Source organism: Delphinus delphis, chromosome 8 (genome assembly GCF_949987515.2).
Source record: "Delphinus delphis chromosome 8, mDelDel1.2, whole genome shotgun sequence".
NCBI lineage: Eukaryota > Metazoa > Chordata > Mammalia > Artiodactyla > Delphinidae > Delphinus > Delphinus delphis.
The window spans coordinates 100,119,130-100,187,606 of record NC_082690.1 but is presented as its reverse complement, the minus strand read 5'-3'; the positions used below and the strand labels follow the sequence as shown (position 1 = coordinate 100,187,606).

Sequence of the window (68,477 nt, the reverse complement as noted above, 5' to 3'; positions counted from 1 at the left end):
GAGAAATTTAAAATATTTATGTAATTTACTCAAAAATAGCAACAATACTGAAAAAGAATACACACATGTATAACTAAATCTCTTTGCTGTACACTTGAAACTAACACAACATTGTAAATTAACTATACCTCAATAAAAAGGTAAATAAATAGCAACAATAAACTCATTACATATCAACATAAGTAACACTTTTTATGAAAACATTAATATACATTCCAAACCAAAACAAAATTATTGGGGAGGATAACATTGTATTGCATGTTTACCCATCTCTCTAGTGTCTGCCTTTATAGAAAACACTTGGATTCTCATATCTGCTTCTTCATTCAATCTGCTGAGATATGTTGTTTTGGTTAAAGTATATGGAAAACATGTGGCCTCATGATATGTAGTTGGAAAAAGAAGGAGTATTTTAATTGTCTGTTTAGGTAATTTTAGATAGTCTTCTCTGACACTACTACAAAACTTAAGTGATAATTTCTAAAGGTTAGCTGCAATATGGAATCTGAAACCATATCAATGAACTTTAATGCACTATTAAATTAAAATCCATTGGTCTGTCTTGCACTTGAATGGATCTTTTATTCATGCGTGATTTTGAAATAACACGCATCAGTCATTCAGGAACATACTGGTTCACAGAGTTATGTAGATCTTCCAAAGGTTGATGTATTTCATTATACAATGTAACAAAAAATCACATTCATTAATATCATCTCTGATCCCATCAGGAAACTTTAAGTATTGGGAGGCTGTCAAGATCATGGTGGCTACTACAAGTTTTCTAAAATTCCAGTTTTCACTTAAAAGCTCCAGTTTCATCATTGGCAACAAATACTGTCAGTTGATTTCTCTGAAGTGACAAGCTCACTTCATTGATTTTCACAAAATTGTCTGCCAGTCCTTAAGTCTGAATTACCATAGTTTCAAGTAAATGTGGCGTTCCATGAAAAAAAAAAACAAACAACTAGTTCAGCTGGCAAAGCAAGCAATAGCACAATTGCTCTTCCCAGAGGCAACCACTATACTGCAATATTCAGCAGAAGTGTTTTATACATTATTACGATATTATACTGCTCATTTTGTCATGTAGAATATTAAAAATTCGTGTACATTAAAAATGTGATTTAATCATATTAATCATTTTAATTGCTTCCTTAAAGACATGCTTAAGTAAAATTAGCAAATTTTTTTTGTTACTCTGGGTGCATATGGGGGTGAAGAATTCAATGGCTACTAGTAAACTTTAATGCCCCCCCTCTGATTCATGCTGAGACACCAGCAGTTTTACCCATCACTGCTTTTGTACCAAGCAAATTATGTCAGTAAAAAGGCAAATTATGTCTTCATACTTTAAAATTTTAATTTAATTTTTATTTTATATTAGAGTGTAGTTGATTTACAATGTTGTACTAGTTTCAGGTGTATAGCAAAGAGATTCAGTTATACATATACATATATCCACACTTTTTCAGATTCTTTTCCCATATAAGTTATTACAGAATATTGAGTAGAGTTCCCTGTGCTATACAGTAGGTCCTTGTTGGTTATCTCAAAATTACTTGCTTTATGAAAATAGTTTTGACCTCCTAGATTCCTGAAAGGGTCCCAGGGACCCATTAGGGTTCCATGGTCCTCACTTTGAGAACTGCTGGTTCAGTGGGAAGGGCTATGGTACTTAGAGCTGAAACCCAGCATCTTGAATATCCTGTTCTTCTCCCAAGCATTGCCAGTGACACGTAAGCCCTCTTGAAGGAGCAGCCTGGTGGAGATTTGACAACAGGGACAGGATGCCCAGGTGTCTTTCCTCTCCCATGGGCAGGATTTCGAGTCCACGCCCCCTCCTGATCACTCCCCACTGAAATTTTAATGTGGTACCTGCTGAACCCAACACTCCCTATTGGGTCTGATCAGCCTGGAGTTGAGCAGAATGATACCCCCGATACCAAATGTGACCTTTGTGAACGATCAAAGGCTTAGAAGCACAGTAGAGCAACTCTGAAAATTAAGAAAAGAAAAAAGTCACTATAATCTCATCACCTTGACAACCACTGTTAGGTAGTGGCCAAGGGTGACCTCAAACAATGTTGATTCATCCTGAATTCACCGTTGATGAAAATCCCTAAGGCTTTTTTTGTCCTACTAGTGCTAAGCCATGTCATCCTGGCCATTTCTAGCTGGGTCTGGGGCCCCAAGAAGAGGGTCTGACATTCAAATCTGTATATTTCATCCATATAGAGCTGCCCTGTAGACATCTGTTGGTGTCTGGAGTCCACTGGCTAAAGTTTTTACAGCTCTGTGTGATCTGTAGATGGGGTCCCCATCATCATGTCAACGACCTCTTTCATCAATTCTCCTATGGAAATGTGAATCTTGGATTATAACGTTTAACGGTGAAACCACACTCGCTGATGACATATCTCTTCTAGATTTATTTCCTGTGGCTGATGTAATAAATTACCAAGGATTTGGTGACTTCAACCATAGAAATTTATTTTCTCACAGTTCTGGAGGCCAGAAATCTGACATCGAGGTGTCGGCAGGGCTGCAGAGGCTCTTTGGGAGAATCTGTCCCTTGCCTTTTCCACCTTCTTGTGACAACAGGAGCTCCCTGGCATTTCCTGCTTGTTGCAGCATCACTCCAATCTCTGCCTCTGTCTTCTCAGTGCCTTCTCCTCTGTATGGGTCTGTCTAATCTCCCTCTGCCTTTCTCTCTTTCTCAAAAAAATAATTTTTTTTATTTATTTATATTTTTGGCTGCTTTGGGTCTTTGTTGCTGTGCACGGGCTTTTCTCTAGTTGCGGCGAGCGGGGGCTACTCTTCGTTGCAGTGCGCGGGCTTCTCATTGGGTGGCTTCCTTTCTGGCAGAGCACGGGCTCCAGGCGCCTGGGCTTCAGGAGTTGTGGCACTCGGGCTCAGTAGTTGTGGTGCATGGGTTTAGTCACTCCGCAGCATGTAGGATCTTCCCGGACCAGGGCTCGAACCCATGTCCCCTGCATTGGCAGGTGGATTCTTAACCACTGCGCCACCAGGGAAGGCCTCTCTCCCTTTGTAAATTGACCCTCTTCACCCATTTCCCCACTCCCCATCCCCTGCCTCTGGCAACCACCAGTCTAGTCTCGGTTTCTATGAATTCATTTTTTTTAGATTCCACATATATGTGAAATCATAGAGCATTTGCCTTTCTCTGTCTGACTTATCTCACTTAGCATAATGCCCTCAAGGTCCACCCATGTTGCTGCAAATGGCAGAATTTCCTTCCTTTTTATGGCTGACTAATACTCCACTGTGTATATACACCACATTTTCTTTATCCATTCACCCCTCAGTGAACATTTAGGTTGCTTCCATGTCTTGAATAATGTTGCAGTGAACATGGGGGTGCAGATAACTCTTCAAGATAGTTATTGCATTTCCTTCAGATAGATACCCAGAAGTGGAGTTGCCGGATCCTCTGATAGTTCTATTTTTTACTTTTCTGAGAATTCTCCATACTGCTCTCCATACTGGCTGTACCAATTTACATTCCCACCAACAGTGCGTGAGGGTTCCCTTTCTCCACAGCCTCACCAATACTTGTTACCTCTTGTCTTTGCCTTTCTCTTATAAAGATACTTGTGATGACATTTAGGACCCAAAAAGATAATCCAGGATAAGCTCCTCCTCTGAAGATTTTTAATTTAATCACATCCTTTGTCCTATCAGATAATATTCACAGGTTCCAGGGATTAGGATGTGGACATATCTTTTGGGGGCCACCATTCAGCCCAAGATACCCTCTCACAGCAGACACTTATTTATGGCCGTAGTTCTCAACCAGGGATGATTTTACCCCCCAGGGACATTTTGCTAGTGTCTGAAGACATTTTTGTTGTCACGCGGAGGTGGAGGGATGCAGCTAGCATTTTGTTAATAGAAGCCAAGGATATTGCTAAATACCCTACAATGCACAGGACAGCCCTATAACAAAGAATTAGCCGGGGCTTCCCTGGTGACGCAGTGGTTGAGAGTCCGCCTGCTGATGCAGGGGACACGGGTTTGTGCCCCGGTCCGCGAAGATCCCACATGCCGCAGAGCTGCTGGGCCCGTGAGCCATGGCCGCTGGGCCTGCGCATCCAGAGCCTGTGCTCCGCAACGGGAGAGACCACAACAGTGAGAGGCCCGTGTACCGCAAAATAAAAAAAAAAAAAAAAAGAATTAGCTGGTCTGAAGTGTCAGTAGTGTTGAGTTTGAGAAATTCTGATTTATAATAAACTATTATTATTATATTATACTCTCTCTAAGAAACCTCCATTGTCATCTCCATCTCTTTATCCAACTTTCTCATTATAGCCTTTATTATATGTGACACTACATACATCTTATTCTCTTTTATTTTATTCTCTTCTCTTCTATTCATTTATCTCCCCCAACATGTCAACTCAATGAAAACAAAGATCTGTGTTCGTTTTGTTCACTGTTGTGTCCTCAGCCCGTTGAACAGCACTCAGCACATAGTAAGCAATCTCAAAACATGTATTAATTAATTTATTAGTTAAATAAAGTGCAGGTATTTCCCTTACTGTACACCAGCCACAGTGCTGGGTTATCTCATTTTGATGCTCACAAAAAACCCGTAAGATAAGGAGTATTATTCTCCCCGGTTTTTCAGATAAAGAAACTGAAGAGATTAAGTAGCTTACTGAAGATCGCACAGCTCTTAAGAGGTCAAGACAGAGCCTTTTCTCAGGTGTCCAACTCCAGGGTATATTCCCTTGTGGAGGCAGGGTGCCAGGCTCTGGAACACAGAGATGAAGAAGACACAACCCCTGTCCCCAGAAGTCTCTAGTCCAGTGGGAGAAACAGACGAGTAAGCAGACAACTATGACATGAGTCATGCAGGGGGCTCTGAGGGCTAACACAACCTTGGGAAATCAGGGGAGACTTCTCGGAAGAGGTGACATCTCAGTCAAGTCCTGAGGGACCAGGATTCATTAGTCATGGCAGGTTCTAGTCTGGGGAGGCTGGGGCAGCATGTGCCAATTTCTAGATGAGAGACAGGACTGGAAGCTGAAGGCAGAGTGGCGGCAGGGGCCATGGAGAGGGAGCTGCGAGGGATGAGACTCAGACGGTGGCAGGGGTTGGGAGGAGCCCTTGCAGGGTTTCGAGCACACCAACTGCAATGCTGACCGTGAACTAGAAGGCATCGCTGCAGTGGTCCATGCAGGGAAGGACGCAGACTGAATGGGCCATGTGCCACGGGACAGAGAGGTGGGTGGAGATGAGACAGGGTTGTCTGGCAAACTGATTGGGACTTGGGGGCAGGACCCTTGGAAATTCTGAAAGAGGGGCAGGCTTGCTGGCCCATCAGTTTTGAGAATGGACACTTAGTAAAAGGAAATAATATGTAACAACTATCATCTGCCACGTGTTGCCGCCCCACCCAAACCCCAATCCGTGGATGTTCACACTCATGGGTGCTAAGGGGACAGGAAGACAATGCGAGGACGCATCCTCTGCTGCCATCTGCCCCCTGGGGGCCACGGCCTTCCACAGGCCAGTCCGCATCCATGTCAGACCTTCAGCCCTGGGAATGTCTTGCTTTCATTCATCGCCTAGGAAAGGCGTCCACTCTGTTCCATTCCTTTAAAGGCCCCTGGCTCTCCTGGTGCTCATGGGAACGGAATAAACCAGCAGTTCTCAACCTTGTCCTACAACAACCCAACTAGGAACTAGGGTCTTCCGTGTGCTGCTACCCACCTCGTGGAGAATGTGAGTCCTGCACAGACACGTCAGCTGCAGATTACATGCCATTCCTGGTGCGCCTGCTACACCCCAGGACGTGCTGGGATTGACCACCCCTGGCATAGGAAGCTGCTGTGGGTGGACACCTGCACTGCCGTCCAGGAGCTGCCCCGGACTGTCGCTGTCCTTCCCTCCACCCTGCCCCTCCTCACTCCACCGCTGCTATGCTTTCAGCCAGCTCTGTTTTTTGTTTTTTGCGGTACGCAGGCCTCTCACTGCTGTGGCTTCTCCCGTTGCGGAGCACAGCCTCCGGACGCGCAGGCTTAGCGGCCATGGCTCACGGGCCCAGCCGCTCCGCGGCATGTGGGATCTTCCCAGACCGGGGCACGAACCCGTGTCCCCTGCATCGGCAGGCGGACTCTCAACCACTGCGCCACCAGGGAAGCCCTCCAGCTCTGTTTTTGATTCCTACCTATCCTCTAACCCAGGATCCCCTACAGGTACAGAGAATAGGTTGGACCGGTACAAGAAAAATCCAAATTGTCTTGCACGTGTGTGGCAGGCCTTGGGTGGGCCTGGGAGACAAACTTGGCTCCACTTCAGGGGCTGCATCCTGGTCATCCTTACAGAGTTGCAGTGAGGCTGTGCATAGATGATGCTTACCAGGGTCTGTATCACCTGCGGGTGACGTAGCAGGACAGCACTGGGGCATTGCTAAGAAACCGTACCTGCAAGCTAGAAGTTAGATCTAGGTGTCACCGTTTCCTTTTCTCAACCACATAAAGTAACTGTGCTGGGTTTTAGAAGGTGGGGCTGGAAGGCTAAGAGGTTAGGCAAACCCCACTTTGGGACTTCCCACAACCTGGCGTCTCTCACCTGGCCTGGCAGAGGCTGTCAGGAGGACCTGGGTGAAGCCACTACCACCAAACATCCCAGCTTGCAGACAGTGCTGTCCTTGCCTTTCTCACGTTCACCAGTAGCTGCCGCTCGGTGTGAACGTGAAAAGGCTCCTTCACCAGCCTCCGACTGCGACATCTGCAGATGTCAGCGATTCAGTGATGGCCTCTCTAGACCGGGGTAGAGTTGCAGACCACCCCCAATTTCCGGAGCAGCCAGAAAGCCTGATTTTCATGTGAACATTTCTGAATTTTTAAGGACATAATTTAAACATATTTTTAAATTAAAAAACAAAACAAGAACTAAAATGACACACCATGGGGCCAAAGGCTGTTTGGGCCAAACCACACATGTTTATGGGTCACGGGCCACCAGCTCTGCATCTCCTTTGACTAAAATTCTGCTCTCTAGCCCATTACATGGGTAATCGATGTCAACTCGTGCCTGGGTGGTAGTCACAAGTCTCTCCAGAACATGACTTCTGCTGTCTGCAGGACACAAATCACCCCTACCCAGCAAAGCAGGTCTCTAGGACTTTCCCCAGTCACCCTGCCTTAGTTCCTGGTCACCACACAGCTCCGGGGACGGAGACCGGTCAGCAAGGAGGAAACTGCACTTATTTTTCCTTGGCTGCTTTCGTCTCCTGGTTTTTCTCCGCTGGCTACATTGTTATTAGGACCTTTCCTTTCGTTCACCACCCCATGAAGGTCACTGGTGGCAGGTCACCACTCTCATTGGCAAGGCTCAGGTCTCTGGATGGCATTTGTCACCTCTGCCACCTTAGTGACCTTGTCAAGAGAGGACAGAGTGGAGTCTGAATGAGACGTGCAGTTCATCACCACACCCTGGTGATCCTGAGCTTCTACCAATGAGAGGTAGAGGCAGATTAGTCCAAGTATCTGGGAGGGACTGGGAGACTCCAGTCTCTGCCCACCTCATCCACAGCACTGTCCCTGACTGACGTGACTGAAACAGAATCCAGGGTGGAGAGCTCTGCTTTCTCTCCATCACCCTGCCTTACCCCTGCCCTTGCATGGGCTTGTCCCATCCATCACCGCTTGGCTTCTTACCCGATAGAAAATTTTAACAACCCAGATTTTGGTGGTATCTACATCTTTTGCAAGACTCCATTTATTTTAGCTTTTGGCCTTCCTGAGGCTATTCTTACAAATCTTGGCTTGGGACAGTCTTTCATTTATTTATTCAACCAAAAGTTTATTGAGCACCTACTATTTGCCAAGCACTGGGCAGTCATTGGGTTAAAACAGTGAAAAGTTACACAAGCTTCTTCTACAAATAGTGCTGGAGCAGCTGGACATCTGAGCCAGCAATCACACTCCTTGATATTTACCCGAAGGATTTGAAAACACACGTCCACACAAAAACCTGCACACAGATGTTTATAGCAGCTTTCTTCATAATTGCCAAAACTTGGGAGCAACCAAGGTATCCTTCAGTAGGTGAATGGATAAATAAACTGTGGTCCATCAGACAACGGAGTATTATTCAGTGCTAAAAATAAATGAGATATCAAGCCATGAAAAGGCATGGAGGCATCTTGAATGTATAATCCTCAGTGAAAGAAGCCAGTCTGAAAAGGCTACGTACTTTATGATTCCAGCTCTATGACATTCTGGCAAAGGCAAAACTATGGAGACGATAAAAAGATCAGTGGTTGCCGGGGGATGGGAGGGTGGGGGAATGAATAGGCAAAGCACAGAGGAATTTTAAGGCAGTGAAAATACTCTGTGTGATACTGTAGTGATGGATACATGTCATTATACATTCGTCCGAACCCACAGAACATACAACACCAAGAATGAACACTAAGGTTGCTATGGACTGTGGGTGATTACGTTGTGTCAATGTAGGCTCACCCTTGGTAAAAAAAAAAAAATTCTGGTGAGTGATGTTGATAATGGGGGAGGCTATGCATGTGTGGGGCGGGGCGGGGGGGGTTGAGAAATCTCTGTACCATCCTCCTGATATTCTTATAAACCTAAACCTGCTCTAAAAAAATAAAGTCTTAAAAAAAAGTTCAACAAGTTCCTTGATCCAATGACACTTCTATTCCACTGGAGGTGATAACTGGAAATTGAACGAGTATTATGTGCTCCGAAGACATTAAAACAGAGAGAGGATACTGAGAATCTAGTAGGCAACTACTTAGATAGAATACTAGGGAAGGTCTCCATGAAGAGGAGACATTCCAGCTGAAATCTAAATAAAGAGAAAAGGCCACCCGTGCCAAGATGTGGAGGAAAAGCTGTCTGGCAGAGGTAACAGCAGAGACCAAGGTCCTGAAGCAGGAAGGGGCTCAGCATGTGAGAGGAACAGAGAAAGTAGGTCAGTGTGGCTGGATCTGAGTGGACGTGGGGCTGCGTGATGTTGGAGGAGGGTAGGAGCCAGATGCCACGGGGCTTTTAGGTCAGGGTGAAGGCTGGCCCTTAATCCAAGCGCACCACAGGGCTCTGTGGAGGGGAGCGCTAAGGCCTGATTTTGAGGTAGTCTGAGGTCAGTCTCTGTCAATCTCAACTTACTTGTGGGCCCTCTATGGTGCCACAAGTTTTGAAGGTGCCCCCACTTCCTTCCTCATGATAGCATTTGCATAATCTGAATTGTATTTGAGAGCTTCCTGTGTCTCTCAGGAGCCCGAGCAGTGGTTTACCCCTAGTTCAGCCACCATGAACCAGTCATGCCCGGACCTCCCTTCCCCGCCTCCACTGGGCCTCAGTCTCCGCATCCACGAAGTGGGCGGGTAGGACCAAATGATGCATATGGCATTTCCGGTCCCATCACTCTAACTTTGGTTTGTGATTGGAAGAGGATGCAGCAGAAGTGGGATCCAGGAGAGAAACGAAAGTGAAAGATGGAAAACATTCCTCCAGCCTCCAGGAAAGTAGGCAGAGCTGGGGGTGGGGACAGGGTAATGGGGGGGAGGGAGGTTTTTAGAAAGCTGGCCTGGCAGGGTCCCTGTGACCCAGACTTTCGCTTCTGCTAAACACCCCAGAACACCATGTGACACACATGGCCACAGAAGCAGCGAAAGGGGAAGCTAGGGGCTCCCAGAGTTTCTCAAGGAGCAGAGAGCTGGACAGAGGCTGAGCCCGAAGGGAGAGGGCCTGGGAGGGGCGGCAGGGGAGGCAGTCTCGGGAAGGCGAGGAGTGGAGGAGACAGCGGGGCGGTGGGGGCACAGGGAGCCCCTTGTCTCCGGAGTGTGGGCCAGGTGTCACCAGGGGAGGGGACAACGGTTAAGAAAAGACGACCAACCGGAGAGACCCGCAGGAAAGGAGGGGGAGGGGCAGAGACGAGGAAAGAGAAGGGTCGGCAGTGAGGAAGGGTGGAGGAAGGAAGAAGAGTTAGGGGTGGGAGGAGGGGAGAGGAGAGAATTAGGGAGCGGGAAGTAGAATCCGGGTAGCCCCAGAGGCCCCAGGGGGCGAGAAAGACAGGGAGAGGGGACAGGGGAGCAGAGGGGAAAAGGGAGAGGAAGGGGGGACCAAAAGGGGTGAGAAAGGAGGGAAGGGAGGAGAAGAGAAGAGGGAGGCCGCGGGGGAGGGCCGGAGGGCTGCGGACAGGGTGGGGGTCTGAGAAGCGCAGCGGCGGCCCAGGATGCCCGGGCCGCGCACCCCAGTGGAGCCCCGAGAGTCCGGGGAGCGCCGGCCGCTGCTGGAGCGCAGGCCGCGGGAGCCCCGACGGTGGTGGCGGGCGGCGGCGGCCGCGGTGCTGCTCGTGGAGATGCTGGAGCGCGCCGCCTTCTTCGGCGTCGCGGGCAACCTGGTGCTCTACCTGAACAGCGCCGACTTCCACTGGGCGGGCGAGCAGGCGTCCCGCGCCGCGCTGGTCTTCCTGGGCGCCTCCTACCTGCTGGCGCCCGTGGGCGGCTGGCTGGCCGACGTATACCTGGGCCGCCACCGCGCCATCGCGCTCAGCCTCCTGCTCTACCTGGCCGCCTCCGGCCTGCTGGCCGCCACCGCCTTCCCCGACGGCCGCAGGTCCTTCTGCGGCGAGATGCTCTCCCTGCCGCTGGGGCCCGCCTGCCCCTCGCACGGCTGCCTGCACACCTCGCCCACCCCCTACTGCGCCCCCACCCTCTACGCGGTGTTGCTGCTGCTCGCCCTGGCCGCCAGCTCCGTCAGGAGCAACCTCACCTCTTTCGGTGCCGACCAGGTGAGTGACAAGAGGGTCCGCCCCGTCGGGAGGCCCGGGGCGTGCGGAGGGAAAGCGATGGACCCGGGAGTCAAGAGGCCCTGGCTGCCAGCCAGCGTGACCCCTCTCCGGGCCCAGTTTCTTTATTTGAAAGAAGCTGTAGGGTTGGGGGTTTGGGGGTGCGGACCCCTACAACAAAACGATGGCACGATAGTGATAACCATAGTTGGCCTTTGACTATGTGCCACTTTCAGTGTTTTAACTCATTTCGTCCTCTTAACTACGTAGAAGGTAGGTAGTATTTTTATGTCCATTTTGCGGAGTAGGACACTGGAGTTTCAGGATGTTTATCGGCCTGGCTGAGGTCTCGTAGAGAGCAGGTCGAAGAGCGGGTTAGGGTAGCTGCACCTCAGGCCCCACGCCTTGGGCCCCATCTTTGTGTGTTGTAGAGATCTAGAGGCAGGCGGGAGCCTCTTCTTGCCAGCTGTGCCGGAGGTTGAGTCAGGCCCACGTGTTCAGATCCCAGCTCTGCCACTCACCAGCCAGAGGCACCTGGGCCAATACCTTAACTTCTGCGCCTTTTTCTGTACACTTTTGGACAGAACAGGGCACATAGGAGAAATTCGATAGATATTTGTTAAATGAATGAGTAAATACTGTGTAATAACATGGCTATATTTTGATAGCTCTACTCAGTGGGCTATTAGACAGTAATTTTTAAAAATATGTAACGTGACTTGAACAAAACCACATACAGTGTTAATGAGCAAAAGCGACGCAAAATTGCCTACAGAGTATGAGTACAGCCGCGTGAAAAGAGCAGGTGTCAACAAAAGGGGGAAACTGGAAAAAATTGTGACAGTAGTGTGATCAGGTGCCACTGGACTAGCTGTACTTTTTTCCTAATTGCTTTAAAGTGTTCAGAAAGGGGACATTTTGGAAGGAATATTGCATCCGGCTGGCAACCACAATGCGGCATCCGACACAATCTCCGGAGTCCTTACCCAGGAGTGACTCATCCAGCCTGTTCGGATTCCTTTGATGCTGGGGGATTCAGTGCCCCCAGGACAGCCCCATCCATTTCTCAGCCGCCACTGACCTTCCTGCAGACCAGGAGACCCCCAGCATCTGCCAGTGGGAATCTCTCAGCTTCCCTTAATTCTTCTGCTCTTTCATTGACATCCCACTCCGCCCCCAGGTGCCCTTGACTTCATTGACCTCCAGAGGGCCTCAGCCACCTACTGCCTCCTGTCTGTCCCTCCTCTTGGTGGCAGAATTGGTCTCTCAGAGGCTCGGCCACTGGGTAGCATGGACTGTGGGTGGGGCCAGGCCAGGCTGGAAGGCTGCCTGGGGGTCTGGCCTGATCCCTAGGACAGTTCAGAAACACTAAAATGATTTGAGACAGGGATGGAATCATTAGATTAGATTTTTTTAAAATTCTTTTCTTTTTTTTTAAAACCCCACATTTGTTTATTTATTTTTATTTTTTGGCTGTGTTGGGTCTTCGTTTCTGTGCGAGGGCTTTCTCTAGTTGTGGCAAGCGGGGGCCACTCTTCATCGCGGTGCGCGGGCCTCTCACTATCGCAGCCTCTCTTGTTGCGGAGCACAGGCTCCAGACGCACAGGCTCAGTAGTTGTGGCTCACAGGCCTAGTTGCTCCGCGGCATGTGGGATCCTCCCAGACCAGGGCTCGAACCCGTGTCCCCTGCATTAGCAGGCAGATTCTCAACCACTGAGCCACCAGGGAAGTCCCATTAGATTAGATTGAGTTCTTTAAAATGGCTCTGGTTACAGGGTAGGCAGTGGATGTGGGTAACACGAGTGGGCACACCAGAGCAGCGAGGGGGCTGCTGCAGAATTCGGGGGGGGCAGTCAGATGGGGGGTGCAGGTGGGAGGGGCTGGCACCATCTGACAGACAGCCATACCCAGGAACTGAGTGTTTAACACACTTGCTGATTTCAGAAAGGGCCATCCATCATTCTCAACAAAGTGGCTGCTTGTTTTGGGAGAGCTCATTTATATCCTGAACGGGCTGCCTGGTCCTCCCCTTACAGTTGCAACTGTCATATTCATTTATATCCAATTAATAAACGGAGTGCCTGCTCCTAGTGGGACTTATTCAATTTTCTGCTTGAAAGTCTACAGCAAGGATTTTCAGTGAGTGAGAATTCTCAGCGAGTGGACAGGCCCCTCCCTCCTCATCCCCAAGAGGACCCCTCAGAATCTCCAAGGGGATGCAGTTTCAAGCGCACCTGTGTGGACTAAAAGTTTACATTTGGAAAATGAACAAAATACCTAGTTACCTTTTTCCTCATGCAGCTACAGAAATTAAAGCTTGATAAAATCTTAACTAATGGATATATGTATCTCTGGGTGGAAGGAGAATAATGGATTCTGAGATTTGGGGAGTTATTGAAACGGTGATGGGGTACAGAATCATTTATCTAGAGAGGTGACCTCCAGACATCACTGCTTTTAAAACGTACAGATGCCCGGGCCCTGCCCCAGATCTGCTGAGTCAGAATCTGGGACCAGGGTCTAGGAGAGGTATGGGCAGCCAGTGCAGTTGATCCAAGCCAGCAGACCGGAAGGGGGCCTGGGGCCTGGCTGTCGCAGATTGATCCAAATCCTGGGTAAAGATTTTCAGCTTTACTGCCCTTGCTGGGGGGCCCACATTTTTTTTTTTGCATCAGGCCAGAACCCGCTCTTGGGGCCGTGTCTGGGACCGCTTCTGCTTTCCCTGATTATGCCAACTTTGTCTGACTGGGAGGCAAGTTGCGGTGGGAGCACAATGGAAAACTCCATTTGCATCTTCAAACTGCAGAGGAAATTTTCAATTAGACTTTAACTGTCCTTTCAGTAATATGCACAAATCCTATTTAATAATGTGGAACAGACCTGAGACCTTGAGTGGCTTTTTTCTGACTATGAAGGTGACGCCCAGTATGGATTGCTCAAAGACAAAGGGATAAATCAGCTAGAAATGAACAAAGGGGCACCAGAGACATCTGTTGTGTGTACTAGTTAGTGACAATAAAAAAGCAATGTGTGGGCTTCCCTGGTGGCGCAGTGGTTGAGAGTCCGCCTGCCGATGCAGGGGACGCAGGTTCGTGCCCCGGTGCGGGAAGATCCCACATGCCGCGGAGCGGCTAGGCCCGTGAGCCATGGCCGCTGAGCCTGCGCGTCTGGAGCCTGTGCTCCGCAGCAGGAGAGGCCACAACAGTGAGAGGCCCGTGTACCACAAAAAGAAAAAGAAAAAAGCAATGTGTGTCAAGGGCAGGAAGAAACAGCTGTGTCAAAATGTCCTGATCATTAACAGGTGACTCCCAAGAGAAGGGTTTATTCATTCATTCAACAAATATTATTGAGCATCTATTTAGTGATCAGGATGAGGAAAGTGCCAGAACACCCACCCACTGATCCAAGAAGTGTCTCTGTGGGAGAGGGGGTGCAGGCGCGCGGCAGGGCACCCTCGCACCTCCTGGGGCCTCACTCTCACCCTTGCCCGGCACTGTGGGAGAGGGGGTGCAGGCGCGCGGCAGGGCGCCCTCGCACCTCCTGGGGCCTCACTCTCACCCTTGCCCGGCAGGTGATGGACCTTGGCCGCCACGCCAGCCGCCGCTTCTTCAACTGGTTTTATTGGAGCATTAATGTGGGTGCCGTGCTGTCGTTGCTGGTGCTGGCCTTTATCCAACAGAACATCAACTTCCTGCTGGGCTACAGCATCATCGTGGGCTGTGTGGGCCTGGCCTTCTTCATCTTCCTCTTCGCCACCCCCAGCTTCATTACCAAGCCCCCCACGGGCAGCCAGGTGTCCTCCATGCTCCGACTTGCTCTCCAGAACTGCTGTCCCAGGCGGTGGCGCCGACACTCTGCCAGGTAAGGGGAGGGCTCTGGGTGAAGAGGCCACATGATCCAGTTTAAAGACATTCTGGATCAGCTCCAGGGGTAGCCCTTTATGATGACCAGCTCCCCAGTGGGCTAGAGCTGCCCGCCATGACTGAGAATGCTGGCGGAGGTCAGGGTGATGGTGGTGGTATTGGCAGTGGACTAACCGTAGAAAGTATGAGGATGTTAGTGGTCTTGACAGTGATGGTGGTGATAAAGATAGGGATGGTGGTGTTATTAGCGACAATGAAGATAAATGCTGGCAATGGTGATAACCATGGCAGTAGAGTGGTGCTTATGAAGATGATCTACCAGTGAAGGTTGTTGGGATAGCAGTCTACGCTACCTGGGTATTAAGTATAAGAAAGGCTAAGATGTCAGCCAAACTGGCTCCCTTTCCCATTAGCTGGCATTCAAGGGAGGAAGGTTCTGAATGGCCTTGCATGTGCACAATGGCTTCCTTTTGCCCCTCTCTTCCCTGAGTTAATTGACTACTTATGCTAAGCAAACCTGTCTCCAGACCTTGGACCCAGTTACAGCTCCTGTCAGTGGGATCTAGATGGAAAAGGTATAGAACATGCTTTCCCCCAACCTGGTGCATTGCTGTAAGGTTTTGTTTGAATGGTCCATTGCTGCCTAACTAACTATCCCAGAACTTAATGGCTTAAGCAACCACCTTTTTTTACCCCTCAAAACCTTGTGGGTAACTGGGCTCAGCCGGACAGTTCTGCTTCTTATGGTATCACGGCGGGCTGCAGTCACTGAGGACTTGAAAGGGCTAGAACATCCAAGACGGCCCACATTCCCGGCTGGCAGTCAACGTTGTCTGTCAACGAGGACACCTCGGCTCCCCTTCGTGTGCCCTTGCCCCCCAGGTGGCCGGAGCCTCTCCCGGCAAGGTATCTGGGCTGCAAGAGGAGGGAGCATTCCAAGAGGGAATGTTCCAGAGGGCAGGAAGTGGAAGCTGTCGGTCCCTGAAAGGCCTTTTGGAGGTTTGGAGTCCCAAAGCATCACTTCCTCCTCATTCTGTTGGTCAGTGCAGTCACAGCCCAGCTCAGATTCAAGGGCAGGGCAGCTAAAATCCACCTGTTAGTGGAAGAACAACGTCACAAACTGGGTGGGGAGAAGCTGATGGTGGCTGTCACACCACACCGGCATCGTCCCTTTTGGAATCTCAAAGGATGAGGCAAGGCTCTTGGGCAAGTAGGGATTAGAAGCCTCTCAGGACAAAGGGCAAAGGGTAAAGGGTAAAGGTTGATCTTTCCTGTCTCCTGATAATGTTCCCTCCACCCCTACCTCTCCATCCCTTGTTCTGTAGGGAGAGGGCTCCCATGTTGCCTGTTGAGGAGGATGGACTTGGAGAGTGCGCTGGGGGGACTGGAGTGACAGCCTCTCTCTCTGAGTCAGGCACGGACTGGGGCTTCCCTGGCTCCCATGGCACACCAACACTACAAGCCAAAAAATCCCCCAAGACTCTGCTCGCCACAGCCTCTGGTCTTACTTCCCCCAGGACCCGAGAGGCCACAGCTCCAGGATGGAGTGGGTCTTGATCGCCAACTCTGCCACACGGATGGCAGTGATAGTGTTGACAGTGGCAGAAAAATAATAGTGATAGAATGAGAACTCCACGGAGGGGACGGCTTTGGTGATGGTGATGACGGCAAAAGGGATGCCGATGGTGGAGCGGAGGACATGAGGGTGGGATTTCTGAGATGATGTCTGTGATAGGTTGTGATAGGGGAGTGGGATTAAATAGCGGATGATGGGGGAGGTGGGAAGGCGGCCGTGGTGGTGGTGACGGGTGACGGTAGCAGCCATTTTATCTGCTGCCTCTATGGCCCCTCAGAGACCCTCCAGGCACCCAGCTGCTTCCTGATCAGAGGTCTCCCCAGGCTGGCCCTTCCCCCCAGGAGGACATCGCCAACTTCCAGGTGCTGGTGAAGATCTTGCCCATCATGGTGACCTTGGTGCCCTACTGGATGGTATACTTCCAGGTCAGCACCCCCGCCCTTTCGCTCTGTGGGGACTCGCTCCCCAGGCCCCTCACTGGTCTCATCTCTCATGGTAGATGCTCAGGGTATGTGGAAAGGGGGAGGGGCTCACAAAGTGAACTGCTGCCACGTAGCAGCTGGGGTGGCGCCTGGAGCTAAGCCGTCCCAATAATTACACTCTGGGTGGTAGAGCACAAGGAACTCTGGAGACAGGTCTGAGGCCCAGTGACTGAATAAGTCACCCCATCTCTCCGGGCCTCAGTTTCCTGTTAGACTAGAGGCTCGAACAGTTCTGCAGCATTCAGATTCTCCGACTTGGCAACGGAGGCCCAGAGAAGGTGTGTTGGTTGCCCGAGGCCCCACAGCAAGTTAGGGGCAAGCTTAGTCCCCCGAGTGCTTTGCAACAAGTGGTTCCCCACCCTGGCCGCGCCTCAGAATCCCCTGCAGAGCTTTAAAAAAATACAGATTCCCAGGTCCCACCGCAGGCTACTGAAAGAGAATTGCTGGAGGAGTCTCCAGTGTAATAAACTTCTCAGGTGATGCTGACGCTTAGCCAGGTCTGAAAACCGCTGCTTCCCGCCCACTCCCCAAGGGGAAGGTTACTGCAGTGAATGTGTGTGCGGGTGTGTGGAGGGTGGGCAGCAGCCTAACCCCAGCGTCTAATCCCCAGTCCACAAGGTCACTGCCTCTCACACACGCTCTGCAGGAACCTTGTTGCGAGCTGCAGAGGGTGAGGGTCATGCAGGGCCAGCCTGCTACGTGGGGGTGGCACAAAGGCAGAAGGTGTCTATGATGGGACATGCGTGTCCATGGTTGATCCCTAGTCGTACCAGTTGTCAGAATACTGACATCCTTCCATACCAGTCAGCAAACAGCTGCTGCCCTGAGCACCCCAAGTGCCCTCCTCTGGCCCCAGGCCCTCCTGCAGGATTCTCCCAGAGCCCCCTCCCTCATACAGCAACGAATGGGATAATGGCCGGTATGGCGGGGAGCCCTGAAGCCTGCCCCTGCTGCTGTCCAGGGCCATTCTGGCGGGTCAGTGCCTACGCAGTCCCCAGTTGTGTCAACCTGTGGGGCTCAGCTTGGCCTCAGTGTCAGATGAGCGCTCCCTGTGGGGACAGCCATGCATTATCTTCCCCATGTCAACAAATATTTATCCACACTTACTCCGTGCCAGGCCCTGGAGACAAGAATGTGAGCCAGACCAGCTGGGCCTGGGCTCTGGAGCAAAGCTGCACGCACAGCCCTCAGGCCTGGGAACAGAGCAAAGGAAACTCCCGGGGAGGGAGGAGGGTGGGAAGCTGGACGAGGGGACAACTGCCCGGCTGCCCTGTGCTTGCTGCTGCGGAGGAATGCCTGCCTTGGAGCTGGGAGCATCCTGGGATGGAGGTGAGGCGGCCACCTCTGTTCCAGCCTCACCTCCAGCTCTCTCGGCAGATGCAGTCCACCTATGTCCTGCAAGGTCTTCACCTCCAAATCCCGGACATCTTCCCAGACTACCCTGCCAACAGATCCGCGGCTCTGAGGGCCCAGGGCAGTGGCTACAAGGTAAAAGACACACATGTGATCAGCCCCCACTTCAGGCCGAGCCGGGGGCTTCCTCTAAGAAAAGGAGGAAATGAAGCTGCCGCCACACTCCCGTCCCCCAGCGGCACGGCATCCTCGGGATACAGGAAACGCACCTGGAGGCCCAGACATCCTGCCAAAAGGCTCAGGTGCATACAAGACTTCAGGTCAGCTTCACTCCCACCCACTGCTGCTCTGAAGCGGGCCTCACTGCCCAGTTTGCACCAGGCCCTCAGATCAGGCACATTCGGGGCACTCTCAGCTCTACCCTGCTCCCTCCCTCTGTGGGACTCCTGGATGCTCACATCTCTGCCTTTCTCCAGGACTTACCAAACCAGTTCCTTGGCATCTCAGAGACTCTTAAAATCAAAGACCTTCAGAGCTGGTAGATAAATGACATACCTGCTACTAGACCTCCCTTCCTTGCCCATGGCAGACATCACTAATCTATCATGGCATTCTTTCATGCTGAGCCCATGAACATTCCAGGCAGCCACTACCAACTGACAGAAGTTGAAGGAACCTATTTGCCATCCCTGATCTAATCCATCCCCTAATTACACAGCCGAGGAGCGTGTAATCAGGGGAGGGGAAAGGACTGACTCTGGGTCGCCCAGGGACAGTCTGGATGGAGTCCAGGTCTCCGGACTCCAGCCCAGAGCTCCTCCTGCTCTGCTAGCCTGCCTCTCTTGGTTCCTTCTTTCCCAGATCCCAGAAGCCTGGCTCCTCCTGGCCAACGTCGTGGTGTTGCTGATCCTGGTGCCTGTGAAGGACCACCTGCTCGATCCTTTACTGCTGCGCTGCAAGCTGCTTCCCTCGGCTCTGCAGAAGATGGCGCTGGGCATGTTCTTTGGTTTCACCTCGGTCATTGTAGCAGGTATGTCGGCCTGAGTGGAGGGCCTTGGGGAGGGGGCTGGCCTTTGTCTGGGGCTGGGGGGAGGCCGGCTCCACCAGGGGCTGATGCTGAAGCTGTGGGCCTGGGCCAAGTACACCCTCCGCCCGTGGGTGCCAGTCTTGGCTTCTGGAAGATGTGAGCTGAAAGAGACCCTCCTCCTTGAGTCCAGCCTCCCCTCGTTTTGACAGATGAGGGGACTCAGGCCAAGAGAGGAAAAAAAGATTTTCCCCAGTGGGATGTACGCTTTCTGAAGGCAGGGGATTTTTTTCTTTTTTATTCCCTGCTATGAATAATGCACATGGGTGCTCAAAAAATGTGTTGAATGCATTTCCCAAAGACACAGCCGTTTAGCAGTTGGCGGACATTTTTCAAAACGTATCTATTATTTATTCTCTTCCCTCTTCCATTTCAAAAGGATTTGAAGGCTCTCATAGGAAAGAAGCTCTGGTAAAGAAGGCTTGCATGCTACTGCACAGACCTCAGCCCTTTTCACGTTGCGACTTAATAATCCTGAAGTTACTTAGTGTCTTTGAGCTTCATCTTTCAAATGGGGAGAGTAATTCATTCAGACCCTGTGCAGAGGCCAGGCTCCACCCTCATGGAATGTGGTCTAGCAGGAGTGTTGTGAGGATTAAACAAGAGGAAGTCAGTAAAGCACCCAGCACCATGCCTGGAACACGAGTAGGAGCCAGAGGAATTAAAACTCAGTAAGCAGTATTGTGTTGCCAAGGATGAAAACCAAACTAGATTCTTTTTCAGCTACATGCTTTAGTGCATTTTGTCCTATTTCATCCTCACAATAATCCTGGGATTTTGATTCCTACTTCTTGCATAAGGGAACTGGGTCTCAGAGAGGTTAAGTGATCGGCCCAAGATCACACAGCTAGCCAGTGGCAGGACCAGGATTGGAACCCAAGTCACCTAATTCCATATCTGGCGTTCATTCCACTAGAGCACAGCTGTCTTCTAAGCAATGAAGGGGGAGGAGATAAACTAAACTTGAAAGCCAGGTTAGAAACGCTATTGTAATACTTGACGCTGCAGTAGAGGAGTCATATGATATCATGGGAATGGGGCTGGCTTTGAAACTAGACACGCTGGGGCGCAAATACAGCCCCAGTTACTTATCAGCTGTGTGACTCAGGGCTGATTGTTTAACCTAAATTTCTCTTTCTTACTTATAAGAATGCATATTAAATGCCTCGCCTATAACAGGCTCTCAGTTAACGAGAGCTGTTATGGTTATTGAGTGCAAAACCTAGTTCTGAGCTTCCTAGCAGCCAAGGCAAAAAGGGAAGAGATGGAGGGCCAGTGTTCTTTTCCTTACATGCTGCCTAGTCAATGACTGGCTACTTAGTGAATACCCACTACATGCCAAGCTCTGTCATGGGCTAAGCTGCCTACAGTGGGCCTGACTGTAGCCCCTCTCCCCACCACCAGGAGTCCTGGAGATGGAGCGTTTAGAGTACATCAGTCACAACCAGACGGTGTCCCAGCAGATTGGGCAGAACACATATTATGCAGCACCACTGTCCATCTGGTGGCAGACCCCTCAGTACCTGCTCATCGGGATCAGTGAGATTTTTGCCAGCATCCCAGGTATCCTGGACCCCTCCCCTGCTCTCGCATGGGTGATGGGCTCTGCCTGGTGGTGCCTCGAAGTCAGAGGTCTCACGGGCACAGCCTCTGCAGCTTGTCTGCACGGAGGAAGGCAGGGTTTTCTGAGCGGGGCTGCAGTCACCCCGTGGGGACTTATCAGCACTGGTTTGTGCCAGGCACTGCGACAGGCAGTGGGGATTAGAGGTGAATAAGACATTCCCCACACCACCTGTCCCCACAGTCGCCCTGGTGCCATGTTCCCCACCCTCTGTGACTTTGCGGTTGCTGTTCCCTCTGCCTTCCCATTTCCCAGATTGGAAGTGAACTCCCATTTCCCCTTGAATTCCCAGTCTAACTGCCCTCTCCTCCATGAGGCCCTCTCCAAGGCCTCTGAGCAAAGGGGGTCCTCTCTGTCTTCCCTTTGTCCATGTGGCCCGGGGCAGAGGGAATGGGGCGGGGGAGACACTGGGAGATTTCTGAGGTTGAATCAAAATGATTTGATGATGGGGCTTCCCTGGTGGCGCAGTGGTTGAGAGTCCGCCTGCCGATGCAGGGGACACGGGTTCGTGCCCCAGTCCGGGAAGATCCCACATGCCGCGGAGCGGCTGGGCCCGTGAGCCATGGCCGCTGAGCCTGCGCGTCTGGAGCCGGTGCTCCACAACGGGAGAGGCCACGACAGTGAGAGGCCCGCGTACCGCCAAAAAAAAAAAAAAAAAAAAATGATTTGATGATGATGCTGAAGGTGGGCAGAGAGGGTGGGCAAGAGAGAGGATGAGGACGGGGCTTCTGTCACTGAAATGGGAGACCCAGGAGGAAGGGGAAGAGGGGTGACAGGGCAGTGTGGGAGCATCCAGGTGGAGGTGTTCAGGGGGGATGAGCAGGGCAGAGGCAAGGGGTCACCCAGGGGAAGCCAGGAGGGAGGCTTGGCTGGGGGAGGGGAGGGCTGTGGCCCAGCAGGCTCTGCTCCTCCACCAGCCCCTTGGGTCGTCCTTCCTCCCTCTCTGCAGGCCTGGAGTTTGCGTACTCAGAGGCCCCACGTTCCATGCAGGGCGCCATGATGGGCATCTTCTTCTGCCTGTCTGGGGTGGGCTCGCTGTTAGGCTCCAGCCTGGTGGCACTACTGTCACTGCCGGGGGGCTGGCTGCACTGCCCGGAGGATTCTGGTGAGTGTGGGGGGCCTCCCCAGGAATGGGACATGGGTGGAGGGCGACTTGGAAACGTGATGCCAACTGCCAAGTGCTTTGACCCCAGGCAGATGGAAATGGCACGCTAGACTCAGTACGGGGCACTCGCCCAAACCTGGCCCAGCGCCCACAGCATGGTCCTGTCCTGAGCCTCAGGTACCCTAACCGTCCAAAAGGAATCAGTGAACTCAGCAGACCTCCAAGGCACCTTCCTGCTTCCGGAACTCTGCCATTCTGGCTAAGGGTCACCTCTCTCTGTGGTACTTATGTTTTAAGCCCCTGAAAGAACAGCAAGCTACCAGGGTATTGTAGACACCACAGGAGACACCCAGGGCAGCCCGATGCTAGTGGGCTATCTGCCCTGTGTTTTCAGACCCCACCCGCTGCCCACTTTGGCTTCAGCTGCCAGCGCTGGGGGAGCCCTGCCCTGACCCGAATGCCAACCCCTCCTTTCCCCAGGGAACATCAACAAATGCCGGATGGACCTCTATTTCTTCCTGCTGGCCGGCATTCAGGCTGCCACAGCCTTGCTGTATATCGGGATCGCTGGTCGCTATGAGAGGGTGGCCCAGGGCCCAGCCTCCCAAAGCTGTCCCAGGAGGGACAGTGGCTGAACACGGCCCCCACTCCCCGCTTGCCTCTCTCCCCCAACAGACAGCCGCAGGCCCAGCTGGGGTTTCCTTCTCAGTTTATTCTGTACCCAACATTAGGATGAAATGGTTCTCATAAATATGGGCCATGAGCCCTTCCTCACGACCATGGTCCATGACAAGGGGCAGGGCAGAGGGGGCCTGGGTGGGAGTCCTTGCGAGGGGCCAGGCAGGGGACTCGCATCAACAAGCACCAGAGGATGAACAGGAGGCTGCCCAGGCGAGAGGCCCACGGCGCCGGGCCAGGCAGGCCGGGGAGGGTCAGGAGCTGCCCCGGATCCGCTCCATGTAGCTGCGCAGCTCCTCGGGGTCCTTCAGCCCCATGTCCTCACACACCCAACGGATGTCCTCCTCGCCTGCCACCAGGATGGACTGCACGGCAGGGGCCCCCCCGGGCTCCTCGGGCAGCTGGGCTGGGGGTGCTGGCGCAAACGTCACAAACTCTACTCGCTTCCGCCGCCCCCCCGCTTCCTTCCTGGCCAGGGTGCTCGAGGAGCTGGGGGTGCCCCCGGCAGAGGCCTGGGCCAGGGTCAGGGCCTCCCCTCCTCCCCCACTCTCGCAGGGGCAGCCCCCCTCCCCCTTGGGCAGGCCAGGGGACTGCCGATCCAGCTGGCGGCTCAGGTCCTCCTGGTCAGTGCCCAGCCAGACCCAGTTGTGGGGCTGGGGGGCGGCAGGGGCGGCAGCACTGTCGGGGGGCTCCTTGCGCTGGTAGCGCAGCATGAAGACCACACCGTTGACCAGGAAGATGAGGATGGCCAGACAGAAGATGCCCAGCAGGGCGTACATGCCCAGCTCTAGTTCGGTGACCCGCTGCGGGGCGGGGACCATCTCCTCGTCTTCTTCCGCCTCCTCCCTAGCTTCTGCCTTCTCCTTCCCGGCCTCCTCTGCTGCCTGCTCAAACTTGCGCCTCACATCCCCGCCGCCCCCCACACTGCCTGCCGCCCGCCGTTCTCCACCCACGCTGGCCTCTGGGGCAGCTGAGCTCTGAGCGGGGCTGGATGGGAGGGCAGGGGCTGGGGTGGGAGCGGGGGACAGCCCTAGCCAGGCGGTGCCAGAGGCCAGGGGCACACGGTGGCGGCCCCGGCGGCAGGGCTCAGGCGGGTGCAGAGCCACATGCAGGGGCAGCCCCTTGACGCGCGCCCCACTCACCACCACCCCGAGTTGGGCACCCCGCTCATAGGCTGGCAGCAGAGCGCCGGGCTCCTCGGCCGACACGGACAGTCCCAGGTCACGGTGGTTGTAGAGCTCAGCGGGGGCCAGGGTGTGGTCAGAGAAGGACAGCCATAGGGAGAGGGCCACCTCCTGTCGGGCACACAGACACAGGCAGAGACACGCCAGGGCACGCACGCATGCACACAGAGACCACTCCCACAGAGACAGGCCACACGGAGGAGAAGAGACCAGAGAGAAAACAGACACAGGCAGAGGGACAAAACACAGGGAGAGAGGGGACATGCGTCAATCACCTGTCTTCCACTCAGCCCTGGGGTCTGAGTCATCGGGAGGGTCCTCAGTTAGAGCCATCTAATAACCTCCCACTGCCACACTCCAGCCAGTCACTGCTTGATCACCTCCAGCCGCAGAGAGCTCACTACCTTACAGGGTAGTGCTTATCCCGAAAACCCTAAGGTGAAGGGTGGAGGTACCTCCCATCCCCCTGTTATCAACCCCCAGCTGGAGATGTTGACCTCATCCCCCTGACCCCCCAGCTGTCACCTGCTTTGGGGCAGGAAGGGCTGACTGTGCCCAGCACGTGGCTGTGACCTCCCCGGGGTGGGCAGTGCCCCGGCTTAGGGCAAGTGAGATGCCCATCACTGGCTGCACCCGCAGCTCCAGCACCGAGACCTTGTCATCCGTCACGGCCAGCACCTGCTCCCCCAGGATGGAGTCAGACAGCGGGGAGCGCACCTGAGGGTGAGAGGGAGTTGGAAGTGTGGGGGGGGGCCCTCGTACACAGACAGCCTCTGCCCTCTGAGAACCCAGCACCCTTACAAAGGGATCTGGTTTGTGCTCCCAGCATCTGCACAGGCTGCTTTCCCACCCGTAGCACCTCAAGACCTGGCTCCCACATACCCAACCCCAGCCCTTCATACTTTGAGGACTTCCTCCGTTACACGGGCCGCCCTATTCTGACCCAATCCCCAACCCCCCTGGGTTCATACCTCCCCAGGTACACCCTGGGCCTTCCGACACTCTTCACACCTGACCATTAACATTATGGGAGTCACCTACACCCTTTTCAGGCCGTCTGCTCACCTCGATGGAGGTGACGCCGGGCTCCCGGCCCACCAGGACGCGGCCTCCCTCCAGCGAGGCGACACTCGGGTCCTGCACGCGGGCGTGCGGCGCCACGAGGTGGGAGACGTCCAGCAGCCAGTCCGGGCCGAGCAGGTGGGTGAGGCGGCGGCCGCCGTCCAGCGGGTGGGCCGCGAAAGGGACGAGGAAGCGCACGCCGGCGCGCTGGTACTGCAGGCGGCAGCCGCGGACGCGCCGCTCGGCCTCCTCCGCCCCTGCCGCCTCGGGCTCCAGCACCCTGCGGGGAGCGGCGGCCCGGGGGCGGGGCGTCAGCGCGGGCCCCGCCCCTAGCCGGCCGAGGGCCCCGCCCAAGGGAGGCCCCCGGCTCCTAGTGGGCGCACGTTCCCCAAGCCCCGCTCGCAGCTGCACCTTCGTGGCCAGGTCCTTCCACCCGCAGGCGCCGCGCCCCAGTCCCATTCCTGACTGGTGCCTTTGCCTATGCATCGAGCCGGTCTCGCCCTCCTCTTACTCCTAATTGGAACTCTGGTTATGCGTGACGAGACCCTCTCTTAAGGGGGAGACCCACGGTGCTCGCTCTCTGGAGGGCCTGGGAGCTCAGATTCCAGAGGCCTGAGGCCACCTCGTCCTTGCGCTCTGGTGGGATCCCCTCAATATTTACTAAGTGCCATCTTAGGCTCTGAGGACACAGCAGGCGACAAAATAGACAAAATCCCCTCCTTCAAGGGCTTACATGCTAGGGGAGGAGTGTGGAGGGTAGTCAGACTACAAACAAGATTAATCAGATCACGTGGTATGTTAGAAAGTGATACGTACTATAGAGAAGTAAGACAGGGAAGGAGGAGAGGAGTGGAGGTCGGCAATCACAAACAGCGGTCGGAAGCTGGGTGATGATGGGCGGGCAGGGGGAGAAGCAACCGCAGGCAATGGGGCAGTTTTTCAGACCCCAGCTCGGGCTTATGGCTGTGTCCCCTGCACCCTCAGTCCCAGAGCGACTTCACCAAGGCCTGCCAGCTTCCCCAGGGCTCCACCTACCCTTCCGCTGGGCCAGGTACCCTCCAGCCTCGGACCTGCTCGAGGGTGGTGTCGGTGAGTTCGATGTGCAGGGGCAGCAGCGGGGCCCACACGGTCAGCCGCAGCGAGGCCCGCAGCCGGCGCCACCAGAAGTCCACCCGCACCCCCCGAGCACCCCGGCTCTCCTTGCCAGCCACAAACACAGTGTCACAGGCCTCGGACACCTGTGGGAGGGCAGAAGACAGGGGGTGGGCGCAGCCACCCGGGACAGGTATGGACCGGGGGGCATCTCTTGACCCCCATACCATAAGAAAGGGGTACGGTTGAAATTCATTCTGTATTTTTCTGTAACGCGTGTCCTCAGATTAAGATTTCCCCACGCGGCCGAGATCCATTCCCCTGGCAGGAACGGCCCTTCCCTGAGCTCACCTGGGGCTCAGCTGGGGGAACTGGCTATCTGCACAGGACAAAATCCTTCTCCTGGCAGAGGAGGGTTTGAATCCACAACTCTGGCTCCTCATTAGTGCTGGCCCCTGGCTTGGGTGCCGGGGCCACCAGGTACGAGTGGGTAGGCAGAGGCTCAGGGCAAGGCAGACCTATCCGTCCGTGAACCCTCAGGTAGGAACCACTTACACAGAGGCAAAGTGCTGGCACAGGTAGCCAAAGACACCTCCACTCAGGCGGCCAGAATTTAGGAAATGCAGGCCCTGGGCTGCCCCTCTGAGGGGAATTCAAAATGGGGAATGTTGCCCTGCCTTTTTTTTAACCTCATGGGTCATTATGAGGCTCCAATAGTAATAGTTGTCTTTACTTTTACCATTCGATAATGATTCTATTGTATTATGATTACGACAGCAGCCCCTGCTCTCCGCTGGATACTGTCTTAGAGTGCTTTTAATTCTTACAACATCCCTAAAATAGATTCCCATTTTAAAGCTTAGGAAACGGAGGCTCAGAGAGGTTGAGACTTGTCCACAATCACACAGCTAGCTGATAAACAAAGATGGGTTTCAAATGAAAACTTTCCCACCATAAAGTACACGCTCTTAACTCTCCCACGTCAGTTCATTTGCCAGTGCAGTAAGAACGTGAAAGTGCCTAAGTTGGGGGTCTGGGGGTTGCACAGCTCCCACTTGACTCTGGAGAGAGTTGGTGGGACCAAAGCTGTGGTCCCCCTCATGAGGTTACTGGTGTCAAGAAAAAGCTGTTCTCTTGGGGACCTGCGTGGGGAAGAAGGAACGCTGTGTGCGCCATGTGTACACAGACGCATACGTGCCACTCACCTGCAGGACCTGTGTGTTGGCTGACTCGCAGCCGATGTGCTCTGTCACCTCCACCAGAGCTCCGCCACTGTCCACAGTGACAAGGCGCACAGGGACGTGCCGCGGCACTCCAGTCAACGGCGCCGTGTTCACCAGCTCCTCAGCCTGGGGGTGCAGGAGGAGCTCAGCCCCAAGCTCTTCACCTCACTTGGCCCCCAGCCTGGCTGGGGAGAGCTGGGGACCCCTTACCTTGGCCAGTGGGACGAGGGCTCTTATGTCCCGCTCCGACACCAGGATCTCCCACACCATTTTGTCCTTCTCCGCTTCGGGGGCCTGGCCTGGGTACTCCAGCTGCCATGTGACAGGGCGAGTGACTGCCACGCCCCCACTAGTGCCATTCTCCACCAAAAAGTCCACCCACAGGAACTCGGACAGTTCAAGGGGGCTGCTGGCCAGAAGAGAGAGAATCTGAGTGCTTGAGAGCGGCCAGGCACTGTTGTGAGCACTTCCTGTATTCATGAGGTAGGTCCTACGATTATCCCCATTTTACAGATGAGGAAACTGAGGTCTGGAGGTTATGTAACTCGCCCAAGGTCACACAGCAAAAAGTGGTAGGGCTGGGATTAAACCCAAGCATCCTGGCTCCAGAGCCCAAGTTCTTATCCACTCAAGATCCGTGAAGCCACTTTACCAACCCCTAGAACGCTTCCTGGCTCTCCTGCCTTCCTGGGCCCCCTGCACTCAGGCCTCTGTCTTCCACAGCCGTTGGGGTGGCATGAATGTCAATGTCAATTTCTACCAAGTAGGAAGATTCACTTCCCGGTCCCAGAACTGCCACTTGACACCCTGAATAATAAATTACCTCACGGAACCAGCCTAGATGCTTGCTGGGTGGTACCTTATTTTCACAAACCCTAAGGGATGCATCATTATTCCCATTTCACAAGTGAGGAAACAGAGGCTCTGGTGGGGTAGGGCGGGGGCGTGCTGAACTGGCTTGCCCAAGTTATCTATCCAAAAAGTGTCAGAACTAGGATTCAAACAGGGGCTACAAAGCACATGGCCTTGACCCAGACTCAGGGCATGAATAAGAAGAGTTCATCAATGTTAAGAACTGCAACTGGGCTTTGGGGGGAATATTAATGGCCGGGAAAAAAGGGACCCATTTGCTGGTAGTGGGAGGCAGGGTAGCGGCAGTGAGGGTTGTGACTGGGCGGCCAGGATAGATTGTCATCACCTCGATTAAGACAGACACTCACTGTACCTGGCACGTACCTGGGGATGGATAAATAGTAGCTGAATGAACAAAAGATATATCTGCGTTGTGCTGCTTCCTCGAAGGAGTCTGCTCTTGGGCCTGCCTACATGGGAATATGGGGGCCGGCAGCCCCCGCCCCTCGGGCCCCCTAGATCTGCCCACTAGCACTCCAGTACCACCCCTCCCCGCTCTACCCCTCGTGGGAGGGAAGCACCCACCTGGAGTCTGGCCCCGCGGGCCTGTCCTGATGGCAGGTGATGAGCGTGGTATGGTGCTTGGAGCCCTTGAAGCGGTCCAGCTTGGCGGTCCAAAGGGCTGGCTGGGCTGGGCGGGCAGCTGTCACATACAGCCCCTTCTTTACCTTGATCCTGGGGAAGGGGACACAGGTCCAGTTTGTCAGGGGGGTGCTGAAGCGTGGACTGGATCAGAGCGGGAAGATAAGGGACTCCAGTGTGAATTTCCCCCTCGCCATCCTCTGACCCAGAAGGACCTCACCTCATTGCAGGTCCTGCCACACAGCTCTCCCCCCATTCAAAGACCACTTATGACTCCCCACTGCCCACAAGGTCAAGTCTTAGCCTGGCATCCGAGGCCCTCCAGGGTCCGGTCCAGTTTCTTCTTTGGCTGTGACATCTCTCCACGCACTCTTAGCTTTAGCCGCGCCCAAAGTACACGAGCACGACGCCCTTCATGCCTCTCAGCCTTTGCTCAGGCTGTACCTTCAGCCTGGTCTGCCCTTCCTTTCTTCACCTGCTCATTCTTCAAGTCTCCAGCAACACAGATCCCATTTCCTTTAGAAAGCTCTCCCTGTGGCAGGATGAATTTCCCCTGCCTCCATCCCCCTAACCCCAGCCCCTGCAGCACTTTGTACCTTCATCAGAGCATATAATCCAGTCCGTGCCCATCCAGTGCCCTTCCCTACCACTAGGGGTCCCTTAGTGCCAGAGGGGGATGGGGCCTTGCTCTTTTCTGAAGGTCCAGGGTGGAGACACAGGGCTTGGCATATTTTAAGTGTCTAGGGAGATCTAACGATGATACGAGTGAGAGAGGAGGGTGTGAGAGACAGGGAGATGCGATGGGCACCTGTGAGACACAGGGATGGGACACACACAAACCCCATTATGGGGTAGGCAAGTCACGCCCTGCAAATCCTTGGCAGTAGTAAGATTGGGGTGGGGGGGACTTCCCTGGTGGCGCAGTGGTTAAGAATCTGCCTGCCAATGCAGGGACACAGGTTCGAGCCCTGGTCTGGGAAGATCCCGCATGCCACGGAGCAACTAAGCCCGTGTGTCACAACTACTGAGCCTGCATTCTAGAGCCCCATGAGCCACAACTACTGAGCCTGCGCACCACAACTACTGAAGCCTGCGCACCTAGAATCTGTGCTCCTCAACAAGAGAAGCCACCGCAATGAGAAGCCCGCGCACCGCAACGAAGAGTAGCCCCCGCTCGCCACAACTAGAGAAAGCTCGCGCGCAGCAACGCAGACCCAACGCAGCCAAAAATAAATTAATTAATTAAATAAATTTAAAAAAAAATTGGGGTGGGGGATGGCTGGGGGTGGGGCACTTCCTGAAGAAACGGACACAAAAGGAGGGCCTTCCTATGGGGAGGAGCCAGCTCTGTCCAAAGGCTAAGGACCCATGGTGAGGGTGGTAAGAGGGAAAAGATGCAGATGAATGGGACTAGGGCAAATACCTCTGCCGGGCATCTGAGCATTAACCACTCCCAGGCACTGCACTTTCCAGTTTTTAAGCCCTCTCCCGTTTCCCCTCCCTGGAGCCGCAACTGCCCTGTGGGTAACGTTAGCCCACCGGACAAAGGAGTCTCAGGGAAGCGCCAGGGGAGGGCAGCTTCCTCCTTCTGATTCCAAGTTCAGGGCCGTGCCCAGTCGCCGGGTCCTGCCTGCTGCCAGGGCAACCACAGTGCTTGGCCTGGAGTGGGTATGGCGGACCCATGTTCTGCAGAGGTCAAGGATTCCACTGAAGACCCCAAGAGGAAGAGGTACCTGCGCAGTCTTCCTGCAGAGGTTCCGGCCTCTGACCCGCCCCCAGGGGCCCGGTGCTCACCGCAGGGTCAGGACGCTGGCTGTGAAATTGTGTTGAAGCAGGAGGGTGGCACTGAAGAGCTGGCCGGGCCGCACGGGCATGTCAGGCACCCGCAGAGTCACTGCCTCATCCAGGGGCACCTCTTGGTACTGTGGGGGGTCCGCGGGGCGCAGCTCCACGTCGCCCACTGGGAGGGCCTGCTCTCCAGGGTCCTCCTCCCTGCCGGGGCCGCAGCCCCCAGGGCCCTCGGCTGCCGGCTCCAGTGTGTAGGACAGCTCGGCCCGTGTGGCCGAACCCTGGGAGAACCAGTGGGAGGGGAACTCCAGCTCCACTACACAGGCGCCCAGGGATGGCTGCAAAGACACAACGGCCATGGTCAGCGTGGTGGGGGAGGGGAGTCCCAGCACCCAGGGCGGGAAAGCCAGAGCTGCAGGGGTCCCTGAGAGCAGGGCCAGCGCGGGCCACAGGCGCATGCCACGTGACACAGCCAACTGGCAACGCGACTGAGGCTAGGTCTCAGAACGCGTCCACTGGCCGTTCTTCCACCTTTGGGAGCGGTTTCATTCCACGGGGAATCAACCCCAACGCCTGCCCCTAAGCACGCCCCAGGATGGCCCTGACGACCACTCAGAATCCTCAGGCTTCTCAGAATCCCACAGCCCACAGGACACCTCTCTCCAGCGGAGCCCTGTGCTAGACTGCGGAAGAGCAGAAAGTCCAATAATAAAAGGAATGCGAATAATACAACACTCGCTGAGGGATTGCTCTTGTGCCAGGCATTGGGCCAAAAGCTATTCTTGCACCCGTCTCATTTATTCTCCATTCCAACTCAATATGAGGTAAAAATTGTTATTATCCCATTTTACTGATGAGGAAACTGAGCCTCAGAGAGGTTACGTTACTTGCCCAAAGTCACGTACAATGGACTGAACTCCTTAAGGGGGCCTAAATAAGAGGGACCCGCGAAAGCCAGCAGAGCAGGAATGGAGTCAGGTGGTCCATGACCTCCAAACCTCCCGGGAGTGGTGAGCCCTCTCTTCCCTACTCCGGGACCACCCTCTGGTGGACACAGCAGCAGGGCCAGCCCAGGTGGGGCCCTCACACTCACCTGGAAGCGGCAGGCTTGGTGAGCAGTGCCTGCAGGGTGTGTGGCGTGGAGCCGGGCACAAGGCAGGCTGCCAGGCCCCGGGGGCCAATCCTGCCCTTTGAGGTGGAAGAGGACGCGGGCGTGGGGCTCCGCTGGAGTCACAGCCGCTTCCACTGACACGGCCCGCACGTCCCACGGGACTGGCCGTTGGTGTGGCTCAGTGACCCGAGGGGGGACCACCTGGAGGGAAAACGGGGGTGCTCAACAAAGCAAGGGGTGGGGAGAAGCAAAAACTCAGGCTGGCAGGAGACAGCCTTTACGGGCCTCCATTTCCCCCCTCTGGAAAATGGGGAGCTCAGCTAGGGCTGAGCGACACACAGCAGACCTTGGCTCTGAGTCCGGTTAGCCCAGGAGACTCTGGTGGCCCCTCCTTACCTGCTGAGTGGCGAAGGGTGGGTAGGAGGCCCGGAGAAGTGGCTGGGCCCTGGGCCAGGGCTGCAGGAGCAGAAAGGTCTCAGATCGGGAGCCCAGAGAGGAGTTGGCAGGTGGATAGTGGCCCACCTGCTGCACACGGAAGTGCTCGGGGGCATCCAGGAGCTCCAGGGCCGCCGGCAGGTAGACTGGGTCCAGGGGGTCCTGGTCACAGTCCACTGAAGAGGGAGAAGGGGGAGGGATGGTGACAGCTTTAAGGCAGGCAGGGGCTGAACTCAGCTTCGTCCCGGGGCACAGCAGTGATGAGCGATGGACGAAGAAAAGGGTTGTAACTGTCCCATCCTCCCAGGGTGTCGGGGGGAGTCTCCCCATTTCACAGATGAGGTAACTGGGACCAGGATTTGAATCTACATCCAGGACCGACTGCCAGCTTCCGAGTCATTCCTTCTTCTGCCTTCCACAGACCCAGGCCTTCCTCACGCCAGTAGAACCTTCCCAATGTCTCCTCCTCCCCCATTCCTGCCCCCTACCTACCTGCCTCTGACACCAAGGCATTTGTGGGGTACAGACCTCCCCAGACAGGGTCTATGTAGTAAAAGATGGTGTTGAGGTGAGCTTCGTAGAAGTAGAGACCGTTTCTCAGCCCCTGGGTCCTTGGCCAGACTCGGCTGGGCATCCCCACCCCCACCCCCGCCTCCCTCTGCATCATCACCATGGCAACCTTGCACTGGTTCCCCGAACTTGCTGCCTTCTACCCCATCCCAACTGGGTATTGGAGTGCAAGTCTAGAATGGGGGAGGGGGGCGGGAACCATAAGCTTGGGGAGAGAGTCAAAGTATTCAACCAACAGTCAGAAGGGCAAAGGACCCCTAAGACCATATTAGGTTTGTATCAACTGACTATTAGTTAGCCCTAAAAATAATAGTTAACATTTTTTGACAGAAAGCTATATGTCGGCTACTATTTTAAATACTTTACATGTATTAACTCTTTCGGGTTTTGTAATAGCTCTGAGAACTAGGTTCTAGTAGTATTAATCCCATTTTATGGTTGTAGAAGATGAAGCTGAGAGGTTCAGGGACTTGCCTGGGGTCCCACAGCAGGAACGTGATGGAGCTGGGAGTCAGAGCCCAGGCACCAACCATTACACACCCTGCCTCTCCACCCTCCACCTCTCCACCCTGGGCTGCTTTCCACCGTGCACCCTGTGGGCTTCATTCCCTAGAGTGTGGGTCTCTCCTCCTCTGCTGGGCAGCGCCTCCCTCCAGGGTCAAGAGTCACTGTCACCTTCTTAAGGAAGCCCCCCTTGATTGCGTGCCCTCCCACCAGTCCCCTCAGTCTTCTGCGCCCCTGAATTAGTTATCTTCCTGTCTGTCGGCTGGGGGCCTTGTCTTACTCATCCCAGCATCCCCCATCCCTGGAGAGGATGTTCTGGGAGTCTGGAGACCTGTGTTTACGTCCTAACTCTTCCTCGATTAGCCTTGGGTCAGCCATTTAACATCCTGGAGCCTCAGTTTCCTCACCTGTAGAGCGAGCGAGCATTTAGTGACACGGTGGACAGGGGAGGGCTTTGTAAACCGCGGTGCGCTGTGTGGAGGAGGGATTATTGCTGCTGCATAATAGATGTGACAAGGCTTTCCTCTTCTCTCTGTGTGAGGGGTTATTAGGGCTCCTGCTGGGTCCCCTGGGGAGGGGAGCAGGTGGCTGAAAGCAGCCCTAGAGCCAGTTCGCTCTCAGCCCCACTGCTGGGCTGGGGGACTTGACGGTTTCAACCTCCTTCTGGGCCCTCCCCAGCAAGGAGCATGTGGCTGAGAAGCTCCACTCCCCGCGACCCCCACCCCCAAGTGTAACAGGTGAGTGACTATGGCTCCCTGGGGGCAGACCCTGGCTTCTGGTTCTTCTCCTACTCCATACTCCACTGCCTGGATAATTACAAGATGCTCTGTGGCCTGACTCCCACGGACTCGCATCACTCAGAGCTCAGCTCTCTGGTGGGGGGAGGGGGCAGAGAATGCCTCGCTCTCCGTGGCATCCTCCTCCACCTAGCAGCCTCAGCCCACGACAAGGGCAGTCGGCCCCCCACGCAGGGGCACAGGGGAGGCGCTGCCCCTTCCTCCAGTGATCTCCATACTCAGGAAGGCACCGATGAAGTAATTCCAAGGTCAAAGAGCTCCTTGGGGCAGGGGGAAGGCGGCTGCGGATCTCGCAGGTCCTGGGCAAAGGGGCTGCTTCCCGTTCCGTGGGGGCTGGGTTGATGGTTGCGGGGAGGAGGCCAGGAGCCACGGGGCTACAGCTCTCTGTACCGCAGATTAGGGAGCTGGTGTGTGCGGGACAGGGGGCAGCCAGGTTAGACGTCGCGACTGGAGGGGAAACTAGTGGAAGGTGCGGTGACACGGCGAGGATGCGGGGAAGACGGTGAGAGCCCGGGGACCCCGCTGGCCTTGGGTCAGGAAGAAGTTGCCAGGTTATGCAAGTGAGGAAAGCCAGAGGCGCGAGGCTGGGGGCCGGATCCCAGGGATAAGACCTCTCCAACCCTCAGGGCACGCTGCGGGGCGACCCGGCTCGGGGTTTAGTCCCAGAACTCGCGGGTTCCCGGCTCCCGAGCATCCCTCGCGCTCGGCCTCTGCTCGGGCCCGGCTGCCCCTCGCCCCGCCCCGCCCCTCCCCTCCCGCTGACCTCTCACGACGTCCAGGACGAGGGCCACCAGCAAGCAGAGCCAGGAGCCGCAGGGCCCCCGGGGAGCCGCTGCCACGCTCCCCGCCATCCAGACGTTCATCCTTCCCACTCAAGGCCGGGACTAGGCGGGCAGTTCAGGTGGCCGCGGTCCTCCCGGCATCTCCCGGCCCGACCCGGCCGGCTGGGTCCCCGCCGCCCGCCAATCCGCGGGCCCGCCCGCCCCGCGGCTGCAGTTCCCAGACAATGGAGCGGGAGCTAGAGCTGGAGCAGGAGGGTGGGAGGGAGCGAACACGGCTCACGGGCTGCCCCTCAGCCCTGCCGGGTCCTAGTGCCCTACGGATGCCGAAGCCCCAAGCGCCCCCGTGCTAGAGGTCGGGCAGAAGGCCACTTCCCCGGGGACTGACTTGCCTCTGCCAAAAGGGACACAACGACGTGTTCGGTTCGCTCCCTTTCGGAAGCTCCTGACCAATGAGGAAAAAGCACCTCCTCTGCCTCACCCCCACCCCACAAGCAGCTCTCCTATAAAGGCATCTGACTCTTGAACCAGAACCAGAATTGCGGGGGGCGGGGACGTAGAGAACCGGGCTCGGGGGTGGAGAGGGGATGAGAGGGGCCAGGAGGGCCAGGTGACAACTACTCTGACAGAGGAAGAGCCCCAGATGCAGGCAGCCCCATCCCTGGGAGAAACCTGTGGGTCTATGAAGAGGGAGGGCTGCTCTCTTTGCTGAGGGAAGGCCTGCCTCCCAGGTCCGGCCTCTGGGCGCAGCCTTGCTCGCCAGGCAGCCTTGGGAGAGGTCCAGAGCGGGGCACCTGGCTGCACGTTAGCCTTTCCTGGGCGGCTTAAAACGGAAAAACCACACCCAGGCCCCTCCCCGAAATGCCTGATCCAATCTATGCACCGGGTTGAGAACCGCGGCGCATAACTCCTGTCTGGCGGGGAAGCAGGGAGGGCAGGCAAGCCTCTCTCTGGCTGGGGGCCAGCCTTCGCCACTCCTGCACACAGGGCTGGACGGGGTACCCTCCTCCCCCTCCCCCACAAGAACACTATTGCCACAGAGCTGGTCAGTCCTGGAAGTTTGGTAATGGGGGCGCGTGCCCTCCTCATTCCTCACACCCCTGGAGGGAAGGGTGACTGGTACCACCCTTCTTTCGCACTCCTTTCCTTTCTCCCGCACTCCCTTCCTTTCTCCCGGCTTCACGCTACCTGACACCTGCAGGGAGAAGTCGTGAAAGCTGAGCAGCTCCACAGAAATGGGTTTAGCTGGAGAGAAGGCACTCAAAGCAAGCCAGACTTTGAGCAAATACATCTGATCGGAACTAGATAATAAAATAGCGTGCACTTTATTTAAAACCAACCAAGCGCTGATAAAAATATATTTCACTGCAGCTGTGATTCCATCTCCAACCTCAACAGTAAGAACTGGGCATTTCTCTACTCTTCACATCACATGTGGGGCCTGGCAAAGGAGGCCACCCACCTCCACCAAAGCCTCGAAGGAAGCGTGAGCGCCCTGGTGGGGAGGGTGCAGCCGCAGAGCATGAGAAGGGAAGGGGCTGTGAGGCGCATCTCTGCTGTCTGCTCTGCGCTCCTCCTAGGCAACTCATCAGCGGACTCCCTGGTGGCAGTGATGGAGAGAGAGATGGAGAACCGCCCGGAGCTGCGCAGACAGGACGATGAACCCTCCTTCCTCCTTCAGGGTCTCTGAAACCCCCACAGGGGATCTCATGGCCACCGCAGGGTCCTACTTGCAGGCACGAGCCTACGAAGCAGTCATCTTTTGCTCTGGCTGAAGGGAAATCAAGATTCTGAGAGGAACCACTTTCCTCTTGACACAAAGCAGCTACAGGGCAGTTTCCTACATACAGTACGGCAGCGGGCAAGCGGAGGGCCCTGCTGGCTCGGACTAAGGCACTTGTAACAGATTCAATGTACATCCCGGCCCACTTCCCTTCCCCTCAGGCCCCAAATGCCCTGCCTCTTCCCCACGCTGGGCAATGAAGGGGACAGGAGCATGCCCTGAGGGACTGTGGTTTGGTTGGAGTACAGGGCTAGAAGGAGAAGACAAGCAGGAAGGAAGCTGGGGACTTGGCAGGGGAGGAGCTAGAGAAGGACAGGAGAGCAAGAGCGTCGGAGGGAGGCAAGGCAGCCGCTGAGTCACAGGAGGCCCCTGGCAGTGATCAGAGGTGTCTGCCGAGAGGAGGTGCAGAAGCTGGCGGGAGGCCCCCCACCTTCCCCTGGCTGAGACAGGGGGGAGCAGAGAAAGGGTGAGGAGAACCAACCCCAGACAGAGAACCACAGAGGACAAGGCCCCTGAGGACCAGTGGGGGGGTGGTCTTTCTCTCGCTCTCGGCTAAGGGGGCTGGTGCAGAGACAGCGTTCGGAGACAGAGCAAGAAAGGGGCAGGGGGCTGGGAGGAGGGCTGTGCGACCCAGAAGCAGCTCGGCTCTTTGGTATGACGAAGGTGGCAGCGTCCGGCGTCCTTCTCACTCCTCCTCCACGCTCCGGGGCCCCTTGGCCGCTCGCCTCTGCCGCCAGCGCAGCTCTTCCACCTGGCGCTCCAGCCCCCGCACCTTGGCCTCCAGCTGGGCCCCCGAGGCCCGGGTGCCAGTGAGCCGGCTCAGCAGGGCGTAGAGTGTCAGCAAGGCCAGGAGGAGCAAGGCCCGGGTGGAAGGGTCGGGCACTGACCTCACCAGGGCCACAAAAGCGGCCAGGAAGAGGGCAAGCTTCAGGCCCCACAGGATCCGCCCCAGCAAGGCCAAGACCAAGCCGAGGAGCAGGGACAGCAGCCAATAGGCAACCAGGGCCCCCGCTCCCCACAGCAGGAAGGTCTGGACTTGGCCGGGGCTGAGCTTCAGGCCCTGGGTGAGGTGATCTCCTGGAAAGGGAGAGAGTCGCAGAATCAGCCCACCTGGTGCCGCGAAAGGAGAGGTTTGGTCAAGAACCAAAAGCGGGAGGAGCCAAACCCCCTCGCCAAGGAAAACTCCTTTCCCACGGGGTCGTGGAGCTTAAATCTCAGCTCCGGTCCCAGCTGACTGTGGGGAGACTACTTCCCTTGGTTGAGTCTGCTGCATCTGTGAAGTGGGAGTAACGCTCTGGGCTGTGGGTGACAGTTAGATGAGATGGTATGGCTTAGCAGGAGGCGGCAGTTAGCAGCCTGCTCTTATGCTCGTCTCTGGGGAGACCTGGGAGATGCTGAGCAGCCGGGGAAAAGTCTAGACCCTGAAAAGATAAATTCCCACAAACAGGAAGGGCCAGGCTAAGCTCCAGCTGACCTAACCATTCTCTGCCACTCACCTTCTAGCCCCAAGGCGTTCAGCAGCTGTGCGGCAACCCCAGACAGCGTGAAGAAGGCCACAGAGATGGCCGATGAGACCGCCCACATCACCTGAGCCAAGGTCTGTGGGAAGAGCAGAGCGTGAGTTGAGTCCGTGATTACTGATGCTCTTCTCTTCTGAGTCTCACCACCGCTGCCCACGAACATCTCCACCTGCCTCTCTGGTGGAGAGGCTGAGGGGTCCCTTCCACAGCCACCTTCCAGTGCATGGGGATGGACAGCGGGCCATTTCTCCTTCCTGTCTGAACTGGAACCCAGGACACTTGGGCCCTAATTCAACTGATGTGCTGGAATACTTTGGCGGTAGTAGTGGGTGAACGTGGGCATGTGGGGGTGACCATCCAATCCCTGGAGTAGTCACCCTGTAAAACTGGGGTCCTCCCAGGGAATCATGAAGGTGTGTGAAGTAACAGCAGTGGAGGACTAGGATGTTTCAGTGGAAAAGAAGTCAATCAGCTCTTCTATATTATGCATTTTATAAATGATTGTTTCAGCCGTTTAGGACGACCTATCAGAAGTATGTACCAGCAGGCTTGGGACGCCATCAGGCAGAAGAGACAGCCCTGCCTATGAACCCTGAGTCACCCTCACCGCTACCTCTGAAGGTGAAAGAATGAACTCAGGTCTTGATATTTTGCCAATTTAAGCCTCTAGGTCAGATTTAGACCAAAGCCAGACTCTATAGTCACCGGTGACGTAGGTTGATAAAGATGGCTCATTTCCCAGCCTTTCTGGCAAGAAAGGGCAGGAATAAGGCAAAGATGGGGGTGGAGCTAAAGGCCCTGGGGTAGGAATGAAACAATGAGAGTGCAAAAGGCCAGGGCTGTCTGGCTTCATTCTGTGGAACTGGGGGCTCTCTCCATGAACAACGGCTCCTCTGTCCTCAGTGCGCGTAGCCACAGCAGGGAACACCTTCCTTACCTCGGAAACTAGGTGCGTGGTTTCTGGCCCAATCCAGGCATCCAAGGTTCCCCGCACAGATCGACCTATCTGGCTCAGGAGATCAACTGGGGCCTCCCTCTTCTGCTGGCCTGGTGGCACGAAGTCTCGATGGGACTGGGATGACGCTGAGTGGAGGAGGACGAGGGCCGCTAGGAACATCAGGACGACTTTGAACAGATGCTTGCCCCGTGGTGAACTGCTGCCTGAGCCTGCCATGGCTGGGTCTGCCAGAGAAGAAGCATGGGGTGAGCGGAAGGCCCGAACCGGCCGAGAAACCCACTGTCCCAAGCATGACGGGCCCCAGCACCCCCCACTGCCCCTCCCTGTTAGCTGACAAAGGCAGAACTCAGACTTCAACTTAAGCCGGGCACAACCACCTCATTCCCGGGTTCCTCTCACACGTTCTTTACCACTTACATATTAACTAGCCAGCAAGTATCAGTCAATGCCTTAAGGTGATGAGAAGATCTCTCTAAGGCTTATTCCAGTTCTAAAACCCCGAAGGCCTGCCTTTGTGTCTTAGGTGCTTCGGGTATAAAAAAAAAAAAATTATAAGACTATATGGCTTTGGGCTTTCCTGGCGGCGCAGTGGTTAAGAATCCACCTGCCAATGCAGGGGACACGGGTTCCATGCCTGGCCCAGGAAGATCCCACATGCCGCAGAGCAACTAAGCCCGTGTGCCACAACTACTGAGCCTGTGCTCTAGAGCCCACGAGCCACAACCACTGAAGCCCATGTGCCTAGAGCCCGTGCTCTGCAACAAGAGAAGCCACCACAATGAGAAGCCCTGGCACCGCAACAAAGAGTAGTCCCCGCTCACCGTAACTAGAGAAAGCCCACGCGCAGCAACGAAGACCCAAATGGAGCCAAAAATAAAAACAAACAAATAAATAAATTTATTAAAAAGAAAAAGACTATACAGTTTTGTCCTCAAGGAGGTTATAATCTACTTAAGATAAAGCTGATATTTATTTTTTAAAAAAACCTTAAAACATAGCACTCGAATAGGATTACCGCTATATAACAATGTAAAGAAAAGGGCTCAGGTGCTCAAATAAGAACCCACTGCACATAGGTCATATGTTCTGCAGGACCATCATGTGAGGTGGGCGTTATCCTCCTCGCCGCTAAGGGGAGACAGGAGAAGAAACTGAGACTTAGGAATTAAGCATTTACCCAAGGACAAAGGCCAGGAGTTAAACCCAAGCTTCTGCTTCCGAAACGCAGAAGTGAAGGTGGTTGCTCGTTGGAATCACCTGGAAGCTTCACAAAGTTCTGATACCTCTGCCCCAAGCCCCGAGCTTCTGATGTCACCATCTGGGTGTGGCCTGGGCTTTGACCTGCAAAAGCGCCCCAGGGGATTCCACTGTGCAAAGTTGAGACCCACTGATACAGAGATGACCTCAACTCCCCAGCCCCCAACGTAGGCAAGAAGTTAAAGCACAACTTTTACGGAAAGATATTATTATTATTAACAGCAATTTAACCACGCGTCACCTATCTCGTTTAATCCTCACAACAACCCATCAGTTAGGTATTGTTCTTATCCCCCATTTTCCTGATGAAGAAACTGAGGGAGGATAAGTAGTAAGCGGGAGAGCCAGGATTTGAATCCAGGTGCATCTGACATCAGACCCGCTCACACATAGCCCTGCGTTGTATCCTCTCCAACTTCAGTCTCAGAAGCGACTTGGAAAGTCCTACAATAGATTATTCATGAGCTAAAATAGACTTGACATCTACCAATCCACTCCATGAATTACTGGTGACAATTCATTTAACCACTCTGTGCTCCGATCTCATCTGTAATGGGATACTGTAGGCAAATTAAGACCCAACAAGTATCGACTCATTGAAGTACGTACGCTGGATTTGGCCATGAAAAACGTTTTCAGTTCCAACTTCTATTTGCCACCACGCTTGAGAAAAGTCAAATGGCACCAGCAAATCCCATTCTTTTCCAGGCTCAGAAATGAACCTGCAGTTCCAGGGTGTTTCTGTGATTCAGACCTGATGAGCAGAGAGGCTAAGCCATGTCGCTGAGGTAGGAGCAGCCAGGTGTTTGAAGTTTTTGTAGTTACCAGGGCACTACGGGAGTCGGCCAGAAATCTGGAGCCATCAGGATGGAGGAGAGCGAAGAGAAGATGTTCCCATTCTTGTTTAGTGGGAAGGAGCAGGGTCCAAGAAGGGGTTATAAAAATATCACACTCGGGGCACTTTCTGGCCCAGAAACAGCTGCTCTAAGTCCCTCCTGAGGCCTGTAGGTAAAGCAGGGCTGCAAAACATGCAGTTCATAGGGAGCGACCTCAGGCTGGGAAGCCTTCTCCTCTTTTTGGCACAAGTCGAGAACCAGATGGTTCCTGCCTGCCAGGGGTCAGAGACGAGGAAAGCATGGGTCAGTTCCTGGTCTATCTGGGTCATGACCACACTGGGGACAGAAAGAGCAGGGTTGCTATATTGGGTTGGATTCTATATCCAAGGACCTCCACCAGGAGGGATCAGATGTCGTGTCCTCCTTTCTGGAAGGTCAGGGTGACATGAGCTGCTGCCCCCTTGGCAGACTTCTGCATTCTTTGCCAGCCTCGACTTTCAGGCGGCCATTTGCTCCAGTCGAGGGGAGCTGGGGGACCTTGAAATAAACTCTCCACGGGGAGGCTGGCATTGCAATGCCAGCTGACCTTCCAAAGGGCACCGGAAACCAAATCTAACAGGATTCTGGAGAGTGGCCTTTGCAGATAAGGGAGCAGATTACTGGCTCGTCCCTTTCATCCAATTGTTTTCTTTAACAGGATTCTTTCTCATTTCTTTTTTTTTTTTTTAACATTTTTATTGGAGTATAATTGCTTTACAATGGTGTGTTAGTTTCTGCTTTACAACATCTTTCTCATTCTTCAGCAAGAGCCTAACCCACCGCCATTACGCCTCCTCACTTCAGCCCCATCAAATACTTTTTTTTTTTTGCGGTACGCGGGCCTCTCACTGTTGTGGCCTCTCCCGTTGCGGAGCACAGGCTCCAGACGCGCAGGCTCAGCGGCCATGGCTCACGGGCCCAGCCGCTCCGCGGCATGTGGGATCCTCCTGGACCAGGGCACGAACCCGTGTCCTCTGCATTGGCAGGCGGACTCTCACCCACTGCGCCACCAGGGAAGCCCCGATCAAATACTTTCAACAAAGAGAAGCCATGGTAGTCAGGAGCCGAAGCAGTCTTGAGCTCTGAGAGGAAGGATGTCTTAAACGTCTTCACCTCCTGCAATGCCTGACCTCAGAAAAATAGCAGGCACTCAACAACCACAACAAACTGTGTGTGTGTGGTGTGTATAGTGTGTGTGGTGTGTATAGTGTGTGTGTTGCTTTATAATTTACAAAGTGCTTGTTCTTTCACCGTCTCATTTAACTCCTATAAGAATCATATAAGACACTGCTACTCTCCACGTTTTACTCAGAAAACAATGGCTTGGAGAGATCAAGTGACTTGTTAAAGTACACGCATCGGGACTGGGACTTGACTCCAGAACCCAGGATCTGAACCTTGCCCTTTCGCTCCTTCCACACCTCCACTCTGCCTCAGTAAGACATGGTCCCTGCCCTCAAGGTGCTTCAAGTCCTGCCCCCAAATCAACAATCACAAAGTTAGAGGACTAACTACCCAGACTCCCACGAGGAGGCCACCCACCAGAAGATGACCCACCTGCTGGGCTCACACGTCATGGCTCTACAGCGAGACGTATGAGGACAGCAAAAAATTGGGACTAGACCAGCCACTTTTGTTCAGGCAGCTGCAACGGGGCTCAGGAAGGGACGGGCTGAGCCGGGGAAACTGAACTATGGTAGTGAGGAGCCACATGTGTTTAGCTGTGTTTTGCTAAGAGGGAGGGGTGGGGGACAGTCCCCTCTCCCCCTGCCAAGGCTCCTTCCTCCCGGTAGCTTCCTCTTGCGCTATGAATCACGACGTGGCAGGAGGGGCAGCTGACTTAGTACCCTCTGCCGGCTCTGATTTCCCCATCATTGAGGAACTTGCCCCTCTGGAGCAGCGGTTCTCGACTCCGGTTGCCCATCAGAAGGGCCTGAGCCGGTTTAAGCTAGAGGGTCTGCCCCACCCCACCCCGGGGCTTCCTTACTCCGACCCTCCCCAGAGACAGACGGGCTCAGGCTTTTGTTTTTAGAGCTCCCCGGGGATTTCTGATGCATAACGGGACAGCTGCCACAAATGGTCAGCAGCACAGGGAAAAGTCTACTTCGGGCAAAGCCCCCAGAGTGCAGCACTGGGCAGAGGACTCTAGACTTCCTTCTGTCCCAAGTTCAATTCTGCCACACACTAAAAGCCACTACCTTCTGTCTTATCACTTAACCTGAGTTTCAGTCTCCTCAAATGTAAAATGGGGTTAAGCAAGGTTATGAGTTACCGCAAGGAGTTAACATGTTTCTGCAAGAACTTTGTAAACTGTAAACATCTATAGGAACGTTGCAGTACACAAATTGCCAATATACCACTCACTGCATTGTAGCATCATTTACCAGTTTCTATGCCTGGCTCCCCCATTAGACTTTGAGCACCTCCTCGTCAGACTTAACTTTTCTTGGAATCTCCAGCGCCTAGCGCAGAACAATGACTAATACATGCTTGTTAAATGAGTATTAGAAGCCCGCCAAGAAGCGGTGAGGGTGGCAATGGAGAGCCATGGAGAGGTGCGGAGAGGAGGCTATTTTAAAGTTGATCCAAATATGCAGCGGCCACCCGAAAAGCACAGCTGCGTGGAAAGGAAGCTGCTAGACCGGGTGAAGCTGCCCCTGAGAAGAATGAAGTCAGCGTCCCAGCAGGTGGGGGCAGCCCCCCGCTAAACCCCTGACAGCTGCTGCTGCCCAGCAACTGTTTGGGGGCCGGGCGACGGGCAAAGGGGCAGCCTCCCAGGCGCACGACGCCTTCCCCAGGATCCAGCCTCCCCGAGACAGGGTGTCAGTGGCGTGCATGTGCTATTTCGAACCGCGTGTCCCCTGCCAAGCTTGCTGGGTGGCGTCACCGGCAAGGGATGCGGCGCGGCCCAGGGGTTCGGGGTACCCCAAAGGGCTCGGAGCGGGGCCGCGGGAGTCTGGGCAGTGGGCGGGAGTCGGGGGCGAGGGGCTCAGCGCTGGCCTCGTCCCCCAGCCTGACAACCACCCGGCCTTGACCGGACCTCGGGGCAGCGCTGGGAACTCTTCTCCCCGGAAACACGCGCCTCCCCTGTTACCTACTAACGACGCCCCCTGTTGCATAGCAACGAGGATCCGAGTCCCCAGTTAATCTCCCCGCCGCGCGACGTCGGAGCCCTCTCTACTGGTGCTCGCCAGGCCTCGCGGCTCCGCCCTGGTCCCGCCTGTAGCGGCCGCCGCCGCAACCCAGTCCCGGGTACAGCCCCGGAGCCCCGGTCTCGGGTCGCACTCACCGGGCTCCGGCTACAGCTGTTCTTCACGTGCAACTTCACTAAAACGCGCCACTAAAACCGCGCCACTAAAGCCGCGCCTCAATACTGGGGCGTTGGTTTATCGTCTGCGCACGCGCGAGGCGGGATGCGCCCACGGACCCGCAGGCCTCCCTCACAGCCCAAACCTGGTGCCGGTCAGCGCATGCGCCCTACCCTCTGATTACCTTTTTTTCCCAAGCATTCCCACGGAGAGAAGAATGGGGTCGGAAGTTCGAGCTGGGAACGGAAGTCTCTGGCAGGAAAGGGGAAAGAGGTGACTATATCTGGGCTATAGCGTGGATAAACTGGATCTTTGGATTTGGAGTGGAAGCTTATCCGCCTCTAAAAGGCCCCTTGGCATTTCGGGGAATGTAGTTCTCCAGCTACGTGGTGCCTCCTGGGGCATTGTGGGAAATGTAGTTCTAGAGGCGCCTCAGAGCACCTGGTCTTTTGAGAAACTTTTCGCGCTAAAAAAGCACAAAGGGAAAGGGTGTTAGAGGAGCAGTAAGAGGCGCACAACCGGGAAAATGCATCCTTTCCTTCTGAGAGCATTTCCACACCCAAACTCTGCAGATGGCTGCTAAATGTTCTCCGAATTTTAGAAAGGGAAGGGAACCTACTCCCAGACCCATCTCTCTCTCTCTCTCTCTCTCTCTCTCTCTCTCTGTCTCTCTCTCTCTATATATATATAAAGGCAGCATTATGAGGGGGAACGCCAGGGGATTTGGAATGAAGTGATCTTTGGTCTGCTTTGTGATTCTAGCAGGTCGCTTCATCTCTCTGGATCTCCTTGTTTCAACTTTGCTATTGTTAGAAAGAAAACTATAGGCTCGAAATGGAGTCACATTGCTAGGACAAGCCCCCAAACCGGGGATTAATACCTGACCTAGCTGAACTTTCAACCTCCCCCAGAAATGTAGTCTTAACTAGTCGGTCAGGAATTTTTTGGTCAGCACCAATGAGGCAATCTGTCACATGGGCTCTCTCTTGCCCCCAAAGGAAGATGAGATAATCTGCTATATAGACGCCTTTCATTCCCCATGGATAGGTTACCTATGCCTAAAATAATCTCCTTTTTTCTGTTTATGACTTCCATGTCCTGCCTTTAAAAACCCTTCCCTTACTGTAGCCCTTTGGAGAGATGGCATGCTGCCTGATTCATGAATCTTTTATAGCTAATTAGATCTTTGAAATTTACTGGGTTGAATTTTGTTTTTTAACTGTATAAAGTACTAGAAGGTCCTAAAAATACCTCTTCAATGCAAGTAGGTGTGGCGATTCAATGAAGTAAGGGGGGTGAACATGTTTTTAAAAACATCCAAGTAGCTGTCCAAATGCTTCTATCACATTGGTTGCCATAGGCAGGCTCCCCTTTGATGTTAAAACAGTTCCTGAAACTCAACACTCTAAAATAGAGCTTTTTTTTCCCTCCCTCCCTGAACCAGCTGTCTAATTCAGCCTTCGATAGCTCTGAGGAACTGACCCCAAGAGGTAGTGGGAGAGGCCAGTATATCTGTGACTTTGGCTAAATGGTATGTGCGATCCAGCATATGTCTCAGCAGAAGGTTGCTGCTAGCCATGAGGAACAGGTATCTCAGTTCATGATTTTAGGGCTTTTCTAAGTATGGGAAGATGCAAGAGTTTGGGTTCATAAAAAATCTTCCTGTCATATTTAACTATCTAAGGGCCTGTTTTCTCAAAGCACAGAGTGGATCATCCTGTCCTTCACCCTGAATTCCTTTCAGGGTGTACTGTAGGTCAGCAAGTACAGCAGCTAAGGACTAGTAGACTAGTCCCTAGTAGCCTTGTGGAACTGGATGGTGAGTGGCATTCCTTGTTTTACAGTGCCCCCCTGTGGTCATAAATTTAACCAAGGTTTGGCAGGCATTTCATAACCAATTTGTCCCATGAGGCCAGTAAGGCTTATTTCTAGGTCAGGCGAGGATTTCGTGGCTATGCCGCCTAATGTGAAATTACTGGACTAGACCCTGTTAATTGTAGCCATAGAAGTATCTGAACCACCTGTATTACTAGTCTGTCATGGTTCAGGAAATGATTCTCTCTTGTTGCTTCTTCCCATATCTAGAGTTACACTGTTACCATCATTTTAATTTTTTATACAACTGTATATTTGGTCAACTGTTTCAAGTTGCTTAGTCATCATTATTCTTGTTGGAGGCTCAATTACACATTGGGTAATACAAGAAATAACAATCTTGTAGAATAAGCAGAGTACCAGTAGTATAGCTAGCAGCATTAATGAAGTCTGAAGGAGGAATTTAAACTAAGAACTTTCATTAGGTGCAGCCCCTGGTCATACCAGTCACTATATTTAAGGGTAATGATAAATTGGCATTGTTCATAAGGTACTCAGCCCAATTTCCCAATGTTATTAATCTTATTATCCTTAGTATAATTTAATTGTTCCCAACATAAGGGGGCTTTTAAATTTAAACGACTGTAGCCTGGTGTTAACCATAAAAATCCATCCCATAATTGAGGGACAGTCTCTCCCAATAAGCAGGAGGTTATGGTTTTTGACTGAAATGTAGCTCATTATTCCAATTGAGCTTGAGTGAGTAACCTTTAAAAAAAATTTGTATTTTATGGCCAGGGTCAGAGCAGGTATGATTGATTGGCCAAGTGAGGGGGTCTCATCTAGTAATATCAATAGTGGCCTGAACGGAACTATAACTTCTTTCTTCTAGAAAAAAATTTCTAAGGGCCATTCAATCAGAGCCTTGGAGTGGAGAAATCCACCAAGGTAAACCAGAAGTACTGGACACAGGTAATTGACCATAAACCCAACAATTGGATTGATTTTTAAACTCTGCATAGGAGTTATGTACCGGTTGTAGAAACCAAGAAAACACTGTAATTGATCAGGCCCAGCATCTTGGAATAGCTGTCTACTTCTGGTGTTGTCTTTTTTTCCTGGTGCGGGTGTAGTTTCTCCTCTGAGTGTCGTTTTAAGTTGATGTTGAGGTCAGCAGTCCTCTCTATAGACCAGTCTGGTACAGAGGCCCTTTTGTTTTTTTGTTTTTTTTTTTCTGGTACGCGGGCTTCTCACCGTTGTGGCCTCTCCCATTGCGGAGCACAGGCTCCGGACGCACAGGCTCAGCGGCCATGGCTCACGGGCCCAGCCGCTCCGCGGCATGTGGGATCTTCCCGGACCGGGGCACGAACCCGTGTCCCCTGCATCGGCAGGCGGACTCTCAACCACTGCGCCACCAGGGAAGCCCCCAGAGGCCCTTTTTAAAGTGGGAGATGAATCCAAGAGTCAATTCCCTTCAGTTTCACTGCACATGAGCTAGTTAAGGGTACCTGATAAGGATCCTTTCATCTAGGTTGGAGAGAATTCTTTAAATGATGTCTTTTCCAGTATGCACAATCTCCTGGTTGCAGGTCATGGGGCATCTGATCTTCATCCAAACATAACTAGGGTAAGCTTCAGAAACAAGATTAGAATGTCCTTTTAAAAGTTCAATTAAACCTTACAATAATGCAACTTAGTAGAAAGGAGCCATCTAGGAGGTGAGTCTTCGGCAGTAAATACCGAAACTCAAAGACTGCTAACAGCACTAGAACTTAATATCCACAAAGGTATTACTGAAACATAATTCTTATCTCCAAAACCACCTTCATCTCTACCAAATATAGCCAAATTAAGACTAATTTGCTTGCAAAATGAGTGTGGTTTCAATAAACTTGGCCTGATTATTTACATAGGTATAATTGATCATATATGCTCTTTTAAATTGGCTTTGTTGGAACTTTTCATAAGGAATCTCAGATTTGAACTTTAAAAGTCCTCTCAAGGCCAGGAAAGACATGCCAAGGACTTGCCGTCAGATTCTGTTTGGAATACCTATAAATTTGGGTGAATCTCTTTCTTCTTGAGGTACAAAATATCTTGAGGTCCTTGCATCTGCCAGGAAGTGGCTTTCTTTATTCACCTGATAAGGCTGTTGGGGACCCTGTATACAAGATACCAGACTGTTTTTTCAATGGATTTATGGCCCCATAAAGTCAATCTTAGTTCCTTAAAACTGTCTGGTCATATCTGAGCCTATGCACATCTCTCTCTATTATGACATTCCAATCAAAACCTTGATAGTATAATGAATGTTTCCAATTGTGTGCTGTTATAAGGAGAGTAGATTCTTATTGAACTTATGCAAATAACCATATTGCCATGAAAATAAGAATACTAAGAGTTTCCAAATTCTGGAGGGATCAGGTAGAGAGAAAAGATAAATGTTTCAGTTCTGCTTACAAAGGTATAATTTACCAAATTGCTGTAAGTCACAGCTTAAGGGGAAAGGTTTGCATATATCTGAAAAACAAAGATTAAAAGTCAATAATATTTCAGACAAAAAGTCACACTTGTTGATCTTGATACTTCATAGTTTTATGAAGCCATGAGGTTTTCCATTCGAATTCTTTACTTTCTTACCCAATTCAGCAGTATAATCTGAAAGTTATCAGAACCCTGTACTTATCAGAAAGTCCTTTCTATGAATCTTCTTGAAAATGAAGCATTTTTGCAAAAGCATCAGAGCAAAACAGTAATTATCTATAAATGACAAGAGACTTTAAAAGGCATAGTTAAAGACCTGATTACGATGCAATTGTCAGAGAAATTTAGTTATTTTTGTGACATAGAATATTGAAATAATAACTAGAATTATGACTGATAACATATTATGACTGATAAAATTATTAATGTTATAATGTAACATTATATCTACATTCAAATTTTAGAAATTTTATATAATTTCTAGAACATTTATGTTAATAACAATTACCCATAAACTATAAGCTAAGAAGGTTGACAATGCTTCCCCTGTAATTTAACATACCAAGTAGTTGGGATTGACATATATACACTAATATGTATAAAATAGATAACTAATAAGAACCTGCTGTATAAAAATAAAATTAAATTAAAAAAAACAAAGCATACGAAATAGGATGTTAGATATTAGTTTAATATCTTTCTTTGAGATGTTTTAGTATTCTCTGAAGTATCCCAAAGTTAGCTAGAAGTCAAAAGAACTTTGGGAGTTCCCTGGTATCCCTCATGATGCACGCACGGAAGTTTGTCAAAGATATCAAAAGATTTCAAAACACTTGGTCAAATAGGATCATCGGTCACTGTGAAACAATATTTATTCACTTAATCAAGTGACAATAGAAGATTTCAAAGGCAAATACAAAAAGTTGCAACAGATTGTTTAAAAGGTAGAGAAACTTTACATTCTGCTATCGAAAGCAGATCAATATTCCAAGAAAACTTTGCCCCTCTTAACAGAGAGAGAAAACCAAATTCTAATTTTGTACCAGCTTATTTTTAATACTAAAACTCATTCAACCAACTAAATTCATTCCAGTCTTCACCAGTCCTTATCACATACAAAACTCTTTTCCTAGATAACCTTCCATAACTTTCTTTTATACCTTCAGATTTTGTCCTATGCTTTCCCTTTCTCTCTCTCTCTCTCTTTCTCTCTCTCTCTCTCTAACTTCTTTTTAGGACAAAATTACTTCCTTTTCCCTTAACAAAATTCATTTCCATTCCCTAAACCTTCTTTTTCCTTTGCACACAAATATATTTTCCTTATTAATTTTTGGAAGTTTTAATTATATATTTTAATTACGTTCTTTAACCTTTAAAAACCTTAATTTCTAGTAAAAGCTAAGAGGTAAGCAATTATGAACTGTCTCTTAATTAGCATTCTGTAGAATGGCAAACTTATTAACTCTATAATTTCTAAAAACATGTGCTTTCTTATTAAAAAAAGTCTCAATTAATAGTTCTAAATATTATTAGTTTCTCTGTAGAGGGAAGCCTATGTTACTGTTTCAGTATCTTATTTTATTTGTAAAGGATCTAGATAGTCAATAAACTTCTAGATATTCAATAAACTTTAACTTAGCAAAACTCTAAAGTTTCAAGTTACCAAAAACCTGGAGAAACTATTTTTAAGAAGACATACAATAAAACGTAATTTTTCCTAAAGAGTTCATCTAAAAACTCTTATCTCATTTACATTTAATTGACTTGTAAAAATCTTACTACGGCAAGTTATTTTTCTTGCTGACAAATTTTGTAATAGAGATAATAAGATCTTATTTGACTTTTAGTAAACCTACCTACAATAAAAATATTACACTTACTGCTGATTACTTTAAAGACATCTCAAGTCACCAGTATTAATTAAACCAACAAACTTAAACTAACTTAATACCAAATATTAATTTAATACTGAATATTTCCCAGATCATATGAACCTGAAATCCATTTGGGTTAGTTTATTTATATTTCTGAGAATTTATATAAGTGCTTAATTTCACTTAAACCAACTGAATAGAACTCATTTACAAATTAATGTTGGCAATATCACCTGCAGGTAGAAACATATCATATCTATAACATACACACAAACATGTAGACAACACAACCAGAGATCTCAAAGCTTCACTTAAAATTTAGTCATGAATTGGATATTACAATATAAAACTCATTTGTTTATATAACAGAATAAGTTGTTTACTTGCTTGAGTTTAAAAAGGCCTCTTTTCCATTTTTTCGTCTCCAGTGTCAGGAATTGGAGATGGTCTAGATAGGTGAGAGTTCCTGAGAGCCCTGGTAGAACATTTACATCTCAAAGGCACAGGGAGAGAAATGCAAGCTCCTCCTAGAAGGACTTTTGTTCCGTTAGGTTCAGAATTTTGAAAAGATGTTTTATCAAACCGATTTCTCTAACAATGCAAAAACCAGTTTTGGAATGTTAAAAGAGCCCCATCTTGGCCATTTCAGGGTGGGATTTCCTTTAGGTCCCAGTTAAGTAAGTACTTGCAAAAGTGTAAGTTCTGTGAATACATGAACCTGACTGGGGTGTTAGTTGGAGGTTGGCTGTTTGATGCTCCTCTTTTCTTCTTTTGGGAAACCCTATCCCACATTTTAAAGTTGGTTTGTCAGGATAAAATTACTACTGAAAACTGTATGGTGGCCCAGGTGCTGTTTGTAAGCTTAATTCCTCTAAGGTGTCACCTTAGGGTCATTTCAGCTCTTTTACCTGTCTCGGTTTCTCCTTCTAGCAATCTAAAACCCCCGCAGGTGCTCGGAGCACCGGACGGCCAATCCTTATGTGTGCATCCCTGGATAAGTGACTTTTTAAATTAATGAGTGGGAGACTTCCCTGGCGGTCCAGTGGTTAAGACTCCGTGCTTCCACTGAAGGAGCCACGGGTTCGATCCCTGGTCAAGGAACCAAGATCCCGCATGCTAGAAAGTGTGGCCAAAATTTAAAAAAATAAAAACAACAAGAACAACAAAGAACAAAAAAGACCCCAAAAACCTATAGGAAAAAAAATAACATAAATCAATGAGTGGGTTTCCCTATGGGGTTGTGGTACAGTATGAGGACTCACCTCCCCCTCTCCCATAAATTTCTCAGTTGCCTGAGAAAGCTGAAACCAGCTGGGAAGAGCTATGTCTCTTATCTTTGGAGCTGAAAGCTCTCATATGCTATCTTCACTTTTATTCTGACAAACCCTGTTAAAGTTTATGAAGCTGATTTGAGGAAAGACATCAGGTCAGCCTCCCACCCAATCACCCAGTCCGATCGCACTGAAAGACTCCTCAGTCAGTGTCTTTCAGCAACTGAGCAAAATCTTCCCAGTGTCTCTCAACTGGGGAATAAGGCACCTCTTCTTGAACCTAAGTTGAAGGATAACCCGCTCCTCATACCAAGGGGTTTAACAACCTCTGAATTAAACTCAGGATTGTCAACCAAGACGAGAGATCTGAGCTTAGGAGAGACTCAGATAAATTCATCTGGACACACCAAGGAGGCGGATGAGCGCAAGGGGCCCTTGCTGGTACCAAGGGTCTGGATCCTAGAGTTTACACAAAGGAGAGAAGTCTGCTCTGGGTTTCTCCCCTCATGGCCACCAAAACTCAACTGACAAAAAAGTGCACAACATACGAGCTGTGAGTTGAGTTTTATGCATTGTCTTACTGAGGACTAGAGCCCGGGAGACAGCCTCTCCAATAGCTCTGAGGAACTGCTCCAGAGGGGTAGGAAGAGAGGCCAGTATATGTGTGATTTTGGCCAAGGAGTATGTACAATCCAACATCTCAGTAGAAGGTTACTGCTAGTCACGAGGAACAGGTATCTCTGTTCATGATTTTTTTTTTTAATGTTTGGGATTTCATTTTAATTAATTAATTAATTAATTAGGCTGCACTGGGTCTTAGTTGCAGCACAGGGGATGCCGTGTGCAGGATCTTTGTTGTGGCATGCGGGATCTTTAGTTGCGGCATGCGGGATCTAGTTCCCCGACCAGGGATTGAACCCAGGCCCCCTGCATTGGGAGCGTGGAGTCTTAACCACTGGACCACCAGGGATGTCCGTTTCACTTCATGATTTTAGTGCTTTTCTAAAGTATAGGAAGATGCAAGAATTGGGGTCATAAAAATTCTCCTGTTACATCTAAGGGCCTGTTTTGTGCATTTTTCCAAAGCACAGCGTGCCTCATCCTGTTCTTTGTCCTGAATTCTTTTCAGGGTGAACTGTAGGGCTGCGATTATAGTGGCTAATGATTTAATCCTTATAGGACTGGATGATAAGTGACATTCTTTGTTGCACACAGACTACACATGAGTAGCAATCAGTCTGTCCCCATGTCAGATTGTTTCTTTCCTTCAGATGTTTCTCAGACACATCCATCTTCCTCTGGACCTTCATCACTTCCTGCCTTGGCTAAGGGTCTCTTTCTTCCAGAACAGGCTCTGGTAGCATCCTGGGCAACACCTTCCAGCCTTTCTCACAGTTGCAACTTCACATTTGCTTGTGAGATCGTTTTTGATTTGTAGGACTACCAATCTCATGTCACTTGGATTTTCCTGTGCAGGAAATATAACTTTTTTTTTTTCTTATGACAAGTTAATTTCTTTTCAACTCTCTTTTCCATCTGAGTGGTAGGAACACTCTTAGTTCAGGGTTCTTCCCACCCTTGTTTTACAGGTTGTACACACCTTTTGGAAAATTAACATAGGGCCAAAGCGTGGAGGGGAAGAATTCACCTAATCCTCTTAGTTGTTTGAGCTGCATTGTCCTGGTTAATCCTCTGTCAGTTGTCCACACAGGTTGCAACTAAATCTTCCTGGGAAATGGAGCTTCTGAGTTATTGACCAATGTGTACCTTTGCTTCCCAAGGAGCAGCAGCCTTGGCCTGGGGGAGCAGGGCATAGAGTTCCAGTCTCAAGAACCCACTGACAGCTATGCATACAGCCCATTCCCCCACCTCTTTCCTTCCCAGCCTTAGGTAATCTTTATCTCCTTTGTGGGGAGATTGAGACTGGGGGCAGTGGGGAGGAACCTGAGATCATGTTCTCACCTGTAATAGTTACTCCAAAATCAATTGCCCCGAATCCTTTCTATTCCCTGAGGGGCTTGTTTTGAAACTCAGAAGCCTTGAAATGACTCCCCATTTCCTCCATCTTCTGTCACAGCCATAAGCTCCCCAGCACAGGGACACCTCTGGTTTTGCTCAGAGTGCTATCCCCAGTATCAAGTACAGAGCCTGACTAGCACATAGTGGATACTCAATAGATTTGTCCAACAAATGAATTATTGAGTCTTTCTCTCTCCCCCTCCAACCCATCCAGTTAATGTCTTCCAGAGGAATCTTCTGGAAATGTGGTTATCACTCCATAGCTGATCTGCTGTCCGGCTGTGAACCCAATCAAGTCTAACCACCTCAGGTTCAAGGTCCCCTCTAAACGGATCCATTTTATTTCCTACCACATCCAAGTACTTACGATGCCTGGCCTGTCACGCAGCCTGTTATTCAACCAACAATAGTTATGACGTTCCTGCTCTGTGTTGGGCACCGTGTTAGACTCTGAGAAACAACAGCGACCGGAACAATCATGGTTTCTGCCATCACGGACTTTATGGCCTAGCGGAGAACCCAGACAGCAAACAGATACTTGTACATAATTAAATAATTAAATGAGTATAGTTATCCAGAGTGGCTCAGGGGAGAATGACAGGGCACCGTGACTAAAATTCAGTCAGGGGTCAAGAAAGACGCTCCAGAGGAAGTACCATTTAAGGTGTGATTTGAGTTTACTTTGGAGCGGATGGGAGGGGAGGGAAAGAAGAGAGGGAGTTGAGGAAAGTGTTCTGGGCAAACATAACTGGAACCAGCCAGAGTGGGTAAGTTTGAGGACTTAAAAGGCCAGTGTGGATGAGCAGAAGGTGAGGACTTGCCCAAAATCACACAGCAAATTGGTAGTAGAGGCAAGACCAGAACAGTTTCTTGGCCAGTGTTAGTTTCTCTACCCATCTGCACCTGCGCCTACTTCACTGGGTCTTTCAAAGCGTATTCCGAGAAACACTTGCCCGAGAATCACGTGGGGCACGCACTGACAACGCATACTCTCTAAAGTAGACCCCAGGAAGATACATTTTAAGAAGTTCGTTAAGAAATTCTCGCATACACCAAATTTTGCAAGACTACGGTCTCACGGTCCCCGCCAGCTCCGGTCTCAAAAGGGTGTCGCTGAATTGATTGGCTTTAAAGTCCCACTGCGTCATGGGAAATGTAGTTTCGGTCTCCTTTCCTAGCCCCTGGGAGCGCTTTACGGAACGAGCCGAGAGGGCCCGGAAATAGCCGAGTAGTTCCTGGCGCGCCCTTTCCTGCCCGATTGCATTCTGGGAAAGGGCAGCTTCCGTTAAGTGCCCGAGGCTGAGGCGCGCGACCGGTCGCGGTCCCACGTGAAGCCCTAAGCGAGCGTCGCTCGGCGGGGCTGCTCCCCGCTCTTAGCGGAGCGTGCCGGAAGCAGCGGGGAACCGGAAGTGGCCCGCGGAGGCTCGGAAGCTGATCCCGGAGCCCGGTGTGAGGAGCCTCGGAACGCAGCGACGGCGCCATGTCCCTGATCTGCTCTAGTGAGTATTGGCTGCGGCCGATCTCGGGTCGCAGGAGGCCGGAGAGCCGAGCGGGAGGATATGCGGGCCGCTGCGACGCCGGGGTTGGGGCGGAGGTGAAAATAGGGCTCCCGGGAGGCAGGGCGGCGGCCTGTCAGCCCGGGGGTCCTCCTTAAGTGGGAGGTGCATTTGCGCTGCGCTTCACAGTTTACATAACGCCTCAAGCGTATTGTCGCAGGCAGCACTGAGGCCACCCATCTCGTTTGCGCAGTGGAACTGAGGCCTGGATAGAGGGGAGCAGGTGCAGGGGAAACAGGAAACCCTAGGGCTTGTGCAGGATCCGCCTCCGCTGGCGCAGGGATGCGGGCCTCAGTTTCCCCATCTGCAAAATGAAGGCCTTGGCACTGGATGTTGTCTGAGGCGCCTCGCTTGGGTAGGCAGAACTTCTGCAATTTGCAGAAGTCGCACAGTAGGTTAGAGGCAGTGACAGGGCTGGAAGCCAGGTCTCTGTTGGTTTACAGCGCGCTTGCAAGACTGTGATCTCGTTATATCCTCATAAGAATTCTCCAGAGCAGAAATAAACATCTGGTTTTACAGATAAGGATGTAAGGCTCAAGGAGAGTGTGGCTTTTGTAAAACAGTACAGCTAGGAAGTGGCAGAGCTGCATGATGGAGCCAGGTTCTCTGACCCTGAATCCATGCTCTTTTCACATACCTTGTCCTGTCTTTCCTTTAGGTGTTTTATTGAGGCGTGCAGAGGTTTTGCATTCTCATTGTTCATCCGGGTATTAGATTCTCATTTTTCTCTCTCTTGGCTTCCTAACTCTCAAGCCCTTTACTCTTCTCAGAACCTCTCCGTAAATCCAATACAAAGGGAAGACGGAGCGAAAGGAAATGTGACTAGAAAAAGGAACCTTACGCCTTAAAGAAATGACGGTGTGCAAAGTATTTTCACATTCATTGTTTGAACCTTGAGAAAGCTCTTTTCTGTTTTTCCCAGCTCCGTCCTTCCTGTCATTTGCTCATCGTTAGATGTTTACTGAGTGCCCGCTGGGCATCTGCATTGTTCTGGAAGGCAGAGACCAGCTATAATCCCTGTCCTCGAGGGGTGTAAATGATAGCTCTGTCGGGGGTTGTTGTGAGGATGAGTTAAGCAGTGGAGAATGTTTACAGTCGCCCTTGGCACCTAGTAAACACCGTGTAAATGCTTTTCGTTATCATAGCACTTGGTACCTCGCTTTGTAATTTCTCTGTTTGAGAATCCATCTAGGCTCTAGTTTGAGACTTGAATGGCTTTGTGTGTATCTCTCTGTCCTGCGGTATAATGGGTGCCTAAGCATCTTTGTTCAAAAATGAGATGGGTGGGGACTACTGACTGCTCTCTAGGTGCCTGGCTTTAGTAGTCCTGTAATAATTATTTATTGACTATCTGCCTGTCAGGAGACTGATGGAGAAGCTAGTTAGGTGGCTGGAAGATGTTCTGGGTACCGTCCGAAACTGGCTCGGTGTCACGTCTCAATTGCTGTTAGCTGAGTGTAGGGACGTGTGGTCTTGTGGCGGCCAGTAGTAGGTGGAGCATCCCTGTGGCCCTTTCACCACCCCAGGCTCACTGCCTGCCTTTTCTCCGCAGTCTCCAATGAAGTACCAGAGCACCCGTGTGTGTCCCCTGTCTCTAATCACGTCTACGAGCGGCGGCTCATTGAGAAGTATATTGCAGAGAATGGCACGGATCCCATCAACAACCAGCCTCTGTCCGAGGAGCAGCTCATCGATATCAAAGGTGCCTGCTGGCCGCCTCAGTCCAGGGCCGTCCTAGCCCAGGGCCTGGGAGGGTGGGAGGGGGTGCCCACGCACTCAGGGAGGGGACGGTGGTCGGTTAGTGCAGGCTGAAGGGGAAGAGCGGGGGAGGGGCAGAGTGCCCTGGGCTGTGGGTTTTCACATCCACCTTCCCTCTCTTGGCAGTTGCTCACCCAATCCGGCCCAAGCCTCCCTCAGCCACCAGCATCCCAGCCATTCTGAAAGCCTTGCAGGACGAATGGGTAAGGCCCTGGAAGAGAACTGGTATCTTACCCACTTGAAAAGAAGGGATCACTGGGGCTTCCCTGGTGGCGCAGTGCTCGAGAGGCCGCCTGCCAATGCAGGCGACACGGGTTCGTGCCCCGGTCCGGGAAGATCCCACGTGGTGCGGAGCGGCTGGGCCCGTGAGCCATGACCGCTGACCCTGCGCATCCGGAGCCTGTGCTCCGCAACGAGAGAGGCCACAACAGTGAGAGGCCTGCGTACCACAAAAAAAAAAAAAAAAAGAAGGGATCACTGGATTAGGACGTGGGGGTGGGAGGGATGGAGCATTACTTTCTCTTTTGAGGGGAGGGTGAGAGCAGAAGAGGAGCCTGCTTCTTGACCTCACACAGATCTGGGCTCCACGCTTTGTTCCTTGCCCACTTGCCTTGTCCCTGGGCAAGTTGCTCGTATCCAGGTCCTGCTTTTCCTGACCGTATGACATGGATTAGTGCCTCTCTCTCAGGGTTTGGGGAGAATTAGAATAAGATTAGAGTATAAACTTCATGATGTCAGGGGCTTATTTTACTCATCAATAGAGCCCCAGCACTGAGAGCAGCGCCAGGTACATAGTAGGTGCTCTAAAGTGTGAATGAACGACTACATCTTGAGGATTGTCTGACGTAGTGCCTGACGCAGTGAGGGCAATCAATAAATAGCAGCTGTAGCATTTTTATTCCCTTTGACAAGGTGACGGCACGACATCTGAGATGTGCCGGTAAATTAGAGAAGATGGGAATGGGAAAGAATTGGCTCCCACTCCTGTCTGTGTGCCCAGGGTTTGGCGTGCGTAGGAGCTCGGGGGCATCTCCCAAAGCGTTCAGAGTTACTCAGATCTTGCTCGGGTCACCGGTACTGGTCTAGTCTTCTTATCAAGGGCTGACTCTTCTGCTGGGTGCTCCTCGTGCCTCCCCCACCCCCTCAGTGGCATCTCCCTCTCCCAGGACGCAGTCATGCTCCACAGCTTCACCCTGCGCCAGCAGCTGCAGACCACCCGCCAAGAGCTGTCCCACGCTCTGTACCAGCACGATGCCGCCTGCCGTGTCATCGCCCGTCTCACCAAGGAAGTCACTGCTGCCCGAGAAGGTAGAGCCTCTCGCCTGCCATGCCCCACTCTGGGCTGGGCCTGTTTTATAATAGCCTGTTTCTGACATTGTCTTCTCTCCCAGCTCTGGCTACCCTGAAACCGCAGGCTGGGCTCATCGTGCCCCAGGCTGTGCCGAGCTCCCAGCCTAGTGTTGTGGTGAGTGTCCCCCCAGCCTCGCCAGCAGCCCGCGCACACGTGTGTATGTGTGTGTGTATGCGCACGCGCGCACGGTGGCTCACACAGCCCTCCTCTGCAAGGCTCTCTGGCATTTCTGTGCTCCTCTCACCTTCACCTTTCTGCTCTTCAGGGTGCAGGCGAGCCGATGGATTTGGGCGAGCTGGTGGGAATGACTCCCGAGATTATTCAGAAGGTATGTCGTGCTCTCACTTGGTGGGAAGGCTGATGGGTCCTCCCTTTTCACTATCTGCCTGGAGTCCAATACGAATAAAAATCCCATCCATTTGGAGATGAAGTCGAGTGGCACAGAGCACAGACTCCGACCAGGCTGCCTGGCTTTGTGTTTTGATATCACCAGTTATAAGCTTTATGACCTTGGGCTGACTTAACCAGTCCTGTGTCTAATTTGCCTTCTGAAGTGAGGGTAATGGTACCTGCTTTATAGACTTGTGGGAATTTTACAGATTTTTATTACTCTTAAGTACCGTTTGTTGCTCTCATTACGGTTCTTTGCAGACTAAAACATTTTGTTACACGTTTTCTTTTTTTTTTTTTGAGGGAGACAGAACAGGAGTGATCATTTTCATTTTACAAATGAAGAATCTGTAAAGAATGTGAGGTTCAGATTCAAAGGCACAGCTCACAAGAGGCAGAGCTGGCCCCTGAGTCCAAGTCCAGTGCTCTGTTATACTCAGGGGATCCTCCTTAGTACGAGTTGATAGTGTGTGTCTTTTCCAAGCCGTTCAGGTTGTCAACATGCATCTCAGCTCTCATCTTAGTGGTGCAGGCGTGGTCTGGGAACCGTGCCATTTATTGCCTCTGGCCTTGGGCAAGTGACTTCACTTCTCTGAGGCTCAGTTTCCTACTCTGTGAAATAGGGTCATCAGCACCCACTTCATAAGGTTGGAATGAAAGTAAACAGAGATCGTGCGCAGAAGCCTTTAGTACAGAGCTCGGCAGGTGATGAGTTCCTGGCGATGCTCGTGAAAGCGTAGATGTGACAGCATTCGCCGTGTTGTTTTCCTGGCAAAATAATTTGTCTCACGTTGAGCCTATTCCCCTCTCTCTTCCCCAGCTTCAAGACAAGGCCACTGTGCTAACCACAGAGCGGAAGAAGGTGAGTCCTCCCAGGGTCAGGGGCGGGAGCTGGCCTGGAGGACGTGGCTGGCCCCTTAGGAGGAGGGGGGATGGCCGAGTCCTGCACTCACTCCCTCTTTTCTTGGGGGGCTTTTTCTTTCTCTCAGAGAGGGAAGACTGTGCCTGAGGAGCTGGTGAAGCCGGAAGAGCTCAGCAAATACCGGCAGGTGGCATCCCACGTGGTGAGTGGCGGAGTCCTGCAGACTTGGAGACACGGCTCTCCCAGGCTGTTTCTGGGGTGGGGCAGGTCAGCGTGGCCTCTGGCCCTGCCCCGTTTCTAGTCTTGGCTGCTGAGTTGTCAGGCTTCTCTTCCTGCCCAGCTCTGGCTTTCCCAATAGCCAATGAGGGACTGACTGCATCCAGGCAGAAGTCCAAGTGCAGTGGATGAGGAACAGGAGTCACTTATGTTCCCGGGGGCCGGGGCCGGGGCAGTTGGGCGGCTTTGTGGCCTGCCTTGATTCGGCCGTGACTGGGTTTGATGTGGCTCTCTCTGCACAGGGGTTGCACAGTGCTAGCATTCCCGGGATCCTTGCCCTGGACCTCTGCCCCTCCGACACCAACAAGATCCTCACTGGTGAGAGCGGGCCTGGGGACAAAAGTACCTTCTTCAGCAGAGGGACTTGGGTGGGCCTGACGCATTTTTGGATCTCATTTTGGTCCTCTTCAGGTGGGGCAGATAAAAATGTCGTCGTCTTCGACAAGAGTTCTGAGCAAATCCTGGCCACTCTCAAAGGCCATACCAAGAAAGTCACCAGCGTGGTCTTTCACCCTTCCCAGGTAAGGGCTCTCCTAGCACCCTCAGCCCTCATTCCTGAGCCCTGTTTCAGTGGTTTAGGGGCCCAGGACCAGACCCCCACCCCGTTGCCTCCTTGGTGAAGTGACATGGGCCTGAGAAGGAGTGCCGACTCTCCAGCTCAGGCAGTTAGGGGCTGGGCTTGGGGTCGTGGGGTTGCCCTCTGCTCTGTGTCAGAGCTCCTGAAGTGTGGCCTTCAAACCGGGGGGGAGAAAGGAATTGTGTAGTTTGAAAAGCGTATTCATTGAAATGTTTTATGTTAGAAAAGGGAAAAAACCCTACAGTGTTTATAACACAGACTGTAGGAAATAAAGCTCAGCAGGATCTTGCCTCGTGTATCTGAGGAGGACAGAGGGGTCTGTCTTCCTGCGGTCCTCCAGGCTGAGGGTGGAAACGCGACGTTAACCGCTGCAAGGGGTGTGGGTTAAAACAGACGGAGAGCTGCTGCTTTAGAGGGTAAGCAGCTCGTTTGACCAGATTAATGACATGGGATTTGAGTTTTTACGTCTAGGAGAGTTTGGGACTGTAGAACAAGTGGCTGGATGGATCAGCTCTTCCCAGAGTCTTTTCTCTGTACCTTTAAGGAAATTAGAAAGAGAAAAATAACATGGTGAACTTCTCATTAAACTAGATATGTTCCAATTGAAGCACTGTTTTCCTGCTTACTGTGAGTTAATGTTATTTCTCTCATGCAAGTGCATTGATGGAAGATGGTAGTTGGTTTTACCTTATAGTTTTTAACGTCCTAACTAACCAAAATAATTGGTTGGTGACACCACGTAAGTTTTTCTGGGAACTAACTTGCCCCCGGAATCCTTAAGTGTGGGATGCACTGGAACCTGCCCTTGCAGCCCCTTCCGGGCCTGGTACTGTTCAGACCTGTGCCACCCCAGACTATTTAAGTAAACTGAAATTTAAAATTCAGTTTCTCAATTGCACTAAGCCACATTTCTCTCTGGTCCTGGAAAAGAGTTGTGGGAAATTTCCCTCTGGTGCAGTTATCCTTTTTACCACTAGATGGCGGGGCCTCCCGCCGTTGGCCAAAGGCTGCTTAATTTCCCATTCTAATAGCATTTACCCTGGGGTCCTCTTAGGCATCGTAGGGGCGGATGGGTGGTTCCAGGCAGGGCAGGGCTGTGGCTGTCCCCAGCCCTCTTCACGGGCCTCTCACTGTCGTGGCCTCTCCCGTTGCGGAGCACAGGCTCAGCGCCCATGGCTCACGGGCCCAGCTGCTCCGTGGCATGTGGGATCCTCCCGGACTGGGGCACGAACCCGCGTGCCCTGCATCGGCAGGCAGACTCTCAACCACTGCGCCACCAGGGAAGCCCCTGAGCCCTCTTTTGTAAGATGGTTGTGGTCCATCTCTTCTCTGTCTGTGATCATCTGTCTCCTTGCGTTCCTTTTAGGAGCTGGTGTTTTCCGCCTCGCCAGATGCCACTATCAGGATTTGGTCTGTTCCGAACGCCTCTTGTGTACAGGTTGTTCGGGCCCATGAGAGTGCTGTGACAGGCCTCAGCCTCCACGCCACTGGTGACTATCTCCTGAGCTCCTCTGATGACCAGGTGTGGTCCCAGCCAGGGCCCCAAAGAGGCTCCTGGTCCCCAAACTCCTATATCCTGGGAGGAGGAAACATCTTACCAAACCACAGCCGGTTCCGCAGAACCCCAAGGAGAATGTTCCCTCTACCAAGAGGGGCTGGCCTTGCCAGGGTCTGCCGGCCTAGAGTCTTTGCCTTCCTGAGGGGCCACCAGAACCTGGGGACCCACTGTCTTACTGGCTCCGTTGTCTCTGTGTTTTCAGTACTGGGCCTTCTCTGACATCCAGACAGGACGTGTGCTCACCAAGGTGACCGATGAAACCTCTGGCTGCTGTAAGTTGCCTCAGAAGCGCTGGGCTCTTCATTTGCTGTGTTTTGTGTATTTTAATGTCTTATTTAGTCATTTGCTCATTTGTTCTAAAAACACACTTAACCACCAGTACCTGCTGAGAGCCAGGCGTGGCGCCAGCCCGGTGAGCAGTGGGAAGAGCGAGGAGCCTGCCTTGGCTGCACTTAGTCTTAGTCTCCCCTGGGGCGCTGACGCACGGCTGTCTCCCTCTCCGCAGCCCTCACCTGTGCGCAGTTCCACCCTGACGGACTCATTTTCGGGACAGGAACCATGGACTCTCAGATCAAGATTTGGGACTTGAAGGTAGGACGCGGTGACCTCCATCTGCGGCCCAGGGCTGGAGCTCTTGGAACTGTGCCGTGTGGTGAAGTGTTTATGGTACCTGGCCCCAGGGGTGTCCCAAGAGTGGACAGTGGCTGTGTGTGTGTGTGTGTGTGTGTGTGTGTGTGTGTGTGTGTGTGTGTGTGTGTGTGTGTGTGTGTGTGTGTGTGTGTGTGTGTGTGTGTGTGTGTGTGTGTGTGTGTGTGTGTGTGTGTGTGTGTGTGTGTGTGTGTGTGTGTGTGTGTGTGTGTGTGTGTGTGTGTGTGTGAGAGTGTGACAGTAGGTGTGGTCTGGGGGCCCCAGGCTGGGCACCACCCCTGCTATTCCTGCTGGTTGTCCTCCCTGAAGGATGGAAGAGGACATCTCAGAAGTAGGACTTTGATGAGCTCCATTTTCTCCCCCTGACCAGTGGGTGACATTGTACTCCCTGCCCCCCAACTGTAGGAGCGCACCAACGTGGCCAACTTCCCTGGCCACTCGGGCCCCATCACCAGCATCGCCTTCTCCGAGAACGGCTACTACCTGGCTACGGCGGCTGATGACTCCTCTGTCAAGCTCTGGGATCTGCGCAAACTTAAGAACTTTAAGACGTTGCAGCTGGATAACAACTTTGAGGTGCGCCCCCTCCCTCCCCCCAGCTCTCTTGGTCGCCTCTCCTCCTCATTTGTTGGTTATTCACTGAATTACTCTAAACTGCCTCTGTTTATCCCCAGTTGCTCATAGTTGCTGCTCTCATGTGACCTCTCTCCTGATTCTGGCAGGTAAAGTCACTGATCTTTGACCAGAGCGGAACTTACCTGGCCCTTGGGGGCACGGATGTCCAGATCTACATCTGCAAACAGTGGACGGAGATTCTTCACTTTACAGGTAGAGGCTGGCCCTGGGATGCTGAGGTCTCTGGGTGCCCTGGCCCAGAGGAAAGTGGGAAGATCTCACTGTGTTAGGAATTTCTAGGGGTAAGCTTGCATTTGCCAAGGCCGCTTTTAATCACTATCTGAGGCAATAGAGTTTAATGGCTAAGACAATGAACTCAAAGAGTCAAACTGCTTGGCTTTAAATGCCGGCTCTACCACTTGAATCTGTGTGACATTGGGTAAGTTACTTAACCTCTCTGGAGAATGATAATAGTACAGTTGATCCTTCACAGATTCAGCCAACTGTGGGTCGAAAATAGAGCAAAACTCGAGTTGGCCACACACTGGCAACTGTTAACATAACATTTATCTTATATTTACAGCTATTTACATAGAATTTATGTTGTGTTAGGAATTATAAATTATTTAGAGATGATTTAAAGTATGTAGGAGAATGTGTGTAGGTTATATGCAAATACTACGCCATTTTATATAAAGGGCGTGAGCGTCTGTGGATTTTGGTGTCTGCAGGAGTTCCTGGAACCAGCACCCCTCAGATACCAGGGGAGGACTGTACACACCCAGTGGGGTTGTTGTGAGGTTTAGCTGAGTTTATATATGCATACATGTGTTTAGATGAGTTTATATAAATATATAAACGTATAAAATACAAATGTACGTGATGTATAAACGTATAAATACAGAATAGCAGTACGCATAGATGTATGTGTTTAGAACAGTGTCTGGCACATAGGAAGGACGTGCTACTGTATCATTCAATATTGTGTCTTAGTCCACGGTGCATTAGAGCAATAAATAAGGCAGGCCCAGGGTTGCACTAACGGAATTTCTGGTCAGCTTGGGAAGGCAGATGTAGAGTGACTTCACCAGTGATTACTTAAGTGTGGTGCTAAGTACTAGAGAAGACGAGCGTGAGATGCTGAGACAGTGGATAGCAGGCTTGGCAGCCTCATAGTCGTGTGGCCTCGGGTATGTGACTTGCCCTTTGGAGCTGCAGTTTCTTCATCTTTCAGTGGGCGTTCTGACACTGCAGGTTGTGCCAGCTGGTGCTGCGGAGGCGCCTGCACGGTGACAGGGTGCCTCTTGCACCCTCAGGAGCTGGGTGAACGGCGGCTGCTGTTGTCTTTGTTGATGAAGTTCTTGTCCTCATTAGCAGGTTGTGGGCAGGGCACAAGCACCTTCTCCCACCCCAGATTCTCCTCGGTGTGTGTGTCCCAGAGGTGGCCAGGCCTGACTGTGTGGCCCACGAGTTTTAACCTTCACTGGGCCCTGGTGCTTCGGTTTGCAGCAGGGTTGGGTGGAGTGGAGGGCTGGAAGCACAGGGTGGCTTTGTAGTGGGGAGCTGCTGGGCCGCTGTGATCCTAGGAATTTGCACTGATGCCCATGAACTGCCCGAGCCTCTTCTGCCCCTGCCCCAGCCCTGCCCTGCGCCAGGGGCCCAAGTTTCCTGGAGTTAACCCCATGAGCTAGAACCAGCTGATAGAATATTCCAGTTACACACAGGGAGTCAGAACTAAATACATACCAACCAGCCTAGCTCCCAGTCAGTTCTCGGACTTGAATCGAGCCGAGCAGAGCCGAGTTGTAGCTGCTCCAAAAGCTCAGGTGGGGGAGACTGGCGTTCCACTCAGCCCAGCCACGAAGCCTGCGCGCCTGCCGTGGGCCAGCGCCGACTGAGGCCCTGGAGCTCAGTGCTGTGCGCGTCAGACGAGCCCTGGCCTCGGGGGTTGACAGGCCACGGGGAGGTCGATACGGGCAGAGGCCCGCAGGGTGAGGAGCACTGACGGGGGAGGACTGGATGGGTTGGGACGAATCATCAGGGGTCAGTGCTGAGACCCCGAGGAAGACAAGCCTCCTCACCATTGTCTCTTGTCTCTCCCCACAGAGCATAGCGGCCTGACCACGGGGGTGGCCTTTGGGCACCACGCCAAGTTCATTGCTTCAACAGGCATGGACAGGAGCCTCAAGTTCTACAGCCTGTAGGCCCCGGCCCTCCTCACAGGGGCTGGGCCTCATCTCAGTAGTGGGGTAGCGTTAGGGGTGGGGGGTGGGGACAGGGGAAAAGAGACTACTGGGGGGTGGGGGGTGTATGGGGCGGGACATTCGCATCATTTCCCTCTGGTCCGGGCGGCGGGCTGAGAGCCGCGGTGGCATGGACACCCTCATCCGTGCAGCCTCCGGGCCCGCTGGGAGCAGCCGTGGGGCAGAGTCGGGGTGAGGCTGAGCCACGGGAACTGTGAAGGGGCTGGGCCGAGGGCTCAGCAGGTTTTTGTAAGCAGCGATCTAGTTTTCATTAAAAAAAGAAAACACCAACACAGCCACCTTCCTCTGTGTGTCTGTAGCAGGGAAAGTCAAGGGGAGGGGCACCAAGGAGGACTCTGGCCACCAGGATGCCCATCGTTCTTTTTTTTTTTTCAATTGCACAACGGAAATAAACAAAAAGAAGCCTACAAGCCACTTGCCGGAATGACTCTTCCCGTCCCTGCAGGCCTTGACTTTGTGTTCATAGGGTCTCACGTCACTTGCCTCGTGGGGTTGGCTCCCACGCGAACCTGGAAGGGAGGGGGAAGGGCTGAGGGGCTGCCGGCACGCCAGGAGGGATCCCTCAGCCGTTTAGTCCGAGGTGACAACATCTGTCCCAGACTAGCTTGAATCAGAAGGGTTTCTGTAACTCTGGTGTTTGAAGATTTGAAATAGAACTGGTCCCGGGGAGACAGCCAGCAAACAGTAAATAAGCAAAAGGTCAGCGAATGCCCTATTTAATTAGGGAAATGAGGGTGGTCAGTGCGGCTGCTTTGGGCGGTCAGGGACGGCCTCTTGCAGATGACACTTAAGTTGAAGCCTGATTGACGGGAGCTAAAGGGGAGGTGGAGTGTTGCAGACTGAGGGGAGGTCCTAAGGCTGGAATGGAATGGTCAAGGTGCGTGGAGCAGGGGAAGGAGGCCAGTGTGGCCGGAGTGCGGCGCCACTGGGTGTGGCGCCGGGAGCTCATCAGTACCCTTAAGAAGAGTGGTCCCAGTAGAGCGTTGCGGCGAGAGAGAAGTGAGAAAGTGGGAGGCAGTGATTGTAGGTAAGGGATCGTGCCAGGGAGGGGAGCCAAGAAATGGGGTGTCCCCTTGGGGTGGCGGTGGGGTCAAAGCATAGCAGTCCATGTTGACACAGCAGAGCCCTCCGCGTGTGCTTCGCTGGGTCCGTGCCGTGTGGCCTTCTAGGAGGGTCAGAATGCCTCTTAGCTAGTAAAACCCTTGAAACTCCTGCAGCAAAGAAACCATTTAACTTTTTGACCCAGTTTCCTCGTAAATACTTGACAAGGAGAGCCTCTGTGTATGTGTGTGTAACCCCTGGTGTTCATGGAACTTGCCTTTTGGAAAACGTCCCAGAGTTTTAGCTGTTTTTAAACAGTGTGCAGTGAGCATCTTCAAGTATGCAGCCTTTTGCTAACTTAGGTTAGTTCTTACAGGTAACTTTCCAAGAGTGGAGTGGTAAGGCAGCGTTTGGAAGTTTTCCCACATTTGCCAACCTAAGTAGTACCAATTTGAAGGTGTGGCTCGATGTGTGACGATAGTAATTTTATGTATCCTCAGCCAATTTGGGGTATTTCTTGTGATTTGAAAAGAGTATGGGTCTTCAGAAAAGACCCATGATGTAGTTCTGAAGCAGGACCAAAAAGGAGAAGGGAAACTGCTGAGTGAAAGATGGACCTGTAGAGCTGTCCGCTGTTGTTTGCAGGTGGTGGAGCAGCGTCATTCAAGGTGGGGGTGGCTGAGGACCCTGGGGGTGTCCTGGGGCCAGCACAGCACCAAACCATCTAATGGTTTCTGGCTAGATACTAAGATGCATTCTTAAGGTTTGCCTCCGTTTCCAGGAAAACTGGAAACTGCGGGACATACGGACAGAGGTTCTTGGGGGACCTGTGGGTTGGAAAGGGCACCGTGGTCTCCCTCAGATTGTGTGAAGCGTGTGTTGTATCCATGCAAATGTGCACTGGGGGCGGGGCTTAGAGTATATCTCAGAGGGACTATAGTCCCACCCCCACCCCAGTCAGTTCCAGACCACTGCCCTAGAAGGACTGGTATGCGGATCGTAAGGCTCTGAAGTGCTTCCATCTCTCCTGCCCTCTTTCCACTCTCACGGGCAGAAGGGCTGTGTGCCAGACACCCTACGTACATTTTCTCATTTCATGCTTGCAGCAACCTTGCCTTTAGCTGTCCAGCAATGGGCAGCTTCCTGCACCCGCACGGGGCTTCATGTCCCTTTGCAGTCCAGGGTGGGAGATAGGCTCTGGGACTCTGGGGACAGACTCTGGGTTTTGAATCCCAGCTCTGGCGCGTAGTAGTGAGGGGCCTCGGTCAGATTATTTAACTCCCGTCTGTTCAGTGCCTTCATCTGGAGGACGGGGACAGTGCACCTATTAGGGACGTTGTAAGGCGTAAGCAGGTTAGTGTGTGAGCAGTGCTCAGGGCAGTGATGGGCGTGATGAACGCCGTACACATTCTAACGGCTGCTGCTGCTACTTTTACTTCTACCACTACACTGGTTGCTCTCCCCAGGGTCCCTGCCCTGCCAGGCGAGTGCCCTCACTCAATCCGGGTTCGTGCCTCTGGCATAGTTCTAACCACGTTACCTTGGAGGTGTTTATGCATTTGTCTCTCATAACTAGGTTTTACTCTCCCGAGGGCAGGACCGTGTACTCATTGCTGGCATTCAGTTCACCGCTGCTGAGGGGCAGACAGATTCAAACCTGGGGCTCGGACCGAAGCCCAGGCTCTGTCTCTCCGCAGAAACAAAAGGCGGCGGTGGGGAGGGGTGGGGGGGGAATGGATGACAGACTTCGTTTTTTCAGCCAGAATGGAATGGAGAGCTGTCATCCCTGCCACGTCTCCCCAGATCTCAGCTCAGCTGTCTTGCAGGTGAA

The 68,477-nt window shown here is 52.3% G+C and overlaps 4 protein-coding genes across 8 annotated transcripts; 2 read left to right on the top strand and 2 right to left on the bottom strand.

The window, feature by feature from the left end:
* Positions 1-10,209: 10,209 nt before the first annotated feature.
* On the top strand, positions 10,210-22,634 carry SLC15A3 (solute carrier family 15 member 3). Its single transcript, XM_060018983.1, has 8 exons — positions 10,210-10,788; positions 14,357-14,646; positions 16,502-16,649; positions 18,084-18,194; positions 18,921-19,089; positions 20,548-20,706; positions 21,714-21,869; positions 22,350-22,634. The coding sequence occupies exons 1-8, from the start codon at positions 10,231-10,233 to the stop codon at positions 22,502-22,504; spliced, it is 1,746 nt and encodes a 581-aa protein (XP_059874966.1). The 5' UTR covers positions 10,210-10,230; the 3' UTR covers positions 22,505-22,634.
* TMEM132A (transmembrane protein 132A) lies at positions 22,614-34,820 on the bottom strand. 3 transcript variants are annotated; one of them, XM_060018980.1, is made up of 11 exons: positions 34,571-34,820; positions 31,898-32,112; positions 31,484-31,702; positions 30,397-30,728; positions 28,546-28,695; positions 27,319-27,517; positions 27,091-27,234; positions 25,829-26,031; positions 24,797-25,073; positions 24,257-24,448; positions 22,614-23,842 (listed from the first exon to the last, which is right to left on the bottom strand). In XM_060018980.1, the coding sequence occupies exons 1-11, from the start codon at positions 34,668-34,670 to the stop codon at positions 22,802-22,804; spliced, it is 3,072 nt and encodes a 1,023-aa protein (XP_059874963.1). In that variant the 5' UTR covers positions 34,671-34,820; the 3' UTR covers positions 22,614-22,801. The 3 variants fall into 3 exon arrangements, with proteins under 3 accessions (XP_059874963.1, XP_059874965.1, XP_059874962.1); XM_060018982.1 differs by having other exon boundaries at positions 27,319-27,514; XM_060018979.1 differs by lacking the exon at positions 34,571-34,820 and having other exon boundaries at positions 31,898-32,266.
* A 1,068-nt stretch (positions 34,821-35,888) lies between these two features.
* Positions 35,889-44,365, bottom strand: TMEM109 (transmembrane protein 109). 3 transcript variants are annotated; one of them, XM_060018977.1, is made up of 4 exons: positions 44,269-44,365; positions 38,827-39,071; positions 37,866-37,968; positions 35,889-37,446 (listed from the first exon to the last, which is right to left on the bottom strand). In XM_060018977.1, the coding sequence occupies exons 2-4, from the start codon at positions 39,061-39,063 to the stop codon at positions 37,055-37,057; spliced, it is 732 nt and encodes a 243-aa protein (XP_059874960.1). In that variant the 5' UTR covers positions 39,064-39,071; positions 44,269-44,365; the 3' UTR covers positions 35,889-37,054. The 3 variants fall into 3 exon arrangements, with proteins under 3 accessions (XP_059874960.1, XP_059874959.1, XP_059874961.1); XM_060018976.1 differs by lacking the exon at positions 44,269-44,365 and adding an exon at positions 44,074-44,258; XM_060018978.1 differs by lacking the exon at positions 44,269-44,365 and adding an exon at positions 40,025-40,128.
* Positions 44,366-55,031: 10,666 nt separating this feature from the next.
* PRPF19 (pre-mRNA processing factor 19) lies at positions 55,032-65,600 on the top strand. The gene is made up of 16 exons (XM_060018975.1): positions 55,032-55,249; positions 56,859-57,008; positions 57,191-57,267; positions 58,231-58,372; positions 58,456-58,529; positions 58,681-58,743; positions 59,626-59,667; positions 59,795-59,869; positions 60,186-60,261; positions 60,355-60,464; positions 61,887-62,042; positions 62,281-62,350; positions 62,584-62,669; positions 63,132-63,302; positions 63,449-63,554; positions 65,448-65,600. The coding sequence occupies exons 1-16, from the start codon at positions 55,231-55,233 to the stop codon at positions 65,543-65,545; spliced, it is 1,515 nt and encodes a 504-aa protein (XP_059874958.1). The 5' UTR covers positions 55,032-55,230; the 3' UTR covers positions 65,546-65,600.
* Positions 65,601-68,477: the final 2,877 nt, after the last annotated feature.

Bases quoted from the DNA above. Each gene is read 5' to 3' on its own strand.
- SLC15A3 (XM_060018983.1), top strand. From the start codon at position 10,231: ATGCCCGGGCCGCGCACCCCAGTGGAGCCCCGAGAGTCCGGGGAGCGC. The intron at 10,789-14,356 runs GTGAGTGACAAG...CTTGCCCGGCAG, and splicing joins CCTCTTTCGGTGCCGACCAG to GTGATGGACCTTGGCCGCCA. The intron at 18,195-18,920 runs GTAAAAGACACA...CTTCTTTCCCAG, and splicing joins CCCAGGGCAGTGGCTACAAG to ATCCCAGAAGCCTGGCTCCT.
- TMEM132A (XM_060018979.1), bottom strand. From the start codon at position 32,266: ATGGGGAGACTCCCCCCGACACCCTGGGAGGATGGGACAGTTACAACC. The intron at 31,703-31,897 runs GTAAGGAGGGGC...TTTTCCCTCCAG, and splicing joins CACCCTTCGCCACTCAGCAG to GTGGTCCCCCCTCGGGTCAC. The intron at 27,518-28,545 runs GTGGGTGCTTCC...TCTTCTGGCCAG, and splicing joins CCCGCGGGGCCAGACTCCAG to CAGCCCCCTTGAACTGTCCG.
- TMEM109 (XM_060018976.1), bottom strand. From the start codon at position 44,098: ATGCAACAGGGGGCGTCGTTAGTAG. The intron at 37,969-38,826 runs GTAAGGAAGGTG...CTCTTCCCACAG, and splicing joins CCACGCACCTAGTTTCCGAG to ACCTTGGCTCAGGTGATGTG. The intron at 37,447-37,865 runs GTGAGTGGCAGA...CTCCCTTTCCAG, and splicing joins GAACGCCTTGGGGCTAGAAG to GAGATCACCTCACCCAGGGC.
- PRPF19 (XM_060018975.1), top strand. The intron at 57,268-58,230 runs GTAAGGCCCTGG...TCCCTCTCCCAG, and splicing joins AAGCCTTGCAGGACGAATGG to GACGCAGTCATGCTCCACAG. The intron at 63,303-63,448 runs GTGCGCCCCCTC...TGATTCTGGCAG, and splicing joins AGCTGGATAACAACTTTGAG to GTAAAGTCACTGATCTTTGA.